Genomic DNA, 58,370 nt, shown 5'->3' with positions numbered 1-58,370 from the left:
TATTGCCCTCAATACTGCTCTCATAAAGGGACCTGGAGGTAACAGGATGAGGAATTAACAGCACATTAGCATGGGCTGCCTGGCCTAATGACTTCATAGTGAACACCATTTCTTCAATATTCACAATTCTTCAACCTCCTCTTTAATTTTATGACTGATCACCATCTCGCCGGTTATGTAAAACTGGAATTGAAACATTCATTATAAGTTTTATCAGTTCACAGTTTCAATTTGGTATGCATGTTGTTCACTATAAAACAGTTCCTCTCCTCACCCATCAGGTGTTCTTTCCCATGCATTATTTTGTATAATCACTTATGCCATGTCCAATTGAAGCAAACTTCCTTCCTGGAAATATAAATTAATTTCCACACATTCACGTTGGCTTCATTAATGTAAACGAACCCTGTCATGCAAAGAAAACAATGACTTACTTTCAAATGATTGCGTTTTTATCTCTTGCAACTCAGCCCCATTAAGGCCAGAGGAGGGCAACCAGTAAATCATAACCCATCTAATGTGAATGAAGACAGTTCCCTCAGCATCTCCCAAGTGAGATTTACAGAGGTCTGTGTATGCTGAGTTTAATTATGCCTGTGAATGCTGAGGCAGCTCGCTCCTAACAATCTCTTTCTATTTAAAAAGTCATTACAGGTTATACGACACGATGTGCGCAGACAATCACTTTTTGATCTTTATTGTGAAGACTGCTGTGGGGGATGTTGGGAAATAAGCTAGATGCACGGGGTGAATATCATGCAAATGTAACACCCCACTGACCTAACAACACAGACTTCCGCTCCATTTCTCCAGTTTGACTTTGCTTACAGTACTTCTATGACTCCTATCCTATATCTTGATAAGATACCCCTTTGCAATGCCAATTTAAAAGCTGTATATGGTCGCTGCATTGCTAGCAGGTGTCAAGACAAACTAATGCTTTGAAAGAAAAGTTAATTCACACAACACAGAGAAAAATGTTTTATTCAAAGTTAAGCCAAATGCCCTAATTCACATCAAATACTGAAAATGTTAAGTCAATAGATAATAAACGCTCACACCTGAAGATAAGACAGGAAAGATCTATTTCAACACAGTATAAATATATGAGGTGACTGGCAGAGGCTAACCAGATGCAGTCGCGATGACAGAGCCCTTTATTCAACTGGAGAACAGTAAGATATGATTGTCATCATGCTCGAGTTCCTAAAGCAATAACAAAACCTGAAATATCTAAAGCAACCTATCGCAGGAAAAACACAATCAATTTCATGCGTCTAAAGAAGTAATATTGCATAGCTAGTATAAAACACTGTCTATGTGTTCTATGGGTGAAGATGGTGCCAGTGCTGTGCTTTCAATTGTTTCTGTTTCCTCTAGCTTTGCCTTAATGCACACCAGGTATGTTTTTCAGTGTATCTCTAGAAGGCTGCAAAGGGAAGTCATCATAAGGGTGTCTCATGTGCAGCACACTTACAAAATAGAACAGAATGCACAGGTTCTTCTTGTGCTGTCTCAGATCTGCAGATAAGTCCTCAGAGAGGAGGGGGAGGGAGGTACAGTATCCAAAACCCTGCTCCCCATCAGTTTAAGATTTTTCATCCAAATGAGGTTTACTGGATTAAAACATGAAGCATTTTGTGCTCCATAAGAGAGGAACAAAAGTGTCAGCAGAAAGAGGTCCAGGATCCTGAGAACCTAGCCTGCCCTTTCCAAATTCAGCAGACATTACTGCAGACAGAGCAAGATATCTTCTGACATAGTAGAGACAGGCGCTGTGCTGTGGTTAGGATGCGGTCTAGGTGTGGTTAAGATCCTGCTACTCAGCTTTCAGGGTCTTCACCATGATACCAACCTCTGAGCCTTTCCATTTAGTCCTCTCAGATTCGAATGTGGAAGGTGCTGCAATCAGAAGAAAGTGACACATTGATAACCATGATTCCTGTAACATGGAGATTGCAAACTATAAAGTACTTTCTTGAGGGCATACATCAGTTGATATAACTACAACTAGGGATAGAAGCACAGTCAGAGTCAGAGTCTGAGTCAGATGGCTGAGCGGTGAGGGAGTCGGGCTAGTAATCAGAAGGTTGCCGATCGATTCCCCGCCGTGCCAAATGACGTTGTGTCATTGGGAAAGGCACTTCACCCTACTTGCCTCGGGGAGAATGTCCCTGTACTTACTGTAAGTCGCTCTGGGTAAAAGCGTCTACTAAATGTAAAAGTACAGTGGCCAGAAACACTTTGCATATAAATGCGAGTCAATGGAGATGGCTCAGGAGGACAATGATGAGGGCAGAGCCCCCCTAAAAAGGTAAAGAGTTTGGACAAATCAACTGAAGAAGTAAACAGGGAAACACAGATATGAAGGCGAAGCTCCAAATATAACAGTTACATTCAGTAGTGTATTCACTTTTTTCCCATAAATGACAATGCTACTCTTCCTATGTATGATTGACCTCTGTCATACCTGGTGAGGGTACATGTTTCTGTGTAATTGTCATTAGGAAGCATTAGACATATCACTTATATTACATTGTGTGAATACCTTAAAAAGTCAGGAGCCCTAGTAATCATGTTCTCAAAGTCTGCGAAGGAGAGCTTGCTGTCCCCGTCCAGATCAGCCTCTTCGATGGCCTTCTCACACACCAGGTTGACCTCTTCAGGGGTCAACTCCTCCCGTGTCAGCTTGTTTAGAGTCTTCTCAAGGTCGTCTTTGCACAGAAAATTGTCCACATTGAAATCTGTAAAGTATGATTATCCAAGTTAGCTACATTTCATTTCCCCCCAACAGCCATATTGGGTAAACTTGTGTATTAATTTAAATAAATATTTTTTTATTATCTCAAGATGGATGGGTATTCTGAAATAGAGCTCCTTTCTTCTGGAACAGACTTCCTGTTTCAGTAAGAGAGGGTGACACCATCTCGACCTTTAAGGCTTCATTTTAAACTTTTCACTGCTGTGGAAGTATGTGTCTTTGTGTAGCATGATTGCGTAGCACTGAGTGCCTGAGTGGGACAACATTTTATTACACTGACTGTCTGTATTGAACTGCATCTGGTGCTTATGGTACTTATGGTAATTGTTCCTCCTTCTTCCTTATCTCTCTTCAAAATAGGATCAGAGAATTCAGCCTATGGTCTGCACCTCTGCATCAACAACTATCTATGGAGAAGGGGATTCCACACTGAATTGTTTTCCTTGGAATTTTTCATTGTCTTCTGTGAGTGTTTTAGGATGGTTTAGGTGCAGTTTGATGGGCATACTGTCTATGACAACCTCTGTGACATTGCTTGTGAAAGGATTATGCAAATATAATCTCATTCAATCATTACCATATATTTTGAAGGCATATATGGCCTTCAGCTCTCTGGGAGCCATTTCACTAAGGACAGAAAACATGTCAACAAAATCATTAAAGCTGAGGTTCCCCAGGCCATCCTCTGAGAAAGACTCCACAATCCTGTTCCGGAAAGGGTTCTCCTGAGGACAGAGAGAGGGGACAAGGATGTTATTATCTGTCAACATCACAGATGGATAGAGGACCATGTTGTAGTACATAATGTACAAAATGTGCAAATGATATTTCTTTAGAAAGGAAGTAAGTCTTTGCTATTTCCAGTAAAGTTGCTGCATGTTCAAGGAGGAACTACTATACTTTTGGTAGGTGTAGTCTGGATTTGTAGTGAAAGCATGTGTACAATGTGTGTCTGTTTGTGTGTGTTTGAACACAAGTGCTTTATGCTGAGTGCAGTTTTTAACATAGAAAGAATGAGTACATAATCTCTAGGCTCGTTTGCAGGTGTCTGTCACATCCCGCCCCACTCCCTAGGTCCTGTCTGTGTCAATTCTGTTGTGTTGTGTGTACTCATCTATCCTCTCGTTTTAGTGTCCCCTACCCTACCTGAGTGATTGTCCTCCCCGGCTCTGATCAACATCACCTGTTGCCAATCATGCCCCTGTGTACATAGCCCTAGAGTTTCTGTCTCTCGTTGCTAGTTCACCTTTGTACTTTAGAGCAGTGTTTCCCCCCAAAAAATTCTGGGGACCCATATTTTAACAGTCACAAGCCTTCGTGACCCAAGCCAATAGACATTTTTCGCAAATCACAAAATTAAGGTGGTATTCTTATTAGGGTTCCTCCGGTAGTTGGAAACCTATTCTTTTTGTTAGTATTCTTATTAGGGTTCCTCTGGTAGGAGGAAACCTATTGTTTTTGTTAGTATTCATATTATTAGGGTTCCTCCGATAGGAGGAAACCTATTGTTTTTGTTAGTATTCTTTTTATTAGAGTTCCTCTGGTAAGAGGAAACCTATTGTTTTAGTTAGTATTCTTATTCTTATTATTATATTTCTCCGCTAAATGGCCCAATAGCTCAAAAAGTCCTGGACCCGATTTTTTCCAATTTGGCCCAATGATACAACAGGTCACTCATTACTCCCAGACGGCTAGTGGCCCATGTGCACCCATAGGTGGCGCTATAAAACACGCCCAAAGTCTACGTGATTTCCCCAGCGCCCCATTACTCCAAAATGCCTGAAAATTGGTATACATGCCTTATTTCTCATGGGGAACAAAAAAGCTTCAAGGACCCATATTGTCAGACTTATGAATTTTCTTGTACTGTCCAAATTTGGTACAACCTTCAAAACCCTTCTCCTCATGAACCATAGATCAAATCGACTTGAAATTTGTTCCAGATGTGTAGAATACATGCATTTATAAATGGTCGAATTGAATAAGAAATGCTATATAAAATGGTCGAAATGGGTGTATTTATGTAAATGTCCACATTGCCTCAATATTTTTTGTGTCAAGAAATCTAATATAATTTTGACTGATTGTTTTTCAAACCTAATAGGGTTCAAGACGACATCACTCTGAAGTACCATAAACAATTTCACCTTGGTATGTCAATATAATGATTGAATTCAATTGAATTGCTCCACAGCGTGCGCTCCAAATTCTCACAGGCTCATCCTGCTCCTTGACACTAGGGTGACCACCTGTCCCGCTTTGCGTTGACAGGTGGTCAACGCATTTTTACCCCTTGTTCCGCATGTCGCATATTGAAAATGTTGTGTTATACAGGCAAAGAGGGACATGTGGTCAACCTACTTGACACATGCGCGAGATTGGCGAGAGGCACACACATCCTTTCTGGAAATGGTGTGCTGACCAAGCCCCCACCCTTGGTCTTTAGCTCCTGTTTCATTTTGCTTCCAATCGCAGCTCGCTGTTACGAATATAAATTATTTTTCGGCGGCCATTGTTGTTTTCAACTGGAATTGCATGATAGCCGGTTTGGAGGCAGCCACGTTCGGTAAGTCCTATTTTTACACATTTTAACCTAGAATCAATGATTGGGTTCGTGAAAGTACACTACTCTTGAATTATGGTGAAGGTTTGAGCACTTTGAGACCTTTAGATCGCGAGTTTGAAGTGACGGAAAACAGAACTCGAAAAGTAGCTAGCTTATTCCCTCTGTGTAATTACTGAATCATGCAAAGTCATCAAAATGGTAGAGGAGGGCAGCTTTTAGGAGAACAAGCAATTCCCTACAGACCTTTCAGAATTTTGATTTGGGTCGAGAAAGTCTTCGTAATAAGCCTTTGCGCCAGGGAGACCGCATAGGCTTAGGCGGCAGCCATGTTTTGGTTGCGTCATGTTCACAAGTTCACCATTTCACAGTTCGGTCGACACCAAAAATGTGTTTGTTACCAAACATCGAGGAGGGAAGCCTTTTGGAGATGTAAGAATTGTGCTTGTAGCCAGGTGCTCCGATTATTTTAGTGATTTGTGGAAAACTTGCAAGTGGAGTGAGACTGCGTCCCGAGGGTACATTGTTTTGACTTAGCCTCAATGACAGACTCGGCTCGCTCACTCACTGGCAGTGTGTAAACGATATCGTAATTCACGAAATTCTTGTCCTAAAACGTCAGGGAGGGCTACTTTTTGTAGACAAGTGTCTACTGAAGATAGCCAGTATAAAGGATCCTTCAAAACAAGCCTATTTCATTTGTCATTTTCCTGAGAAAGCGACCTACGTTAGCCAGGCTAGTTTCACTCGGTCAGCCTATTTAAAGGTCTCTGACAGTCAGAATCACTGTTTACATGCAAAGGTCGAGCTGGTCTTTGGTCAGATGTGTATATTGACCAGTTTAGAGCTAAATACTCTTGCCAGAGCCTGGAATCGAGACAAATGTTTTGAGCGTCTTTGCATGGCCGGGTCTCCATCAGTTCAACACATTTGGATTCAAGCTCAAGTAATGCCACTGCATTTCACAGTCAAAACTGTAGTTTATGTCAAGTGTAGATCTAAAAAGCTTCATTTTTCACAACTGACATGGATCCTTTCTTCACTTTTACAGGTCTGGAGGGTCATGCAGAGGCCTGCTCAACAGAGTTCAACAGAGGATGCTGAGAGATCCCTTGCTGGATTACCCCCCTCTGGCTGGACAGAATCAGAATCAGGACAGCTTCTCTTCAGCCCTGACCCCAGGACAGCTTCATCCAGCTGGCCTGCCCTGACTGCCTGCCTGCAGGCCCTGCTTGCCCCTGCCTGCAGGCCCTGCTTGCCCCTCCAGAGACAGACAGTCACCCCACAGACACAGTAGCTCTGCAGACTGCTTTTTTGAGGATATTGATGAAAAAGGACAAACCAGCATTTTTTACTTTGACGAAAGTCTAAATTTTTAATCCTTTCCATGTCCCAGCATGCCAAGCTGCTGACTTTTAGTGTCTTAAGTAATGAAACCAGTTCAAGTTATAGACTTTTGACCTGAATCCAAGGATTCGTCATCTAAATAAAAACCACTCAAGAGAAGTACTGCTTCTTGGATGATTTGTGCTCCACATCAGTACATCTCACACATTTGCCTTTGTTTCCATAGGATTCATGGAATTGCTAGTTTCTGCTCCACCATTGTGTAATAAAAAATATAATTTAGGACAGCTACATTTTTGTGTTATCCTTTCACATTACACACATTTAGTCAATGTTCTTAAACTTAACCGATTGTTGTCATTTTACCATACTGTTCATATTGAACAGACATCAGTGTTTGGGAAGATTACTGTATATTTCCACTTTTGATTTGTATTTCCATCGTAAATTTGGTCTTTAATTTCAATTGGAAGTGTTATTAAAAGGTTTAAAAAAGTCTTACATGTAACTTGTTTACACCTGTAGACACCCTGTGAAGCCCCCACCCCCCACTCCAGAGACAGTTGGTGACGGAGAGGTGCAGACATTAAATAAACATAGTTATGCCTTAAGTGTAGAGTAAAAAATAGAGACTAAATGTGGATGTAAAAGGATGTTGACACTCAGTTCTCTGAGTTGGTGCATGTCAGTTTAGGAAAAGGTTGTCTTTTAAACCTTTAGGTTTAAAAATAATTCAGATTTGATTGGAACTCTCTCTTTTATACATTTATAGTTGGATTTGACATTTAACAGCCATTTAATTCATTAAGCAAGTTGTTTAACTCAAACAACCATAACACGGTACATATGGTATACAAAGCTGCAGTCAGATTTGGAGAAATTGTTAGTTTGGATGTTATCTTGCCATATACATGGGGTCTTGATGATGATGCGCACGCAGCTTCAAGGCAGAAAGACGCATTCCATTTCAGGAGACTCCGAGACCTTAGCGCGTCACTAGCATCTCGTCATATCACGCAGTCGGAGTGCGAGATCATCAGCGTCAGCGCTCTTGGGTACCCAGCATGCAGTGTGGCATGTCAAAAAAGGCCAAAACTTGTGGAAAATAGTTTGGTTACAACAGCTATGCAAGGGTTTTCAGTTGTTGCGTTCGTTCAGATAGATGTTTTTTAATATTGTTGTTTGTGAGTTAAAATAATCTTGTTGGTCACTCTGAGAGTGCATGTTGTGTGGTTTAATGGGAACTAAGAGTCGGCCATCTTAGTCTGCAAAAAGATGATAATGGACTGTGCCTTAAAGCTTTTGCCAACAAAAATTGCCTATTCTTGATCGTAAGTAGATTGGTTCTGGAAAGCGGTCGTGTTTTGACTGTGAGAGGCATTTTTTGGTCGTGATCTAAACCTCATGCTGCTACAGCATTTCTGCTTTGGCGTGACTTGCACTGGGAGGGCGGTAAACGGCATGGATTGGGATAGTGTGCAGCCAGGTGTGTTTTTATATAGGGTGAAATGGAATGAGAAATGTAATACAAAATGTCTGAAAGGGGTGTATTTATGTAAATGTCCACATTGCCTCAATATCTTTGTGTCAATAAATCTAATATCATTTTGACTGATGGTTTTTAAACCTTATTGGGTTCAAGATGACATCACTCTGAAGTACCATCAACAATTTCACGTTGGTCAAAATATGATTGAATTTGAGTAGTTTATACTTTGGCTGAAACGCTTACCACAGAAGAAACAGCGTACTTTTTAATACAGTAACTGAACATGACAATATTCAACACTGAGAATAGCTCAATGGACTGGGACAGTGACCTGCAAAGGTTGCATGTTTGAATCCAGCCGCAGTCTTTTAGCCTGTCTTAAATTTGAATATCTGTTTAGTTAAACAAGATGTCATTATTATGAAATACCATGCGCAATTTCATGCAATTACACTTGAAATGTCAATCGTTTCTGAACCTTTGTCCCAAAGCTGACCAAAGCTAATACTAGCTAATACTATACAGCCCTTTCTACTCATATAATCTCGACAGTTGGTGTGTTGCATAGAGGATTGAGAGGCTGCCCTGTAACCTTATGCTCATGAGTTCAAATCCCCATTCAGCCTATTGTAGTTGGCCCTACATGAAGTAGTTTTGCTCTCTTGTTGTCCAACTCTTGACCTTTTACAATGTACATTTTTATAATATTTTGCCATTTTGCGGAGGAACCGGCATCGCTGCTTGCAGCTATATTTATTAGTTTATAACAATTGTTATTGTTAGTTTTATTAGGGGCCAAGCCAGGGGCGGCGCCAGAGAATTTTTAATGCAAGTGCTGAGGGGGTGCTAGATCATTGACAGGGGGAGCTGTGCAGTTATATATTTTTATATTAAATAAATATTATCAGGTCAGGAGTGGGACCCACTTTCAGCCCGGCAGTGTAATGGCCAAAACCAGCCCATCCCCACCAGGGGCCGAGCCATACATTGAACATTCGGGGCTTAACCCGAACCTAGGACCTAGTCAAGGTTTTGATGTGAGCTGAAATCGGAACTTCATAGTAGGTAATGCGAGTAGGCATTGCCCGCAAGCGAGATTTTTTGCATTAATTTCAGTGTGAAATTGTTTTTTGAGCTTTATGTAGCCTAATATAAACACATAAACGAAACTATAACCCACAATTTTACCTTAAAGATTCAGGGCAGTGTTTCCCCAAAGATTTTATTTTAGCAGTTGGGGCAGGTCTGTAGCCTAAATGGTCAGTACCCTAGCCTATCCATCAAGGTACTCGAAAGCATGTACACTGTTGGCTTCATTTGATCTTGATAGGCTAAGCATTCTTTAGCAAATAATAACAATATACCCGCTATTAATCAAAACTAGTTCAGCATAATAATGCACCTAAAATACAAACGTGAGTAAGGGCAGCAATTGCTATTAAATCAACAGGCATGCAATTATGCTAGCAGGGGAAAGATACAAACAACGAAAATCACCAGTTAACTTAAATTTGCAATAACTGTAGACTAATACAATAACAGGCTTTAATGAACTGAAAACACACGTTATACGACTTACAGTTCTCAAAGACGTACACACGCAATCTCAACTGCGCTGTGAAGCGCGTGTCCTTCCTATTCTCCGACATGCACTCTAACAATCACTGCTGATAGACGGCCTGTCTTGTACAGCCCTATTTCTGATATCGTGGCGGCAGAAATTTAGCCACAACAAAATCAACATAGGGGAAACACTGCAGGGCTTTTGAGGAAATTTTTCCCAACCTGGCAGGAACCTAGATTTATGAAGTGACTGATCTTTCTTTTTTTACCTGGCTTTTTCAGTTCCTCCTGGCATGTTTTTCCCATTTATTGTATTATTTTTGAATCAGCTTATTCTCCCTCCACAACAATAAATTGTGGTTTAGGGTTGTCTCCATGAAAACAACCTTGGAACACGTACTTGTGTTTGAGAAAGAGAGCATGCGCGACAACTGAAAACAGCACTTTTTAATGATCTGATCATGCGCTTATTTAGATTAAAACCTAGTGTAGCCTATTAGCTTACTTATTGGTCACACAGTAACTTAACAAACCTAACGCATATGAGCAGTCCACCGGGAATTCTCCCAATGGCCACTCCGGCCTATTAGTAAATGAGCAATATTTTAGGGGGTGCTATGGGGGTGCTTTGGTCTTTCTTGGGGGTGCTGAAGCACCTGCTAGCCCCTCCCTAGCGCCGCCCATGGGCCAAGCACCTATTGTAATTGTTAGTTTTATTATTATTATACTTAGGACTAGGAGTCTATGGCAGCCCATAGAACCGATTGGTGCGAAGTTCTGGAAATGTGTTTACGTCCATAACTGTTGAACCATGAGACTGTTTTTCTTAAGTGAGGTTTAATTGGATTCCGTAGAGGCAGACGATTCGAATGAGCCCTATGGCGTCATTGTCATCCCAAAGGTGTTTCCGTCATTTGTATTTTAAGAAATTGCTACTTTTTCGAACTTGTCCTAGGCCGTTGCTCCGATTTTCATGAAATTTGTAACAGATCATCTTCAGACCCTGCCGACAAAAAGTTATCAAAATGTTATCGATGAGTCAAACCGTTCATGAGTAACGCGCAAACGATTTTGACAAAGAGGATGGCAAAGCAGACGTGAGGCCTCGTCTCTGCGACGGTTTACCGTATGGAGACGAAACTTTGATAATGTCATCACGAGCATGTCATCTAATCATGTTCTTACCACAATCACCTTGATGTGTCAAAAAATTCCTGAATTACAGCTGTTTATTCTTGGGTAAAATCTGACAAAGCGCGCTACGGGAGAAACGGTTTCCTTTTTTTTATAAAGTAACCAAACACAGCATTTTCCAGCAGTCAGTATAGCTCATTGGGATAAGACGTGCTCCTTTGAAACACAAGGTCGTAGGATCGAATTCAGCCACAGTCATTCATTTCGTGAGACCGGATCATCTGTTTAGCAAAGCCAGGTCAAAAATGATGACAAATGCCAGACAAACGGAATTGGGGCTCACTAGCTCTGCAAATTCAGCTATTCTGGGTTAGTAAAACCAAAACATGAATTATATTAATATGACAAAAGGTTGCAGTTTGCGTTGTGTAAAAGGTGAACTCATACAGCTGTCAATCCTTGTCAATGCAATCCGTTTCACCTTTCCTAACTGTTTAGCTACCTGGTAGATCGAAGCCTATTCTTGAAGAATCTTAATAAATGATAGAAGCCCATCTCCTACTGTAAATAAACAGCACATTGTGTGTGCGGCCAGCATGGTAGAAAAATTGCAGAAAAAAGAAAGACGGACATCAGAGCATTTCAGGACACGAAAACACAAAGAAAGAACCCTAGTGGCCTAATCTCAAAGAGTAGTTCATAAAATGTTCATAAAAATGATGTGAAATATGCTAATTGAATGTTTCATAATGATGCCATTAGGCAGAGGAGGCGAAGCCTAACAATTGCAGTCACGATAAGTGGTACTACGACGGCGGTTATCAACTCTCTAACTCAACCCAGATCTTTCCAATCTAGAGACGTGCGCGTTCACATAAAGGGGCGGTGTTTGAACCGTATGTCCAATCGCAAACATGGACGAAACAAGAGCCGCATATTTCACGAGGAGGAGCAGACAATCTTACAAACTTTGTCTACTCCTCCTGCGTGAAATATTGTAATACAAGCATATCAGGAATACAGACATAATACAGGCAAATTTCAACAAAGTCGCTGCTGCCAAGCTGGAAAAAAAAAACATACGCTGTAAATGCGTAAGCTACATGACTTATTGAAGATGTGACCATAATTACACGGGTGCATTCCACAACGTTAAACTTTTGTTGCTGTATTATTTTAGTTGCAACCCTGCAGTGGCAAACGATCGTGGGAGCAAATGCTAAATAAATATAAAACCATAATTCAAAACGGTAAGTAGCAGTAGGCAATACTTGCACATATTTTAAGGCCAACAAGTACAAGGCTGAATTGCCTGAATTAGTCCCTTTTGTAGGATATTGTATAGCTACAAAAGGCCTATAGAACAATGAAATTGCCTGCAGCCAACAGGAAGAAAAATTAGGCAACTGGTGGCAGCAGGTTGGAAGCCCAGGCATATGTATGTTTCAAGTAATCTATGTGACCATGTTCATTCAACAATTATTTATGAATATTGTAGGAGTGAAATGTATTACTGTTCTCTGCAGTGACAGGAAATACAGTGGTGTTGCTGCCACCACCCACTGTCGTCCCACTGTGGCATACAGAGGTAACAGTGAAACTAATAGTCATATGCCAGTATGTATGCCATATGTGGTTGCTGAATATGGATCAAATATACCATTTACTTTCTCAAGTGGAGGTCCTAGATGATCAGGAAACTGTGTCTGCCTGCTCATTTTGGGGGTACACCTTTTGAGTTTTATTTACCACTTGCAACACAGATGGTGAGAGTGTGTGAACGTGTGACTGTGATTGAAGTGTCTGTAATGACTTACTAATTGTGGTGGTCTCAACATAAGACACAAGTCCTTAAAGTGCTAATTTCAAATATGACTCAATTGATTACATTTCTATGGTGTTGAACTCAGCAGGAAGAGGAACTTCTTCCTCCCCGAGTCTAGGGCCTCCACTTCAAGGCCAAGACAAAGACACAAGGTATAAGCAAAAAACCACAGTAGTCAAATGGACACCAACTTTCTCCAAGTGTGCCTTGCAAAGGGACAATGTTCTTCATTTGTTTCAGGAGCAGACAGTGTGAGGGCCCTGTATAAAAGAACCCTGGAGCTCTATTATAAGGTTTTTTATTTAAAAAAACAAGGCTGGAGACAGAAAAACTGGAATATGAGAAGAGATCGTACATGACTGAACGACACTAAACTTAGTTACACTGACATATTTTTCCTGTTCCTAGGGGAGGGAGAACACATGAGGATGTATTTGTTAAACTTTTGTCTACGTTTTGATATTTTTATACCTTTTTGTGGCTTTTTTGTTGTGGCTTTTGAATCTTTTGTGGGGGTTTTCACCACTTCTCTCTTTCAATGTCCTATTTATTATTTTTTTTAAATGCTATAAAAGTGAATGAAACATCAAAAATCAATGAAAGTAGTGAAATGATAATTTATGTATCACTTGTGAAGAGCTTTGTACAGATACCCATTGTTCTTTTTGGTTTGAAAGGTTTTGGTTGAAAGAAACCCCAATTTTTGATATGGAAATGATTAGAAAATGGGTCAAAGCAACCCAAGGACAAAAGGGTTAAGGGGAGACACAGTGAATAGGGATAACATACAACATGAAACCTCCCAAGTTGATAACTAATAGTATGTCAAATAATGTTTTCATTACTAGTTTCCTGTAAATGTAGGCCTATGTTTAAATGAGCAAATGATGACGTTGTAAAATATGATATTATTTGCATACATTTCCAGAACAGAAATCAGAACATTGAGTGAAAAACCTCCTTTCATTTTGTCAACATATTAGGAGTCCAAAGTTTTTACAAAGGGCACTTTGGATATATATTTTTCATCATAAAATCCGTTCAAAATTGCATGGCAGACCGTGTTCTTGCTCAGGTTCTCCGGATCACCCACACTATAAAACTAGCTACCCATAGCGAAATAACGAAACGCTATGCATTCAGTCTGTGGGACTGAGTGCATAGCTTCAATGCGTCGCATTGGCAACATACGGCTCAAGAAGCTGGCAATATACGTAATTCCCTCTGCTAAGAATCTATATCTTTCAGAAAGATACTCATGAGGGAATTCAAAAGGGTTTTGTCGGTCTCTAAATGTTCTGGCTCTTCTGAACGCACCTCTCACTACAGCATCAGCGCACCAAGCTGCACAGGATCTACTATGAACGGTGACGACATTATCGTCAAGAATTAGTTAATGGGCGGGGTTTTCATACCGGTTGATCTCTGATCTCCAACTTATCCTGCTCCCGACCAGGTTAGCCGTTCAGCATATGTTACCATGGCGATCTACCCCGGTAACAAGTAATCCACCGTCGTAGTACAGAAAACCCTGGGTTGAACCTGAAGTTACCTAGCTAACGCCAAATCTTGATTCGTAGTACAGGCCCCAGATGACAAACAGACAATAGAGCTGGAGGAAGGCAGGAACAAACTGGCAGAGACGGGGGGTCTCGGGTAAGTTTGTTGAGTCTCTTGTTTGGCAACATGATGGGTTCTCTTCTTCAGACTTGTAAAATAGGGACGTAATTGGACAATGCCATGGATAACCCCACTCTCTACTTGAACTGGTGACTGAACCAAGATTAGTTTGAGGCAATGGTATTGTTGTTGTGATTAATTGTGTAGTATTGGGTACTGGTAGTAAGTAGGATGGCAAACACCTTATGTCTTTTCTAAGAGACAGACTGTGAGTCAGTGAGGGTGGTAAAAGGGAAAGAGCCAGAGAGAGACTTCAGATGACAGTGTCACAGCCATGGCAGGACCGGGGGTCAACCTTTTTGCCAGCAGCACCAATATAGGAGACAGTGGCACAGCACTGTCTAGTCACCTCAGTGGTGGCACAGAACCATATCAGCCACACCCACAATTTATAGAACCGCAAACTCTTGCCAACAAAGTGTTGACACTTCAAGAGGTTTTGCAATTTTCCCCGATGTTATGATGGTTCAATTGAGATTATTTTAGATGAGACTGCACCACGCCCTTTGTAATTACATAAACTGCACCCATACAGTGTACAGTACATACTGGCCTTTCTTGGTATTGCTGGTTGTAAATACTGTACGCCTGCATTCATACTTGACTAATAAGAAACACTACTTATAACTACATTGCAGCAATCATTTTGGTGTCCACCTCAGAAATTGCTCTTGAGAAAATGTCATATAATTGTCCCCCCCAAAGTTGATAACAGATTTTCGCCACTGTTGTCGTCCTGAAGGTGTTTCCGTCATTTGTATTTTAAGAAATGCCAACTTTTTCAAACTCCTCCTAGCAAGTTGCTCCGATTTTTATGGAAATTGCAACAGATCATCTTCAGACCATGCCGACAAAAAGTTATCAAAATGTTATCGATGAGTCAAACCGTTCATGAGTAACGCGCAAACGATTTTGACAAAGAGGATGGCAAAGCAGACGTGAGGCCTCGTCTCTGCGACGGTTTACCGTATGGAGACGAAACTTTGATAATGTCATCACGAGCATGTCATCTAATCATGTTCTTACCACAATCACCTTGATGTGTCAAAAAATGCCTGAATTGAAGCTGTTTGTTCTTGGGTCAAATCTGACAAAGCGCGCTACGGGAGAATACGGCTTCCTTTTTTTAATAAAGTAACCAAACACAGCATTTCATGTCCTCACGAACTGTTGAAGTGTTTACCTTAATAAAGTAATTTCTTTGTCTGTTGATGTATTGTGAGATATCAAGCTTGACCATCGATAATAATTCATAACACCGAATTGACACGGCTGCCATTTTGGCGTTAATGGAAAAGTGTAAAAAACTTTTGCACGCCCCAAATGTTGTCCAATGTTTACTAAATTTGGCACAGATGATTTTCAGACCAAGCTTCTCCGACCAAGATTTTCCATTTTCAAAACCGTTTGTTCGGTAGAGCTGATTAAAGGCGGCGGCGAAGCCGCAAAAGACCCGTGAGAGCATAACTCAGCAAAAATGTGTTCTATCATTACCAAACTTCGGTTCTTTCGTTCCCACGAGGAGCAGAGGAGGCCTGTGGTTTTATACCAGAAAAAAAAACAATTTGAACACTCAGTACTCTTGAACAAAAACAGATATTTCAACCAAACGTGGTGTGTTGCATGAGTGCAACAGGTTGCTGTGACTTAATTGTTGCGCAAGTGCTATGGAGGCCATGTCCTGCTCTGGACTGCTTGGCCCCTCCATTGCTGCTTGCAGCTATATTTATTAGGATTCCTCCGTAAGGAGGAAACCTATTGTTATTGTTAGTTTTATTCTTTTTGGGTGTGCTTTGCCTTCAGCAAGGGCACAACCATTGTTATCTCACATATATATTATTATTTATTTATTTTCCCACCCCTAAAACGTTGTCAATATTTGGACTACATAGGCAACCTAGGTGTCAAAAGTTTCGTCTTGTTTCGGTAGCGATTGAGTTGCTTGTATCGGGATTTACGTTCCGTTGCACGGTTTAGTAGAAATTACGTTTTTGTGACGAAAAGTGAAGCTAACGGTGGCTAACTTGCTAGCCACAGTCACTGACGCCACTAACGTCACTAACGTCCCAGTCACTGACGCCACTAACGTCACGAAAACTCGCGTGACTATCTCTAGCAGAACATTAGTTTAGCAGCTTGTTAACTTCTGGGAGATGGCTAGGCTTAGGCTAACTTCTTTACAGCAAGGCAGCTGCAGAAACGCCACAAACAAAGAGGCCTGGGTGATAACTATTTGCTCATTTTACTTTGTGATATGACACACAATTGTGATGTGTAATGTACAATATAAGGTAATATTATTAAGGAAGTACATCTACTTTCGGAAACGGTAGTCTACAATTTCACTGAAGCATTAGCATCATGACATTAGCCTCTGTTGCCCGGGCAACACATACTACTGCGGTCTATGATGCATCTGTTTTCAATCGTTAAAATAAACATTCCTCACAAATACATTTTCGTTGTAGGATTTATTATGACATCAGATTACAACTAAACGATTTGTTGGTGAAATTATCATTACCTGTGGTTTCAAACCAATGTAGCTCACTGCAACGCTGTACTGTAGCCTAGACTACAAGAACGCTAGTAGCGTTAGCTAAAAAAAACATCTCCACACTGCAGCTGTTAACAGCTCGTAGGATGTCAAATGGCGGCTCATGTTCGGCACTACCCCTTACTTCAAAAGTTTTTCAATAGGTGAACCTATCTGACTAGTGACTACTAACCTGAACTCCATTGCCACAGCCTAAACTTTGTCAATCTGTTCATGAAAATAATTCATTTCAGCCTAGACCGTACAACGGAAGTAACGTTAAATCGAATTAAACCAACGCAATCGCTACCAAGACAGGCTAGTAAGTAGTAGTAGCCTACAATTTACCTGGGCAGCTTCTCCACACAGCAGGGCTATATCGCATTTTGCCTTGTTACTGACAATGATCGCTACCACTGACATTTTTATGAATGAGTGATTTTCCCCTACCTAAATGTCAAGCTTATTCACGTTTTTGGGGGCATATTTTCAGTTAGCAGATGGTACTATTTTAATCGCGATTCCATCTGAGATAGCTACTGCTGGTACGTCGTTGTTAAAATAAGCTTCAAAGGGGGTTCTTTATTAATGAATGAATGCAATATGAGTAGGCTAAATGCCTGAAAATATCACGAGAAGTTAAAAACTTGCAATGACATTTAAGTCATAGAGATTAGGTCAATTTTTACACCGGTCTGCCAAATGTTTGTGAAATGTAGCTAGCTAGCTACATATGATAGCTCTATAGCTACTACGCTGATATTAATTAGAGCTAAGCTAGTAGATCTACTTTCGGAAACAGTGGCCTGCTATTTCACAGAGGAGTTAGCTCTAGCTGTTACCCCAGCACATCTGCTACTATCTGCAGTGTTACCAAGTGTTAGACCTAGCTACAGCTAACTTGCTACCTTGTTAGTCTTCCGTTCCAGACCTCTTCTGGGAGGTACTGTACAAATCGTCCAGCCACCAGCTAGTGCCGTAGTGATAGTTAGCTTTAAAAAAAATCTAACTAGTCTAGTCAGCTTGTTGTCTTTGGTAGAATACAAAGTGATTATTTAAAGTCAAGTAGCTAAGTGAAATGTTCGGTTTACACATAACAACAGACCAGGATGGTTTACAAATATTCCTTTTCCATTCACACGTCTGAGCTTACTTTTAAATAACAGAAAACATTAATATATGGAGTTTAGATGGTTTTATGAATCAATAAGTCCTACACCAGCTTGCGATCCACTTGGGTCGGGAGTCGGGACCCACCACTTGAGAAACACGGTCCTACACATAATTAGACTAACTGTAATATTAGACGTCCCATAGCCTACAATTGACCCTTTAAATATAGCAAAGATGGGTGTTGATTTTTTAATCCTTAATGTATTGTGTAAAATTAGCTACATTATGCTGATGTCTTTCTAACCCGGGGCAACAGGTGCCCTGAGAGGATTAAGGAGTTGAAGAAGCAGATGCTGTGTCTTCCTCTTGTTGGGAAACCAACAAGTTGTTTATCTGATTACAATTTAATAAGTTACCTAGCGCTGCATCTTCATGAGCTACATTTGGCCTCCTTCTCTTCCAAACAACCAGCATCACCTCTCCTCCATCTGAGTGATGCATGTAATTTTTACAAACTTATTATCAAGGGAACACAATGGTCAGAACTGCAGTCATACACTTAAATGCTTTTTTAAATATGTAAACACCAGAAGACTATGGGCAGCTGGGGCAGCCGCAAGCACACCCTCACAATTTCCCCAGAAATTGTATGCTCTCTAGTTTTTATTCTTGTACCATGGAAGTCAATGGCAGCCCCTAGAACCATATGGTAACTTTTTGTGAAATTTGGCACACTCATTAAGGACAGTCACTTCTACAGTTACACCAAGTTTCATGTCTCCCATTAGACCACTCTAGCGCCACCAATGGGTCAAAGTTGGACTTGTGTTTACACATGTAACTTTTGAACAGTATGACCGATTTTCAAAAATGAGGTACCATTGGATTCCCTGAATCAAGCCGAGTTCAACGCACACCATGGCGTCGATTTCCGGTTATATAGATTTTCCGCTATTTCCGGTTTTATAAAAAACCTTTGAAAGCCTACTCCTCCTACAATTTTATTTCAATCTTCGCCAGAATTGGCATACATCATCTTCAGAGCAACCCTCACTCAGGCATTACTTTTATATTGGATTTTCAAAACCCTTTGTCCGCTACAGCCAATCAAAATCGGTAACAAAGCAACCAAACAGGAAATTGAATAAAATCTCGGCAAATCTTTGAGATGTCAACACCAAACTTGGTATGATGACTCGGAACTCTATTCTGAGGATGTCCACACAATTTGGTGTAATGTGATCACTCGGCGTAGCCGCAGGAAGCAAAAGTGTGTTTTGGCCAATAACTATTGATTTGTTTGCTTTTATTAAGTGATTCCTTTGTCTCATGATATGTTGGGACATCCCGTGTGTGACTCATAATAATTTGTGATAATAGCCGAATTGATGCTGCCGCCATTTTGAATTCATTGAAAAACGTTTTTTCTCTACTCCTCCTACAAATGTTGTCCAATCTTCACCAAATTTGGCAAATAAAATCTTCAGACCAAGCTTCACATGGTTTTTTTATTTTCGAAACCATTTGCCCCCTACAGGCAATCAAAATGTGCCATTAAGCCAGCAAACAGGAAGTTGGGTCGTATTTCAGCAAATCTTTGATGGATTCACACCAAACTTGCTGCGTGTACTCGATACCCTCTGGTTCGCAATGTTTGGAGGAATCCACCATTACTGCTTGCAGTTATATTTATCATTATTATTAGGGGCCAAGCAGCGAAGCTGTGAGGCACCTATTGTTATTGTTAGTATTATTAGGGTCCAAGCAGCGAAGCTGCGAGGTACCTATTGCAATTGGTAGTATTATTATTATTCTTCCGCCATGGGGTCCTATGGCAGGCCCTAGACGCGCTTGGTCGAAAGTTGTGAAATTTGGCACACTCATTGGGGATAGTCCCATGGTCCAATTCACAAAGTTTCATGTCCCATACTTGGGCACTCTAGCGCCACCAATGGGTCAAAGTTGGACTTGTGTTTACACACGCAACTTTTGAACCGTATGACCCATTTTCACAAATGAGGTACCATTGGATTCCCTGGATCAAGCCGTGTACAATGCACACCATGGCGTCGATTTCCGGTTATATAGATTTTCCGCTATTTCCGGTTTTATCAAATACCTTTGAAAGCCTACTCCTCCTACAATTTTATTTCAATCTTCCCCAGAATTGGCATACATCATCTTCAGAGCAACCCTCACTCAGGCATTACTTTTATATTGGATTTTCAAAACCATGTGTCCGCTACAGCCAATCAAAATCGGCAACAAAGCAACCAAACAGGAAATTGGATCGAATCTCGGCAAATCTTTGAGATGTCAACAATAAACTTTGTATGATGACTCGGAACTCTATTTTGAGGATGTCCACACAATTTGGTGTCATGTGATCACTGGGCGTAGCCGCAGGAAGCAAACATGTGTTTTGGCCAATAACTATTGATTTGTTTGCTTTTATTAAGTGATTCCTTTGTCTCATTATATCTTGGGACATCCCGTGTGTGTCTCATAATAAATTGGGATAATAGCCGAATTGTTGCGGCCGCCATTTTGAATTCAATGAAAAACGTTTTTTCTCTACTCCTACACATGTTGTCCAATCTTCACCAAATTTGGCAGATATTATCTTCAGACCAAGCCTCACAAAAGCTATTACATGTTTTTTTGATTTTCGAAACCGTTTTTCCGGTACAGGCAATCAAAATGTGCCGTTAAGCCAGCAAACAGGAATATGGGTCGTATCTCAGCAAATCTTTGATGGATTCACACCAAACTTGCTGCGTGTATTCGATACCCTGTGGTACGCAATGTTTGGAGGAATCCGCCATTACTGCTTGCAGTTATTAGGGGCCAAGCAGCGAAGCTGCGAGGCACCTATTGTTATTGTTAGTATTATTATTATTATTATTCTTAGGACTGGGTGTCTATGGCAGCCCCCATAAGCGCATGGTCGAAAGTTTTGAAATTTGGCACACTCATTGGGGACAGTCCCCTGGTCCAATTCACAAAGTTTCATGTCCCATACTCGGTCGCTCTAGCGCCACCAACGGGTCAAAGTTGGACTTGTGTTTACACACGCGACTTTTGAACCGTATGACCCATTTTCAAAAATGAGATACTGTTGGATTCCCTGGATCAAGCCGAGTTCAATGCACACCATGCCGTCAATTTCCGGTTATATAAAGTTTCCGCTATTTCCGGTTTTATCATAAACCTTTGAAAGCCTACTCCTCCTACAATTCTTGTCAAATCTTCTTAAAAATTACCAGAGATGATCTTCAGACTAAGCCGCACAAACGTTATGGTAGAGCATTTTGATCCCCACAACCGTTTGTCCGTAACAGCCAATCAAAGTCATCAGGAAAGCCACCAAACAGGAAATGAAGTAATATCTCAGCAATTCTTTGAGACAGTGACACCAAATTTGGTATGCCTACTCGGAACCTTATTCTGAGTATGTCCTCCAAAACTTGTGTCATGTGAGTAAAAGGGGGCGTGGCCGGAAGCATAAACATGTTTTGGCTAATAAATGTTGAAGTGTTTACCTTAATAAAATCATTTATTTGTCTGTTGATGTCTTGTGAGATATCGAGCTTGACCATCGTTAATATTTCATAACAACCGAATTGACGCGGCCGCCATTTTGGATTTAATGGAAAAGTGTAAAAACCTTTTGCACGCCCCAAATTTTGTCCAATGTTTACTAAATTTGGCACAGATTATCTTCAGACGAAGCTTCACAAAGATGTCGGATGGATTTTCCATTTTCAAAACCGTTTGTTCGGTAGAGCTGATCAAAGGCGGCAGCAAAGCCGCCAAAGACACGTGAGAGCATAACTCAGCAAAAATGTGTCCGATCATCACCAAACTTCGGTTCCTTTGTTCCCACGAGGAGCAGAGGAGGCCTGTGGTTTTATACCAGAAAAAAAAACATTTGAACACTCAGTACTCTTGAACGCAAACAGATATTTCAACCAAACGTGGTGTGTTGCATGAGTGCAACAGGTTGTTGTGACTTAATTGTTGCGCAAGTGCTATGGAGGCCATGTCCTGCTCTGGACTGCTTGGCCCCTCCATTGCTGCTTGCAGCTATATTATATTTGTTTATTCTTGTAACATGGAAGTCAATGGCAGCCCCTAGAACCATATGGTAACTTTTTGTGAAAATTGGCACACGCATTAAGGACAGTTACTTCTATACTTCAGCCAAGTTTCATGTCTCCCATTAGACCACTCTAGCGCCACCAATGGGTCAAAGTTGGACTTGTGTTTACACACGTAACTTTTGGTTACGTATGTAAACGGTACAGGCAATCAAAATGTGCCGTTAAGCCAGCAAACAGGAAGTTGGGTCGTATCTCAGCAAATCTTTGATGGATTCACACCAAACTTGCTGTGTATACTCGTTACTCTCTTTTGAGGATGTCTAAAATGTTTTCTGGGTCATTTGACTGCTTGGCCACTTCATTGCTGCTTGCAGCCATATTTGGATTTGGTCAGATTTGGTATCCCATTGGTAAGTCTGCAGCATGGATTTTTCTATACAGTGACAATTATATGAAGAATATACATTTTTTAATGGTTCGCAATGTTTGAAGGAATCCGCCATTGCTGCTTGCAGCTATATTTATTGTTAGGATTCGTCTACTATTTCACTGAAGCATTAGCATCATGACATTAGCCTCTGTTGCCCGGGCAACACATACTACAGCGGTCAATGATGCACCTGTTTTCAATCGTTAAAATAAACATTTCTCACAAATACATTTTCGTGGTAGGATTTATTATGACATTAGATTACTCTCATCTTCCGAATAAACGTACCGGTACGTTTATTTTTTTCACCCGAAAAATCCACCCGGTACATTCTTATTTTGGACGGTACGTTAATTTTTTGGGGGGAAAATCGAGACATAATTTTAGAAAATTCAATGCATTTTTTTCGGAAGGGAAGATAAATTGGAACTCTTTGATGTGAAAATGTTAGCTACCTTTGCTAGCTAGCTACTGGCAAGTAGCTTACATTAGTCAACGACAGTAGCTACCAACTGGTTGTCAGTGCAAGCTCGTAAATGTTAGCCAGAGCCTCATTATGGCTCTGATGTTAGCTCTAGCTACTGTACACTCACATAACGGTTCCCATTCAGCACACCAGCATGACAGTCACAAACTAAAGACAACGACCCTCTCATCGTCAAATAGAAATCCCAGGGCATTTACTTCTCTATATTTTGCAAACTCAAGTAAAGTAGATACTTTGAAGGTTTAACTAGTACTGGTGCAAGTTCAGCATTTTATGTCACACAAGACGCGGAATATGAGGTGCTGCGAGATGATATCATTAGGAATATCACAGCACCTGCAATTGTGCTGCGCGGCGGTCATGTCTAGTTTGTTGAGGTACCGTATACCAGTAGTCATGGCATGTTTGTTATTTGACATATTTGTAACTATGTATTTCCAAGCTACAAGCATTTAAGTATTTTCCTAGCAATGCTTTATTTGGTAGTGGTTGTCACGTTGACTGTAAGCTGTTTCAGGAAAAGTGATAGTACTACTACATGTATGTTTGTAACTAGACAGTAAAGAATTTATAATACATTACAGTACAATTCTAGAACTATAATCATTAGCTGTATCACGGGCATGGCACTGTCTATAATTCCAGTTATTAATATGTGTGGCAACTTAATCACCAAATGCATCATGGGCACTGTGCACTATATAGCAACGGGAACAATGCTCGTAAGACTTTATAAAGGATGCATGTATTAAAGTTATGTATTGTGCTTATTAAATGTATGTCTTATGAACTTAGAACTGTGCTCAGGCTTAAAGCATTGTGTCTCACACAGGGTGTGGGAAACAGGCTGTATTTTGTGTTGTTATCTCTCCATTTCAGAAGCAACCTTGAATCCGGGCTGAGACAGCACCCGAGCAGGTGGGATGCGTGGGGAAGAACAAACTCCCTGATACATGAGAGAACAAGCTCAACCCTTTTTGATATTTCTGTTTCAAGTGCACTGTATAATATATGCTGGGGCAGGGACAGATAGCCAGTTGGACTTCGTGAACCAACCCAAACTCTGTTGCGGGTAGGAAAACGTAGACAGCTCCAGAGCTCTGTACTTGTTGATTTCCAACTGCTGCATTAAAGCTGATATTATCGGACCTCTACGACTCCAGACCACTCTTTCTAGAACACATATTTGTGTCATTGAATACCATCATTACATATTGGATTAGACACAAACAATTTAAATCCTTCAACAGCCTCTTTTTTTACTTTGAAATAACTAAGTATGTCCAGTGGTTTTCATGTTATGTTGCAGTCATGTTGACTGTAAGTTTTTGAGAAAAGGTACTGCCATATTTGTAACTCTTTTTTGAAAATTTCTAATAATGATTATGTATTTCCAAACTACAAGTGTTGAAGTTTTTTTCCTAGCAATGGTATATTTGCTGTCCATTTCTATTCCTGATTGCAAGCGACAGTAAAAGATGCACACTTACACTGATAGGAACACATTTTGATCGCATATGGACACAGTTTGCGTGCTGATTTGGCAATTTTCCGGGGGGTACTTTTATTCCAGGCGGTACTTTTATTAGATTTTGAGGATTTGTCCGGGGGGTACTTTTATTCAGAAGATAAGAGTACAAGTAAACGATTTTTGGGTGAAATTAATCAACCTGTGGTTTTAAACCAGTGTAGCTCACTGCAACGCTGTAGCTTAGTCTAGTACTGTAGGCTAACAAAAACACCTCCACAGCTGTTTACAGTACTGTAGGAAGTCAAACGGCGGCACGTTTGGCACTACCCTTACTTCAATCAAAAGTCTTTAAATAGGTGAAACTATCTAGCTAGTGACCTGAACTCCATTGCCACAGCCTAAACTTTGTCTTTAAAGTTTTAACTCGTTCGACAGCTGGTGCTAGGTAGCTAGTTGTTTTTGTCAAAAACATTACTTATTTAGCATCAATTTTAACAGAACGGGAAGGCAACACGTATAGTATTCTACCTGCGCGCGTTGCTGTCTCGGGAATGTCAAACGAGTGAAAACTTTAAATAGTAGAGTACAATAAACTGGTCTAAATAAGCCTAAATACAACACTTCCTACCTGGTAACCAGTATAGCAACCATGACAGTTTCCTGCTAGCACACGTAGATATCTCAGAAATTTTAGGTCGGCATAGCAACGGACGAGTACTTCCTTTGGAACAGCATTGTGACGTCAGCTAGGACACTATTTGGCCCTAGGACACCATTTTGGCCTGACAGTTCCTGTGAAGTGCAAGGTCATAGGTTTGAATCCAGCTACAGTCATCAAGCATGTCATCATACTTGTTTATCCGTTTAGTGAAGCCAGGTATGCCACAGTAGCTGTCTAACAGCATATTGGTAATGATAATGTTTCAATCTCAGGGGATCTCTACTCAAGAGTCGGATTTATTGTGCTTTGTAGATATGTGTCCTCTAACCTCTAGGGGGGCGATCCTGTGTGTGACACATGTTAACTAACCATTTTGAATGAATTAATAAAACGTTTTTGTCTTACCCCTCCACAAAATGTATCAAATATTCACCAAATTTGACACAGATTATCTTCAGACCACAATCACATTGACATATCAAAATAGGACTGAATTACAGCTGTTTAAACTTGGGCCAAATCTGACAACCGCTTGCCACAGGAAAAATTCCTTATATTTTCACGCAGTCAATGAAATCTGATTTCCAGCACTGAGAATAGCTCACTAGGATAAATTGGTGTCCTGGCAACGTCAACGTCAGAGGTTAAAATCCAGCCAAAGCTGACAAGCTTGTCATGTCTCTGATTCTCTGTTTAGCGAGACTATAAGCCACTGCAAAGGAAGCCAGGTACACCGCAGTCACTAGATGTCGAAAGTTTCTTCTAGGTCATCTGACCTGCTTAGCCACCACATTGCTGTTAGCAGCTATATTCTTTGTATCTTTTTGTAAACCACAGTAAATATTTGTTTCTATATTTGAACACTACGAGTCGTGCAGCACCCATCGTCGTTACAGTGTCTATATTTTCTCTCTATGGAAAACTCACAGAAAGATGATGGAGGTTTTATATCCACATTTTATAATCAGCCGTCTCATCACATCCTATAAAAACAAAGCTCAGAGAGTGGGTCAACTCTAGGAGTCTGGCTGCATGATGCACCTGGGGGAGAGTGGGCAGAACAGCTTATTGCTGCAGAAACTGCAGGATTCAGACCAGTGGATGACAAAGAGGAGTTTTCCTCTATGGCAGTAAAGCGGTATGCTTTCGAAGTCAAATCACTTATGTCATCTAAATTACCTGGGGTCTCATTTATAAAACTGTGCGTAGGATTCTTACTAAAAGTGTACGTACGCCCAAAAGCTTAAAATGGCGTAGGCACACAAAAATTCAGATTCATAAAACCGTGCGTACGCACACCTGTACGCAATGTTCCCTTTATAAATCACAGATTACCCACAAGTGTGCATACGTGAATCAGCATTGTACCCTGCCTTGAACACGCTCATTTTTAACCATATATAGTCAATGCAAAGCACCTCATGAATGCTAATCTAGTATCTCATCATGACCCTGGCATACGATTGTTCTTTACGGTGAATCATAGCGCATGAAAACTTCTCAGTTTACTAACTATATTTAGTTATACACTGTGTTCTGCAGTTATCTAAAGGTAGGATATGTGATGTTATCCTGTATTCCATGCAGTCGGGGAATCTCCCCCTCCTGAACTCCCGTAGTGGACAATCTGATGGTGAGGAAGCGCTGAATTTTTATTTAAAATTTGAGTTGGATTGTACAAGGTGTTTATGGAACAAGAATCACTCAGTACAAGCGCAAATAACACTGCTGGATGTAATCTTCATGATAATCATGGAATTGAATGAAAAAAACGTGTGTGAGGAAAACAAAATATATAAATATTACGAGTAATGTTCTTCCCACATTCAACTTCTGCAGTCTGACTACAGTACGGTCATCTGCGTCGCCAATTCCAACTGTTTTCAAAATCTGCGTAGGCCTACGGGAAGGTCAGAGTTTGTGTGGAGGACCGCACATTCTCCCGTCAAGTTTGTTTTTTATAAATCACAACTTTTGCGTGGAAAGTAGCGTACGCACATTTTCAGCAGCGTTTTGTGAGTACGCAAGCTTTATAAATGAGACCCCTGGACCTACAACCTAGTATGTTGGACAGACCCTGGCACAAAAAGGGTGGGAATGTGCAGTGAATCACTCCAGCTTTCTCAAGAAAGCTCATTAAGATGCTGGGCCAGAAAGGGGGAGGATTAATGGTTATGAAGCCTGTGAGGACTTCTGTGTCCTTCTGTGGAATGTGCTGTCAGGACCTCATCAATCCTGGCTTGAGTGGTCTCCATCTTCCTCCACCTTAAACAGCCTCACTTTATAGTCCCTGTAAACAGTGGACAGCTTCACAGGCTGGGCCAATTATGTTCCCCTATAGGACACATTAAAAGACCTTACAGAATCTGCAACCTGTGTGCGTGGGTGGGTGGGTGGGTGGGTGGGGGGGGGGGGGTTACAGTATAGGCGGCAACCGTTTTTTCCAAACCGAATTCCCAATTAAGTGGTTGTCTTTTTAATGGAACAAGAGGGTTTCGGTTGCAAAGCTGTATGTCATGGTACATTCACTTTTACAGGATTAGAGTGTTATATTCTAACCCCACTGAACTTGCTGCGTTGAATAAACAGTTACATGTTCCATTGATATTCTAAAATTGATTTATCTGACTCCGGAATGATTGGAGGGTCAACTGACTGTATTGCAGGAGATCCCCAACAACAATACAATTGATAAAGATAACACAAAGATCATCCACAATGAGGTCACTCAGCCTAACCACAGAGCACTTTGTCTTGGCAATAGTATAATACATTATTGATAAAACTACAGTTTATAAAAATATCCATACATTTAACTCTGGCATTGCTACTATCAGCGCTAACGGTACTTTGACATCAGGGTCATTGGTGTAGTCCATTGGTACTAGATGTGGGGCCAGTTCATGGTATCTGCCATGTAACCTGGAAAAAAACAAGCAAAACATACAAACATTACATATTACATACAGTATCTGCACCTCATTTCATTCAAATAATTTATCACCTGTCAAAAAAGAAATAATGTGCAAGACACTAAATGACATAAAACGCAAGTTATCAAGCCTTTATCCCATCTGTTGAGAAAAACCTGAAAACCAGATTGTAACAAATCAGAAGTCTTACTCCCCTGTATAATATGACCTGCCGACCTCAGTACCCAGGGACAGCTACATTCACTTAGTCCTCCTTATCTCTCCACGCAGGAAGTTGTAATCCCCATACAGGCCAGCAGCTAACATGCCGAAAACACCAGGATGTGCAGAGATCCAGCAGCACACAGGCAATAACCAAGTGATTTAAGAGGGTCAAACAGACAATATTTATCATGGAAAGGAATGAGAAAGAAGACTGAATTGTAATTGTTTAAAATCATGTACACATCACTCATTGAGAAGTCAATACCATTAGAAAAAAAACATAATTTATTTAGCCTTTGGAACCTTTGGAAATTGTCTTGTAAAAATGTATCGTCAGTGTTGGAATGGACATTGTCAGTGATATGGCTGATTCAGAGGAACCAAGCCTTTAAAGCCTGTCCATTGTCTCTCACTCCCCACATAGATTCCTGGTAGTATGCCAGGAGGAGAGGGATAATGACTCATTCTGAGCAGAGAAATAAAGTACCTTTTTTTTTTTATCAAGAGGGACAGTGTACATTCATAAACATTAAAATATAAATGCACCCAATTATAGCCAAAAGGCTAATTTCCATTGGCAGTCCCTCTTCCTGAGGGAAAAAGGCTATACAACCTAAAAAAGGCATTAATGTATATCAAACATAACATTGACAATAAAAAAAAAAAAAAAAAAAAATTAACAATAAAATAAACCAAACTGGAAATTTGTTGCCAACAAAATGGCAAAATATTATAAAAATGTACATTGTAGAAGGTCAAGAGTTGGACAACAAGAGAGCAAAACTACTTCATTATGGGCCAACTACAATAGGCTTAATGGGGATTTGAACTCATGAGCATAAGGTTACAAGGCAGCCTCTCCCTCCTCTCTGCTACACACCAACTGTTGAAAATGTATGAGTAGAAAGGGCAGAGTATTAGCTTTGGGACAAAGGTTAAGAAACGGTTGACATTTCAAAGTGGAATTGCGCATGGTATTTCATAATGATGTCATCCTTTTTCAACTAAACAGATATTCAAATTTAAGACAGGCTAAAAGACTGCGACTGGATTCAAACCTCCAACCTTATACTTTGCAGGTCACTGTCCCTGTCCATTGAGCTATTCTCAGTGTTGAATATTGTCATGTTCAGTTACCGTATAAAAAAGTAAGCTGTTTCTTCTGTGGTAAGAGTTGTTAGATTCAGCCAAAGTTTAAACTACTCAAATTCAATCATATGTTGACATACCAAGGTGAAATTGTTGATGGTACTTCAGAGTGATGTCATCTTGAGCCCAATAAGGTTTGAAAACCATCAGTCAAAATGATATTTGATTTATTGACACAAAGATATTGAGGGAATGTGGACATTTACATAAATACACCCCTTTCAGACATTTTGTATTACATTTCTCATTCCATTTCACCCTATATAAAAATACACCTGCCCGCACACTATCCCAATCTATGCCGTTTACCTCCCTCCCAGTGCAAGTCACGCCAAAGCAGAAATGCTGTAGCGGACGCATGAGATGTCAATCAAAAATTGCCTCCCACATTCAAAACACATTGATCATGACACTGTTTCCAGAATTCCTCAAAGATGGCTTGAAGACCGCTTTCCAAAACCACCGTTATCTTACAATCAAGAATAGCCTCATTGGCAAAAGGTTTATGGCATAGCCCATGTTCATCCCCTTGCAAACATTAATGTATACTGGCCGAGTCTCATTTCCCATTAAACCACACAACATGCACTCTCAGGGTGACCGACAAGATTTTTTTAACTAACAAACAACAATATTACAAACATCTAACTGAACAAACACAACAACTGAAATCCTTTGCTTAACTGTTGTAACCAAACTATTTTCCACAAGTCTTGGCGTTTTTTGACATGCCGCACTGCATGCTGGGTACCCAAGAGCGCTGACGCTGATGATCTAGCTGTGCTCCGACTGCGTGATATGACGAGATGCTAGTGGCGCGCTAAGGTCTCTGAGTCTGTTGGAAAAATTGAATATGTAACTGTTATCCTGTAATAACAATGATTCTGTGTTCAGCATTCCTTGCCAGCAGAGAACCCTCTCCCCACATGACTTATAGATGACATGAGGCTTACGTAGACAAACTGACCTAGGTTGACCATTAGTATGCTAGAGGTGAAATAAATGTGTTAACCTTATCTGTGCTGAGTGAATTATATGGTCAAGCCTAGGGTCAGAGAACTCTGTAAGTTTCCACGTGCACGAGCACACACAGTCTCTGGGATCGATCACATTGACAGCTGATATGCAGGGGAGGAGACTTCTCACCAATAAATAGTCTTACTTGAAGACTTGTGAACCAGAAAAACTTTGTATTGCGATCAGACTTTGTTTCCTTGCTGGCAAGCATTAAACTATTGTACTTTTCTTTGAATCCGACGACTCTGTGCATTACTTGAGAAATTATCTTTAGTCTCCTGAAATGGAACGCGTCTTTCTTCCTTGAAGCTGCGTGCGCATCATCATCAAGACCTCATGTATATGTCAAGATAACATCCAAGCTAACAATTTCGCCAAACCTGACTGCAGCTTTGTATACCATATGTACTGTGTTATGGTTGTTTGAGTTAAACAACTTGCTGAATGAAATGGCTGTTAAATGTCAACCCAACTATAAATGTATAAAAGATTGAGAAATGAGAGTTCCATTCAAATCTGAATTATTTTTTAACCTAGAGGTTTGAAATACAACCTTGGCCTAAACTGACATGCACCAGCTCAGAGAACTGAGTTTCAACATCCATTTACACATTTAGTCTCTATTTTTTACTCTACTCTTATGGCATAACTATGTTTAACTTAATGTCTGCACCTCTGTCACCAACTGTCTCTGGAGTGGGGGGTTGGGGCTTCACAGGGTGTCTACAGGTGTAAACAAGTTAAATGTAAGACTTTTTAAGACCTTTTAATACAATTTTCCAATTGAAATTAAAGACCAAATTTACGATGGAAATACAAATCAAAAGTGGAAATATACAGTAATCTTCCCAAACACTGATGTCTGTTCAATATGAACAGTATGGTAAAATGACAACAATCGGAGTTTAAGAACATTGACTAAATGTGTGTAATGCGAAAGGATAACACAAAATGTAATTGCTTTCCTAAATTCAACTTTTTATCACACAATGGTGGAGCAGAAACTAGCGATTCCATGAATCCCATGGAAACAAAGGCAAATGTGTGAGATTAACTGATGTGGAGCACAAATCATCCAAGAAGCAGTACTTCTCGAGTGGTTTTTATTCAGATGACAAATCATTGGGTTCAGGTCAAAAGTCTATAACTTGAACTGGTTTCATTACTTGAGACACTAAAAGTCAGCAGGTTGGCATGCTGGGACATGGAAAAAAATGCTGGTTTGTCCTTTTTCATCAATATCCTCAAAAAAGCAGTCTGCAGAGCTACTGTGTCTGTGGGGTGACTGTCTGTCTCTGGAGGGGCAAGCAGGGCCTGCAGGCAGGAGCAATCTGGGCCTGCAGGCAGGGGCAATCAGGGCCTGCAGGCAGCGGCAACCAGGGCCTGCAGGCAGGGGCAAGCAGGGCCTGCAGGCAGGGGCAAGCAGGGCCTGCAGGCAGGGGCAAGCAGGGCCTGCAGGCAGGCAGTCAGGGCAGGCCAGCTGGATGAAGCTGTCCTGGGGTCAGGGCTGAAGAGAAGCTGTCCTGATTCTGTCCAGCTAGAGGGGGGTAGTCCAGCAAGGGATCAGTTTTTCTCTCAGCATCCTCTGTTGAACTCTGTTGAGCAGGCCTCTGCATGACCCTCCAGACCTGTAAAAGTGAAGAAATGATCCATGTCAGTTGTAAAAAATGAATCTTTTTACATCTAAACTTGACATGAACTACAGTTTTGACTGTGAAATGCAGTGGCATCACTTGAACTTGAATCCAAATGTGTTGAACTGATGGAGACCCGGCCATACAGTCACTCCAAACATTTGGCTCGATTCCAGGCTCTGGCAAGAGTATTTAGCTCTAAACTGGTCAATATACACATCTGACCAAAGACCGACCTTTGCCTGTAAACAGTGATTCTGACTGTCAGAGACCTTTAAATAGGCTGACCGAGTGAAACGTGGCTAACGTAGGTCGCTTTCTCAGGAAAATGACAAATGAAATAGGCTTGTTTTGAAAGATCCTATATACTGGCTATCTTCAGCAGACTCTTGTCTACAAAAAGCAGCCCTCCCTGACGTTTTAGGACTAGAATTTAGTGAATTACGATATCGTTTACACACTGCCAGTGAAAATAGACTTACCGAACGTGGCTGCCTCCAACACGGCTTTCAGGTGATTCCAGTTGAAAACAACAATGGCCGCCTAAAAATAATTTATATTCGTAACAGCGAGCTGCGATTGGAAGCGAAATGAGGGTGAGGGTAGGGCTTGGTCAGCACACCATTTCCAGAAAGTATGTGTGTGCGTCTCGCCAAGCTCGCGCGTGTCAGTAGGTTGACCACCTGTTCCTCTTTGCGCTGTATAGCACAGCATTTTCAATATGCGACGCGCGGAACAAGGGGTGAAAATGCTGTGCGACACAACGCAAAGCGGGACAGGTGGTCACCCTAATCTCAAGGGGCAGGATGAGTCTGTGAGAATTTGGAGCGCGCGCACTGTGGAGCAATTTAATTGAATTCAATCATATATTGACATACCAAGGTGAAATTGTTTATGGTACTAGAGATTTATGTCGTCTTGAACCCTATTAGGTTTGAAAAACAATCAGTCAAAATTATATTTGATTTATTAACAAAAAAAGTATTGAAGCAATTTGGAAATTTACATAAATACACTTCTTTCAGCCATTTTGTATTGCATTTCTTATTCCATGTCACCCTATGTAAAGACATGTATTCTACACATCTGTAACTAATTTCAAGTTGATTGGGTCTATGGTTAATGAGTAGAAGGGTTTTGAAGGTTCCTTCCTACCGGAGGAACCCTAATAATAATAATAAAAATATTAAGAATACTAACAAAAACAATAGGTTTCCTCCTACCAGAGGAACCCTAAATACAATCCCAATATACAAGTTCTACCGCTTACCCACTAGTGATCACATTTTTGGTTATTTATCAACCATGTTTTGAGATTACTTTTAAAACAGTTGGATGAGGTTGATTCTCTAATGTTTTTAGGGAAATGGTTCCATTCCCGGGCTGACCTAATTGAGAAAACCGACTGTCCAAATACACTATTTTATTTTTCTTTTACGTCTCCTCTTGCTGCCCCTCGAGTAGCCCTGGTTGCTGGTGTTCTAAAGTTGATGAGGCTGCATAGTGGTGGGTTGGCCAGGTTAAACCGGATTTTGAACATTAAACAGCAGTTCTTGAATGTGATCATGTTGTCCCAACATAAAAGTCTCTATTTATGGAGGACTGAACAGTAATGGTGTGATTTAGGTTTTTTGTCAAGTATTTTGAGAGCGTGTTTGTAAAGAGACATTACTGGTTTAAGGGTAGTGGAGTTGGCAGTAGACCAGTTGGGTAAGCAGTAGTTAATATGAGATAAAATCAACGAGAACATGTACATTTTAGCAGCTTTGGTGGACATGAGATTTCTGAGATGGCTTAAGTTGGCTAAGGTGAATTTAAAATTTTTGCATATTTTTTTACATGTTTTTTTTCACAATCTTGATTCTTTGATCAGAAATAAACACATTGGGTTCAGTGTGAGACTTGCTGGTTTTAGAAAAAACATACATGGACCTATGTTGCACGGCAGGCCAGTACACAGTCACGATACAACAGAGGCAATATTAGAATTAGTGATGGGCATTCGATTAAATTGTCTTAATCGATCGTCGGGAGAATTAACAATCGATTTTTATATTAAAATTCACTATTTATAGGCTATATTAAAATGCAGTGAAAATAGAAAAAACAGTTGTTTCAGCATTGAGATCTGTAGCTATTAAGCTACAAGAAGAACAACTATTTCTCTAACTCCTAGTAGCGGAGCAGACAGCTAGAAGCCGCTCAAACACGTTTTTTTTCCAGCTAATTAACAAAGCTTCATATAAACCTTCGCCCTCAACAATACTTAGGGGTAGCATATCCATCTCGATGGACTTGCAGATCCGTTGGGTAATTTTCTCTGCTCGTTGTGCATCGCAGCTCCTCCGTGCTAACACCGAGAGCAGGATGCATCGCCACTAACCAGGGTCGGATGTACATTCTTCAAGTAGTAACCTACATCATTTGAGTCGTGGAGGAGTTGTATTTTTACTCAGCTTTGCAGTGTTGGCAGTGAACAAAGTCATTTGGTCAAAATGGTCTCACGCTACACTCTGCGTGACCTCTTCATGTTCACTTTTGAAATACATGGAAACTCTCCGGTAACTGAGTAGGCCTGTGGCGTTTTTTCCCAAACATTGGCTTTGATTGGTAACATGTTTAATTGCTGCCACATAGCGAAATCCATTGCCTTCCTTCAAGACTCACACTACGCAGCAGAACACACGCATTAGTTTTATTGATGAACAAATAATGTAATCGACGAAATTCTTAATGAGCGATAATCGATCGTCGATTAATTATGCCCATCCCTAATTAGAATCGGGACATTTGAACACCCTTCCCCGTGCGCATATAACATATGCACAATGACACACTCACATATATAACTGCACACAACAAATATACATGTACTGTATGAACACAATACACACACACCCACACACACGTGTGCACATTATACACACACTTGTGCACATGCACATACTGTGTCAACCAGTAACATTCAGAAGCAAATGCATGGAGTCTTAAATCATCTTTCATCACTTTCATCTGTAATTACTTGAATAGGTCTAAAAGCGTCGTGAGGATGTCACTTGAGCAGCATTGTTCTCTGGTACATTAGATCAGCCCACTCATCCAGCGACCCTGAGATCCTCTAACCCATGTAAAAACCTTTCCCTGTTCCTTTGTACCCATGGTACCGTTATTCATCTTTAAGGACATTGATCTTTGAGGATGACCCCACTAAGTTTAACTCAAATAAACCTGTCAAGATGGTGGTGCGTCACTGAGACTGCGTCAAATGATATACCTCCTTATGACCGTATATTTGCTGACTGGCTCTAATATTAATAAACAATGGGTTTCTTCATTGGAAGATTACTGCTCTTCATTTATTTTAAACTATAGCACTACCATATTTTCTGCTCCGATATCAAAGTAAACATTTGACATAATTCAAAGTAAGAGTTTCAAATTTGGAATCCAATAGAAATGTACTGTACAAAAATAAGATTGAATGCGCCAATGTCAAATCACCCCTCTTCTTTAACCTTGCCAGATGGTGTCACAATACTGTATTTGTGCAGCTGGGTACAGAATCAGAGTGTTTTATGAAGGTCATAAAGTGCAAGACTCCATTAGGGTCTCTGGTAATTGTCCATTTGTTTCCAGTGCACTGCTGGCCTTTTTATCAAAGCCAATCTCAATGTCATTGAAAAGGAACAGTCACTAGCTGTTTGTTACATATAAGCACTAAATTATTGTTAAGCTTTAAAGATGAACTGATGTGGTTATTAACATTATTATTAATTCATATGATTAGGCAATACTACACCGTTTTTAGCAATCCAGACTAAAAATACATATTCAGTAGCAGGAATGCAGCACACACACAAATAAATAAATATATATATATATATCTGTTACCACGTTACAATATCTAGTCCTAGATAAATTGACCAAAAAGATCCTCAAAATAGTTAATGGACATTCTTGTATCTGATAAGCCATCCAACTTATCCCAGGGTAGACATGTTTGTTAAACATGTATGTAGAAGGGAAGGTGGGGCTCACCCAGACTGCCCTGATGTGTACAAGTGCTCCTCAGATTGGTCTGAATAACAGATCCTGGAGGCAGAGGGTGACGCAGCGCTCTGAAGACAGGAGATAAAAGCCTGTAATGGCTTACTTACTGGGGAATATGCAGTGGCTTTAGTGGACATAAGAAACGAATACATTAGACATCTCATTAACCCCATCTCTTCCTTTGCTGCAATCACTTTGCTGTATCTCGCTTAGGGCAGGATCTGGTGCTTGGAATGTGTCCAAATATGTTGGTCATAGACTGGCCATTCAGTAATGGTTGTCATCTTATCTGGGAAAGTATTGCAACTGATACTAACTACCTACTAATACTGTACATACCTAGCTACCCACTAATACCTACCTACTGTTACCTACTTACATCATTGCATACAATATAACTTACACCCATTGCAACACAAGCAACCTTCACTTCACGTATCCCTTTTAATTAATGTCATACATTTTTAACGGATATAAGAAAATTATATAAAATTAAGCATGAGTCTGAGGCTGATACAATGTGCAAATTCTAAAGTAATCACAACGAAAGGTCTACTTTAATTTTAGCAGACAGTCCCAACTTAAAATTATGTTCCAAAGGACTGTCATTCTTAGGTTTCAGTTCAGAGAAGTTTCAGCGTTACAGATCTCCAGGAAGGTGGAGAATGTGATCCCACCCCAAGTGGACACTGAGAGCAACAGTGAGGTCAGAAGGTGACACGATCTGCTCACAGGATTAGGGGAAATATACTCTGCTACACCACAGTAGAACCTTCCAGATCATAATTTACTTAACACAATTTCACATTGCAAAGCCCTTTTAAGAGCTTTCTCAGCAACAAAAAACTTGCAAAAATACAACAATAGGCATGTGTACACTAGTATACTCAAACACACAAACACATATATATGCACACAAACATTACACACACTCAAACACATTATCCTTTGCCCTTGCATGTACTGTTGTGCTCGTACAATTCTTGTTTAATTTGTTTCATCTTGCAGCCCTTTCCCCTCAAGTGACTTTTGCCACTTTCTGCCATTGTAAATAATAATCTTTTCTTAATGACTTGCCTGGTTAAATAATGGTTGATGAAAATAAATAAAACACTCTCTCACACACACACACTCAATAAACAGTATACATATATTTGTATATTTGTACATTTTATATAAATCTAACATATAACATTTTATAAGAATGTTTTGTTCACATAGGTGTGGAATAATTCATAAAAAATTTACAGTGAAGAGTTTATTTATAGAAAACTGTCATAGGGAGCAGGACAAATCATTTCCATGTACCTGATGTTGAACTCAAACACACACAAACTAGGGAAGGAGATTTTAACTGATTTCACTATTCGAATAGTATCCGAATTTTTTTCGAATATCCGGATAATCTATTTTGTTAATGTGGTTCCGTTATGTAATTAGCCTGACGTGACACAAAGCATACAGTACACACATGAACCACCACACATTCTGGCAATAATTGGGACTGTTAAGCTTTTAAATAAAATAAGGGTTGAATAAAGAAAACAAATGAAAGATCAATTTATTAACATGACTAAAAGACAATGAACTTGAAAAAACGTTGCGTCTTCAGACGTAGGTTCTTAATTTGGCGAAGAAGCGATTAGCCTATTATTATGTGAAATGAAAAGTTGGCTACATTGGACTGAATTAAACACATTGGGTAGGCTATTCTCGATAAAAACTAAAGACACACGGAGAACTATTGCGTATTAACTTGGATATTAACTTGGAACCGGAATCCTATAGGATACGGTGCGCCACCACACAATGCAAACATAAACAGCCGATTACGCTAGCTCTACATGGCTACTGGTAAGAAAATAAATAAGCCACAACTGCATTAGCCATACGCATTTTTATTCAGGAGAATTAGCATGTAAACATGCGCAGGGGAGAGGCGAGTACGGAGTCGATTTACGAGCAGGCCGGCGTAGAAAAGACTGCAGGACCTGAGGTTGCTGCGAGGTACTGCTTAGCCAGGACACTATGCTTCTTGTAGAGCCAAATGAAATGAAAGGAGACTCGCAGCAGAACACAGGCGTAGCCTACCTTTTTTGATGGTTTTCATCATTTTCTAACGTCACAACTATTAGAATTCACAACACGACGGTTTTTCAATAAAATGTTTTTTTAAATTAAACTACGCTCATAAGTATTCGAAAACAGTATTCGAATACTAACTTACTTTAGGATATCCGGATATTCGATTAACCATGCCCATCCCTAACACACATAATGTAAACACTAATGCATATATTTTATCAGATAAGCAACCTATCTTTATCATATTACATAGGTATAAGTATGGATGCTTGTTTGAGTAAAAAACACATAAAATATAGTGGAATCAATAGCTGTGGCAGAATCTATTTGTATTTAAGTATGAAAGGGGAGTCCCTCATGTTCAATAACGTATTGTATAAGAGAACATTGGAGAAGATGACATAAGCTGTTTTATTGCATGACAAAGGATACTACTGCATATGGATGAGACTAATTATTCTTAAATATACTTATTCAATGATGCTACTGTATGTCTACTTTGTAAAGTGTCAAAGAAAAGCTAATCTATTTTCATTACTGTATTTCAATATTTTAGGTTCCAAGAAGTACTTCAAGTGTTGTGAGCCTTATCCTTGAACGTTGAACAGTCTAGTACTAAGTTATCCAAAGATATTCAGGTTATTTTTGAAATATTTCTTTGAACATAATTTTTTTTTTTATTGAATCAACCTTCTGACTGAGATAGATGACATCTGTAAAATGTTGCCACATTTTACATTTATGATATATGATAATTATATTATAGACAAACAGGCATTCTAGATAAACCTCAAAAAGGTCTGTAATTTATTAGTATTAGTTACATTTGTATCTAGATTCTCCATCGCCTAGAATAAACATGCCACAGTTAATCTGATTGTGTGAGTAGATGAATTGTCCTGGTTACAAATGTATTATTTGTAACAGAGTATGTAATTATCACTTCTGCTCTGTCTATTTACAGAACAATCAGAATCAATCATAAATATTGTCATACTGGAAGTTTTTTTTCCAGCCATGTATGGCGGAGGAAAGAAATCAATTGACTTTCTGATCTCAATCAGAAATCCAAAATGTTTAGTTTTGACAATCATGACATCATGCAGGAAAGCAATACAAGTGAACTGTTAAAGAAAGGGAGGCTTGTACACATAGGGTAACTAACTACTGCTACGACTTAAGGGGCTCGTTTTGTTGTTTATGCAGGTTGTATAGAATTAGTGTGAGGTGTCCTAAAAAGGGACCAGTCAGAGCCACTGTCAGGGAAGCTACGCAGACATTGCTATGATGTTTGTGTTGTAAAATAAAATGTTGTTTTGGTTGGTTGTTGGTGGTTTAGTCAATTATACACTTTGCTGCCTGCTGTCACACTGCTCAAGGGGGAGATTCTGATAGAGCCACATGAAAAAATGAAGCCCTTGCAGAAAGACCAGAGATTTAAATTGCGTCTGCCTATAAATGTAATCTATCTGTTCTCCCAATGTGATATTCTCAGAGACTGTGCTGGAACCTTGGTTTGAACCTTCCTACCTTTGAGGTAACTGGCCGTTACAAGGTGATCAATGAAATAGTCTGTGAGCCATGTAGAGAGTATAGTTAAAACACAATTGTCGGCAATGATAATACCCTTGAATCATGTATCTCCAAGGCATTGGCAACAACATCTGCAAACAAGGACAAAAACCAGGCACCTTACAGTTTCTGCCCCTGTTGAGGAAAACAAATTAGTCAAGTGCTACAGTACAAGTTATGTTACAGTTGCAACAGCAAGTGCAACAGTTCTTACCGAAGGATTTCTTTGCGCGTGAAGAAAGTGCAGTCCTGCAAGAAAAAGAGAGTAAAGGGTCAAAACAGAACAAAATGCATCAAGGAATTTACTAGTGACCTATACTTAAAGGTATACTGGTAAACACTGACAACTTAAAATAACATAGATGATCATGTTGTTGTTTTGCTTGCATTGTTTGTCCACAGAAAGGACCCTAAGTTGCTTTTGAGAAGATCCCATCTATGAAAGAAAGGTCTGAGAAGGTCAGCTCTCGACAACAACCCGTCTCTGGGCTAATGCTTCTATACAGCGATGACGCTGTGTCCGAGTATTGTCACCTGTCTCTCGCCACAGTGACAGGTGATCCAGGGGAATATGATCATGGTGTTGTCTATGGCTATCCATGCCACTGCACAAACAGTCCTGCTGTGGGCACTGTCTGCTCTACAACTCCTTATACTTCATGTCAATACATAGCCTTCACCCTCCCCCTCACTGTGAGCAGACAGCTTCCCCGCCAAGTCAGCCAGCCTCTGGAGACAGCTTTATTAGCCAGAGATTTAGCTTACCTGTTTACCCTCTTCACTGTTGTTCTGGCATTCCAGCTTAGGACCAACAAAGGTTTATTCCTAAAGGACATCCAAGCCGCTTTGGGATTCATGTGCATTAGCAAATGAATATTGTTCATTGCTTATTAGTTTGAAATATAAGGACACACTGAAATTTCAGTGCTCTGTGTGCCATACAGACCCACCTCTAGTCCAACACAAGTTAGAAACTACAAGTGTCATATACAAGTCATATTGGTCAGGTAAGCATTTTGATCCCAGTGTAATCATAATCAAAGAGATGATGATTATAATCTACAAGGACTCCAGAACCTCCAGCATGTTTTCAACATGCTAGTTTGTCCATTTGCAGTTTAATATAAACTATGTGTTGTATTGGGAAAGGAAACTGAAATTACACATTGTGTAAATACTTCTTTGTAAACTATGGTAATAATATGTGCAGCATTTAACATTTGAAAGAGCAGGAAAGAAACAGAAGAAAGCTACAGGTTAAAACCTGTAGAAGTAACCAGAACCTCTTGGGGTTGAGTTATCTCTTGAGGATATAGTTTCAAGGCATGTCATCAGATGGCTTGACATCAATAATTAACTTGTATCTAATCGCATGACAAACCTGTGCAGAATAAGATGTTGTTTATTCACAGCCCCAGCAAATGCAAGATAATTCCAGACAAATCACAAAATGACAAGATTGTCTAAAAGAAATATTGTGTGTGAGAAGAGACAAAGCCATGTCTATTAGACAGTAAACTGAGGGATCTGTATAATTTAGCCATTGTGTGGCTGTAAAATGGGGAACGTGACAGACTACCCTTTCTGCAAATTGTAAACCTTTATCTGTAAAACTGGCCATTAGATTTAACAACAAACTACTCAGATTAGCCTTTGCACGAAATAGTCAGGTTATTTGGATTTTGCCAAATGCAGCTTTTTGGGAAATGTTTGCCAACTGCCAAATATAACCGGTGAAATTGTACTGGTCAAATACTAATCTTTATTGAGACAGTTAACCACATTTGAATACGATGAGTGAGAAATGTAAGGGCTTTGTAAATGAGAATTGGTTCTCAATTGATTTAAACTGGTTAAATAAATGTCATATATAATAAAACAGTAAACAATCGTATTGCCCACAAATGTTATCCTATAGGTGCCATCAGAAATGCAGTTATAGCCGGGGAGAGCTAATCGTTTTGATGAGGCTTGTTAAATAACCACCCTTGCTAAGTATTGTGAATTGTTTTCCACAATACTGTGGCTGTTGACAAATTTAGTTGAGGGCTGATTGCCATTGCAGCAGCCTACATTGAACATAATCTTAATGTTCACTGAAAAATAAGCATGTTGCGGGTTCTTACCTGGTAAGCATCGAGCTGTTCATCAGTAAATATCGTTTGCTTATTACCCATCTTAGCCAAGTAATTTTCCTCTTGAATAGATTCATCACATCGGAAGTTCGATGCTTTTTCTCAATTCTAGGCATTTAGGGCATTTATACAACGCGTGGTCAGTCAAGAAAAGACTCCGCATACAATTTCTGGGTCGACTGACTTTCAAGTCCTCCAACAGTTGGTGCGTTCACGAAAAATATGCTCCATATACAGCCTATTTAAAAAGTAATAATAGAAAGTAAATATAGGCTACTGTTGAATAGCTGGAAGTACGAGGTCCATATTGCAGTCGAGTCGCTGATGCCTATGTCTTTTTTAGCAACGGCTGCTGTCCACTGCCACTACTATAAGCTACATGCAAGTGGTCCACCTCCACGAACATGCGCTACTTGTGTCATAGCCTAGGTTACTACCATAAGGTGGCAACCGTCTCACATAGGCTACCCCAAACGTGCAGTCATGTCTCTTCGTGGTTTGAAACCATCTCAGTAAGGTGACAATATTTCTGAGACAAAATCCGGGGACATTTTCGATTGAGACACGCAAACACCTCCAAGACATGTAATGTTTTAATCTTTGTAAACGTAAAACGGGGACACTGACTATGACTGTGTCCTAATTCATTATGTAGTGTAACGCCGGTTGGCGTTCAAGAATTGAGAAGGATATTGCTCTCGGCTCTTTATTTTCACAGGCACCATCGTGCATATTCATATTCAAGACGTCACTTCCGTGAAGCCTGCCGCCATCTTTGTGTCTGACTCAACCATAGAGTTAATATAACTAGAGTAAGCTACTTTTGTCTTCCAAGATGGCGTCCCCATTCATTTCTATGAAAAGTGCTCAGTGGCGCAGTGAGGCAAGCGAGAGCGCGAGACTGGACGCGGCCATCTTTCCACTTCCGTGTCTTCCGGTAAAGCTTTAAACAGTGGCTCTTTTTTTCCCTAGCTCCGAGACCTTGGCTGTGTTCGAAAACTTAGACAGCTGTCTTAATCCTTGATGTTTTACTGGACAGGTGTCTAACGAGACAGCTCTCTTCGGGTAAGGTATCTTAAAAACCGTTGTTTTCGAACAGCCTATTAAGACAGGATGCACGTCATCGCGCTGCGTGTACTTATGTGCTTGCACTAGCGCACTTTGTCAGACGGCAGTCAATTGCATTGAGTTTGTTGTCACACTAAGTCAAGTTAAGCTGTATTTAAACTTGTGTTAGATATAAGCTCAATAGCCCATAACATTTGTGTTTGTATTTCACTCAATTGATAGGATTATGATTAAACGCAGCAACTAGTGTCTGCACTGCACTGCGATGCTAGCTACTGTACGTTATCGAAAAGTCGGAGCAAATTTACAAATTAGGAGTGTTATCAATAAAATAAGTACATTTTCAGCAACTACACTGCCCAATTCTCGATACATTTTTATTCAGATATTGATTTTAAGTACCGTTTAGCTGAAATATGAATTGTAAAAACGTAGCGCAATGGCGGTGAAAGGATTCTGTTTAACTTGTTGCCTACGGTAACCCCGCGCACATAATTTTGGGTAATACGTGCCGCCATTAAGACAGCAAGGCAGCTCAGATGCTCTCTTAAAAAATGACCTTAATGTGACGTATTTCAAGGTATCTTATTAGACAGGAAGAGAAGATTTAAGACATTTCGAACAGACCTCGCTGTCTTAAAAGCAAGCAAGGAAGGAAGGACGCATTTAAAGAGTTTTCGAACATAGCCCTTGTGCACGCTTGCAACTAGCTGTACACGTCATACTTTGCGACAACCGGTCGCGAGCATAGATTTATATGGTTACGAGCGTGTGAGCTAAGGCATTGCAGTTGCAGAATCTATGGGCAGAATGGGGTACAAGTCCGATAAGAATCAGACACATGATGCCAACTTAACGGACATGTATTCTGTCACTGTATAGTATTCCTTTCACTTGTTTTTTAGAAATAGGCTATAGGGCTAAATATAGGGCTATTCTAAATGGAACTCATCACATATGTTGCTTTTTTTCTTCGTGATATGAGTATGATTTCCAACGCATTGTATCGGATGAAATAAACTGTTAACATGAACAGCTCCGTTGTTGTTCTCGCCAGGCAAAGAAAGCTTAATAGTTATTTTGGTAACCGAAATTTTCCATAATGCAGACTTACCATAGCTTACTGTCAACTTTATATTCAAACGAAATGCCACGAAATTCACACTGCCTTCAATTTCACATCAGTGTCGAAATGTGACCTGTGTTTTATATGTTTAACCTACAAAACCAAACGTCTATTAATGGATATAACGTGATCTAACAAGACGTGTTAATAATGTAATAAATAAAAGCTCGAGAAGTGTGTCTAAAATATACTTTATTGAACATTTGCATTTGAAAGGGACATATTCATAGAACCATATAGGCTACAACAAGACGTTTCCATTAGATTGTAAGTGGGGGTGAAACATAGTCACTGAGGACCTTCATTGTCCCACAAAAGCAGTCTGGCTTGATGACACGATAAAAAAAAAAAGAATAATGGGTGTTTAACAAAAGCTTCTGAAGGCAAGACTAATATTATTTAAATATACATCATTTCCTATTGTGGTTAACAGCTAAAGTATTAATCTTCGTCTGCTCCAGATAGACATGTCAACAATCCATGCTTGCGCTTAACATAATATATTTGCCATCATGTCAACGTTTTTACGAAAAATCAAATGTGTTGGAATAAACTATATTAACAACATTTCATGTATGTGTGACAACGATTTGCTAAACTTGCTACAACAAGGCAGGCAACTCAAGCCGTTTCTCCCTGTGCTCATTCAACATATGTCTATGGCTCATTCAGCTCAATGTAAATCGGCTATCGGCCAATGTAATCTTTTGTGCTTGTGCCCTGTTAGTATCCGCGAGCACATTTGCAGGCAACTTTTATTGACCCAGATAACAAAATGACGTCCCCAGGACGTCCCCGAATGTTATCAGGATGTCGCAAGGGAACGTCCCCATGACGTTTTTTTGTAGGGTCCCCTGAAAGTCCATGTAACGTTCTCATAACATTTACGGGACGTTCAGGGGACGTTTGTCTGCGACGTCATGAGGACGTTCCCTTGCGACATCCTGATAACTTTCGCATACCAAATGCAGAATCAATTTCTCAACCTTAATTTATAGTCACATTTATGCATTTAATGGATATTTTTGTATACAAAGTATAAAATGCATATTAGCCTATAGTGCAAAACTAAACTGAATGTGTTCACTTAAACTCAACAAGGTAATTTAACTTCTTTATTTTTTTAAATCTACTTTAATTATAACAGGCTGCCGCTAAGTCTCCCGGTCTAAGTCTCCCGGTCTTGTAGATTTACCCTCTACAACATCCGGAAGATCAGGAGATACCTGTCTGAGCACTCCACCCAGCTGCTAGTCCAAGCACTGGTCCTCTCCAAGTTGGACTACTGCAACTCGCTGGTCTCCCAGCATGTGCAACCCGCCCTCTTCAGAGGATTCAGAATCTACCCAGACACTCCCATGTTACCCCGCTCCTCATCTCTCTCCACTGGCTACCCATCAACGCCCGTATCAGATTCAAGACCCTGGTACTGACCTTCCGAGCAGTGAACGGGACTGCACCCGTCTACATCAAGTCTCTCCTGCAACCTTACACCCCCACCCGTCACCTACGGTCTTCTTCAGACAACCGCCTGGTGGTCCCACCGCTCAAGACTGCCCGGTCCCAACACAAGCTCTTCTCCTGCCTGGCCCCCCAATGGTGGAACCAGCTCCCCACCTCCATCAGGGACACTGACTGTCTCCCCACCTTCAAGAAAAGGCTCAAGACGCACTTGTTCCGGGAGTACAACGGCACTTAAGAATGCTTGGCTGGACTTGTTAGTTAGTTTCCTCCAGGATCACAATGACTCTTATTAAGTGACTCATTGCTCTTTTAGGTTAGATATAACGAAGCTAAGTCTTGTACTCGCTGTGAAATATGTTACTGTTGATTGTCTTCTACAGGTACAGTCCTGCACTTTTGTGGTTCATGTTGTTTTAATTTGTAACTTGTATAACTGCATGCTCTTATGGGTCTTCCCTTTTGGCACTTGTTTAGCTTTTTCACAATGTATGCTTCATGATTTTGGCTACTTGCAATGTTTGGGACAATCTCGTTGTTATGTTCAGTGACCTATGCTCTTTTGTAAAGCTCTCTCTTGGAAGTCGCTTTGGATAAAAGCGTCTGCTAAATGAATAAATGTAAATGTAATGTAAGTATTGTGTATTCTAACATATTATGTGTATGCTTGTAGAAGAAAAAACACGATTTACAGTATAAACAAACACTTTATTCAAATGCATTTTAAAAGCCTGTATTAATTTTCTTATATTTTAATTTTGTCAACCCCTTCTCATCCTCTCCCTACTCCTCCTCCTCGTCCTCCACCAGTTTGTGCGGAATCAACACCTGCAACATGAATTAGCTACAGTTAGACAGCAGGTCAAATGCAAAGAACATTAAGTGGAAGTGTATTTTATCCATATGCTCCTGGAGTTATTTTTAGGACCGTAACAAGTGAAACGGAAAGCTTCCCTGACCTTCAGTATCCAGATATTTACAACCATCTAGCTAGTGCTAATTAACTTTCCTTCATACTCATCGTGAACATTTGTCCGATGTATCAACGTAGCATATCATTATGCTACTTTTCTTGCAAAACGTCTTGGTTTATTGTAGCTCTAGTCTAGAGATAACTGTCCAAAAGTAGCTTGCTACTCTACAATAGAGCTAACGCTAACGCTACTTGACTTGCTAGAGCTGTAGCCTTCACCTGTCCAAAAGTAGCTTCGGCTGTTTAGTATTTTCTGCATCCTTAAAGAGACAACACCACTAGTGTGTAGGCATCCGATTTCAAGCTAGCTAGTTACAGTAGCTAGTGTTATCGAGAACATTGTTAACTACTGTACAAATTAAGATGATACTGTACGACGTCTCAATTTAGCCTACTTAACTAGTGCCAACTCAAATTGGCTAGAAATTAATATACATTCATCTTCGATATAGCTATTTCACGTTGGATAAACATACAAATACATAGATAGTAGAGCTAAAGTTTGTATTAAAACATATTTAACGCTACCTCAAATTCTGTCCTTCGGGTGGCCCACCTTCACAGGAGTGCGCTAAATTACAAGCCAACTACAAAAAAAACACTATTAAAAACACAAAAACAAAGAACTAAACTATCAACACTAAAACTTAAGTTGAAGATATATTTACATGAATTGATTATCAAACGGTATTATAGCTATAAATGAAGGGTGCGGGATCAAAAAGTTTTGCTGTCTCTCAACGACTTCTTCACTCAACAACGGGGCTCACGTCACGAGCGGTGACGTCCGCGAGAGATGTGCTGTAATAGGCTAGTATGGAACATTTCTAGAGACACAGCTGGTGCTTGGATAGGCTGGATCCAGCTTAGATGTTTTGTTTCAGTGATGGTACATCCCCAAAGTATTTATGACTATAATGTATTACTTCGCTCAAATGCAAGTTATTGGTACCATACATAAACAATTGATTTAATACTGTACAGTTTCCAGAGTGACAGTAGGCTATAGCTCGAGCAATTCTCATCAAAGAATGACACACAAACGAAAATATCAGTTCGGAATTTAGATGGTTACGTTATGACCAACGAATGACGTTCTGGAACCCCCCGAAAGTTTTAAACATAATGTCATATCATAACCAACCAGGGACGTTCCTGGGACGTTCCTGGGACGTTCCTGGGACGTTCCTGGAACGTCCCGAATGTACCCCGAATTCTTTTAACATAACGTCGTATCAACCAACCAGGGACGTTCCTGGAACGTTCCCTGAAAGTTTAAAAAAAAATGTTTAAATTGTGACCTTTTAGGAACTTTAATAACGTCTTAAGGACGTCCTAGGGACGTCTGGAGTAAATAGAATAAAAATGACCGGAAGACACGGGAACCTAACCGTAAATGCAATACCATCTACATCCACCGTGGCCGTTGCTTCAAGCCGAGGGGCGAGTGGTGGGGGCTTGGACTCAACCCACTGTATTTGTATCCAATAGTACTAGTTAGTCACATATATTAATATGTAGAAATAATATAATAATAATAAAAATATAATAATAGTATTGTTTTCTATTGGTTCTTCAAATTTAGACTTTTTATTGTCTAATTCTAGTGGTTAGTTAGTTAACTTTCATAGTTAGCCAACAAACAGAGTCACGAACATAGCACATAAATTAAGCAAAAAATATTTATTATTGGCTGCTATCCATATTTATTACCGTCAACTTTATTTTGTCCCTTAAAGTCTGCGAAACGTCTGCCCCAACTGTCCTTTCCCGACATATGTATCTTGTACAGAATCCATCCCCAATACACCGGAGATAGCCTGAAGGCTTCCAAAAGTATATCAATATGCAGTTGCAGGATGGGTGAACCACACCAAGATATGGCATCTGGAGACAAAACACATGCATGTCATCACAGGACATGTAAGTTATTCAAACGCGATTATCAACCATGTTATTTTAGTGTTGGTTAAGAGTGCTAATGTGGGCTAGCGAGGTGTAGCTAAAGCCTTCCCTAAGCAGATAGGAAAGAATGGTAGAATATTAAATATGTGCATACTATTAAGATATTGGCTAACCTAAGGAAGGTCATTTCCCTTTCATTTTTTTTCTCTCAGATATTCTCTTATCCACATATTGTACTAAGTACAGGTAAGTTTATAACTAGTTGTCATGATAGGCAGCAGCTTCGTTAGCTAGCTTACTACACAATTTGAATGAAGTTAGCGACTAGCTAACATTCGTTTAACAATGTTATTGCCTACCATAAACAACTCAGCTCGTGTAAACATTTTCCTGTTAAAAAAATAATTAGCTAAAAAGGGCAAATGCAGCTAGTGACAATTTATCAGATACAAAGGTTTTTATTGTATTTGTTTAACTTAGGCTACCTGATACGTTGTTCACTACACAATATTGAGTTAGATGTTGGCTGCCAGTTGTCTCTTCTACTTGCAGCCAACCATTTGTTACGCCGATCAAAATCTTTTGGGATACACTGAAATTGTATCTCTGGGTTATTTTGGCGACTGTTGTTGCATCCAACAGCACAACATATGGCAGGCATTTTTTACTTTCTGTGGGTTACTTTCTGTACTTTCTGTTCTATGTTTATGGTGTGACTGGGGCTTAGCTTCACTTTCAGACACAAAGATGGCGGCGCTTAAACACAGTGACGTCACATGGTATCCATGAATAGACAAGTTCATGAGCCGTTTCCGCTCTACTTCCTGAACTGCTCCCCTATATGCAATCCACTTCCGTTTTGGCGGGCTGGGTTTGTTTTGCTAGTTAGCTCAGTTGTGCCGTCAAAGCACTGCAGGGCTCTCAAGTGTCACACATTGAGAGTGACAGTCACTCATCAAAAAAAGAAAGGGTCTATACAATAGCCAATCGGAAAACAGCACCATTGTATCTGGGTAAGATTTAAATCTACAACCAATGGGAAAAAAACATATCCTGTAATTTTTTGTGATTCTGCTACGTCTTCCGAAAGTTTTGTTCACCGATAAAGCAAACCGCTGGAGCTCGAGCATCACTTTGAGCACAGTCATGATCTCCTGTTTTAATGTTACAACAAATTCACAACTTGTTTCAAACAAACAATGACAACTTGACTGCTGTTGAAAAATGTTTCCCAGATAATTGGCATCAGTTTTTCACGAGTCTCTTAACCAACAGTTTTACAGCCTGTTCACTGACAACACCTACTCAAAACAAGTAGTTCATAGATGTAGCCGGTGTGTATCGGTGAAACTCACTCCTCAGGCAAGTAAGAGGCCACCCGCAACAATGGATATATAGCTTTTCGTTGACGTAGTTGGTAGTGGCGGCGCTTGGGTATGTCAGAGGTGGTAGAATCGAAGCCAGTGCGGGACGTAATTGGTCCGATGCTTCTGACTTTTAAAATAATGTAATATATTATTATTATAACCCTGGCCATGGATGCATGAATCATTGCTGCCTTTCAAAGATGTCAGGTAAAAAACAATTAATTATATTAATTTTGACCCCCTGACGGGGGGGGGGGGGGGGGTTGAATGTCACTCTTGCCTGTCTTCAAAACTTGAGAGCCTTGCAGTTATACTACAGTAGTATGATTATTGTTTGAAGGCTATTCACATTTTGTTGGTGTTCCTTTGTCCTATTGTTGCAGTGGATTTAATAATTATACATTGATATGTGGATATAATAATTAAAACCTTGAAGAGTGCCAATATACACATCTATATAAGCCCACCATGAGGTGTGTAGCCAACCGGTACTTTAAGTTTAAAGCAGTCATAACCAGGTTCATAGGAAGAATAGATAGATACGTAGGCACTTCAGGCAGTGAGAAGCCACATAAATAAGGATAACAGTGCCTGTCTTGTCCTTCTAAAGTTGTTAAATTGAATAGGCTGAACATCAACATGAAACATCAAGTATAGCCTAGAAATTCCAAATAAATTAGCTTTCAATGTTACGTATGCCTAGGCTACTTGGACTGTGTCCTGGCAAAAAATAAAGAACATTATGCTACATGTTTAGCCTGGATAACTGGCAAGACCATTGAATGTTCATGAAGTTCCTGTGTGTTTATTCCTTTGACTGGGTACAACAACGCGATCAATCAGCCGACTATAAATGTTTTTAATGTCGGGCTACGAATTTATAGAACAACTTCTGTCTGATACGTGTGGCATCCTTTAGCCAAATAATTAGCCTACATTTTGCTGAGAGATTGAAGAGCTAGACAACAAATGTTCTAATGGATCACCGACTAGTCATCTTCTGACATTGCCTTTGCTCCATGTTAAAAGCTCCAAAATGATGGACTGGCAAAAGCTTAAAAGCTTAAACTATAAATCTACCCTAAAATGTACTTAAAAGTATGGCGACGACATTATCCACAAGTACATGCGACAACGTTGCCAACTTATCCAGTAGTAAATGTCAAACGACAAGTATGTCAAAGTAGTAGAACCGTGATCCCAAGCTAGCATAGACAAATCGCTGTGTTTACACCGGCAGACGCTGTACAAACCACTTCCAGTGGAAATGAATTGCATATGTGTAGAGTTATGGCGGCCCCCTGGTTTTGGCGCGTAAACTTGGACAGTTTGTAAAGCGATCAAACTATCCAACATTTACAATCAGGGTGAACACTCAAAATCCTCTAAACCTCAGACTTTCACATTACACACATCAAAACAGTACGAACACAACAATAAAACTAATTTACAATGCCAATCCAGGGTTTTTTCTGGGTCAAAATGGGTCTTTGGTGCTTAAAAACAAATATATACATGTATATATATATATTCTTTATTTTCTTATTTTTTCTAGTCTCAAGTCTTTTATTTGTCAGGTACACAGAACAACACAAGGTCAGCCTGGGCACTGAAATTCTTAACCCTTGTGCTGCCTTCAGGTCACATGACCCAAAGGTTCATAACGAGGTTGTTGTGTTTACCCAGTTTTACCCAATACAAAAACAAATACAAATCATTTTCTTTTAACCTTTGCAATGTGGGGGTTCTGAGACAGCCCAACGGTTAAAAGAAAATGCTTCACTTTGTTTTTGTATGCGGTAAAGTTGTTGCAATATGATGGTGGGACAAAATGACCCGAAGGTAACATAAGGGTTTTAAGACAAGACAACGCAAGCACCTGGCATAACATAACATACACAGAACATAATTAACATCAATGCTGAGCTTAAATAAGTGAACTTCCTACAGATAGCATAAATAATCCACTATACTAACCCAAATACTAAAACTTCCTAAATATACAGATAACAATAAATAATCCACTATACTAACCCTAAATGCACAAACAAGGCACATAATCAATGTATTTTTTTCCCAGGTGTTTTGCATCCCCCCCACACACTGCCTGCTTCATTTGATCTTGATAGGCTAAGCCTTCTGTAGCAAATAATGACAATAAACCCACTTTTTATTAATTAAAACTACTTCAGCTAATAATAAACCTAAAATACAAACCCCAGCAAGGGCAACAATCGCTATCAAATCAACAGACATGTGCAATTTAGCTAGCAGGGGAAGAATACATACAAATACAACAAAAATCCCTAGTTAACTTGATTTAAATTTGCAACTCTAGACGTATACAATAACAGGCTCAAATGAACTGACAACATACAGTCCAGTGTTTCCCCTAGGATTTTTTTTTGCAGTGGGGGCAGGTCAAGTCTAGCCCCCCCCCCCCCCCCCCCCCATATTTCGGAGCAGCTTAATGTAATAAGCTAATAGTTATGTAATATTGGACATATTTTCGTCCTATTTCCCCTAAAGAAATACAATTAGCATACTTAAAGACACCTTAGAGTATGTTCTAAATGGCGTAAATGCTGCCAATTAATAATTGACGTAACAACTTATTGTAAATGCAGTGGCCTAGCCTACAGATTAAGGTAGGCCACTCGGAAGCATGTACACTGTCTGCTTCATTTGATCTTGATAGGATAAGCATTCTGTAGCAAATAATAACAATATACCCACTATTTATTCATTAAAACTAATCTACTTAAGCATAATAATGCACCTAAAATACCAACGTGAGCAAGGGCAGCAATCGCTACTGAATCAACAGACGTGCAATTTCGCTAGCAGGGGAAGAATACAAACAATGAAAATCACCAGTTAACTTAATTTAAATTTGCAAGAACTATAGAATAATACAATAACAGGCTTAAATGAACTGACAACAAAAGTAGGCCTACGACTTTCAGTTCTAAAGGACGCACACGCGCAATCTCAACTGCACTATGAAGCGCGTCGCGTGCTATTCTCCGACCACCGCTCACGGCTGATAGACGGCCTAAAATTTTGTACAGCTCTAATTCTGATACCGTGGCGGCAGAAATTTTAAAATCAACATAGGGGAAACACTGCTGTAGCTGACAGTTATACGACTCACACACGCAGTCTCAACTTCGGTGTGAAGCGCGTGTCCGTTTAATTCTCCGACATGCACTCTAACAATCACTGCTACAATCACTGCTGATAGACGGACAAACATTTTGTACAGCCTGATTTCTGTTACCGTGGAGGCAGAAATGTAGCCATAGAGGTAACACTGCACTATATATTATCATTCCAGGTTAAGAATACCAATGGAGGCTGCGTTGGAAATCGTAAATCAAACTCTTGTCAGCATTTTGAGGAACGACAGTTTAGTGGCCACTCAGTCCATTCGTGCACCTCACAGTTGCGTGTTGATCAGACAAGAACACACGCTCAACTCGATTACTATTGATCAAAACAGAACGAGGGTTTGGCTGTAGCCTACTTGAAACATACTGTTGAGAACATATTCGCTGACATGCATTGCACGCATGATGAACATAGCTTTTTTTCTTTTCTTTATAGCGTTTTTTTGCCTTTGGCGCTCGGGATTTGTCATTGGCGCTCGGGAAAACGGCTTTGGCACGTGCCAAAATGTTCTCTATGCAAGAAAAACCCTGCTATCGAACTAAGCTAAAACCTTATACTTCTTAGCTCTTCTGCGGTGCATTCTGGGCGCCAAGAGCCCCGTCGCTACAGTAGTTTATCTTACCCTTGTTCTCGTAAATCGCAAATGGAGTCACACAAAGAGTTGGATCACAAAGTGGCTCTAATGAAGCTTAGTAAAGGTAAAAACCTTTATCCAAATAATAAGAACCAATATCAGTGATAAGAACTTTGTTGTTGCACAAGCTTCCTTGCAGCAGGCCTAACCTCTGTGATTGGCTGATAAGCAGGGGCGGGTTTACCCATTATGCAAACTAGGCAACCGCCTGGGGCCTCCAGCTGCCAGGGGGCCCCTTCAAAGACTCATTAAAAATACTAAATTATCAATAATAACATAATAATAATACAAATCAATTAAAAGTCAAAACCTTCCCCAAAAGTATCAACAAAGTACCAACAGAGCGTTTATTCTATTTGTGTCAACGCAGGCTTCCCCTCCCACCCCATTCTACTGTGGACTGTTCCATCGATTGCAGCAAAGCATGTCATTTCAGTTGGTTAATATGAGACAGTAGAAGAGTGAAGTGAATGCAAAAAACAATTTGCTAAATGAAACGCAATTCTCCGAGTGGAGCACAAAAGAGAAAGACAAAGACAAGAGTAAACAGGTAGTTGCCAAACTGAAACTACTGAAGGAAACATAATTTTTCTCCACTGGTATCCAGTGATGCGGCAGCTAGCACAAGTGCTGCTCAGAGAAGTTTTGCTAGCAACAGCGGCTACTGTAGGCTAGCTTGCTCGTTGCACAATTTACCGGGGTCAACTTCTCCCCGGTCTATTACACTCGGAGTGTCGATCAGGTCATCATATATCTCTGGCCACTGGATTGCAGGGCTTGATATGAACCTTTTGAGGCTCTTGGCCTTTGGACAAATACATTTATGTTTCACTTGTCTATTCACAAAAGTCCCTTGACCCCGATACCCTTTAATAGCCTGACAAAGTGATGGGCAAAACTAGCCTGGCTAATGGAGGTCGCTTTCTCTGGCAATTGACGAATGAAACAGGCTCGGATAAAGAAATCCAAGATGCTGGCTATCTTCATCAGGCTCGTATTTACATTAGGCAGTCCTCCCTGACGTTTCTGGTGTAGAATGGAGTGAAATACAACATTGTGCACACTGCCAGTGAGCAAGTCTGACTGAGGCTAAAGTCAAAACAGTGTAACGTGGGGATGCAGTCTCACTCAGATTGCCAGTTTAAACAAATCAGAAAAATAATCGGACCAGCTGGATAAAAGCAGAATTCCCATATCTCTTGAAAGCTGCCCTGCATGACTTTTTAGATGTAGAATTGACTGTAAAACTGTAAAATTCTAAACTTTGTGACATGACGTGAAGACATGGTTGCCGCTTGACTATGCGGTCTGTACCGGGCGGCATTCTCACTCAAATTTCAAGACTTTAGTGACCCAAAACAGATCAATGGGTAATCGCTTTCTCTCTTAAAGGATGTCCTCCTCGACCTTTTTGGTCTTTTTAAATCTAACTATTTGTTTTATCCGTGTGGTCCTTTTGCCATTTAAAATGCTATCCTTTCCCGGTTTTCTGCAACCACATTGCGCGCGCATCCCAAATGTTTACAAACAAATAATTGGTCTATACTGAGACCAAATTTGGCATTGTTACTGACAATGATCGCTTCCAGCAAACTTTTTTTGAATTAGCCATTTCCCCCTAAATAAATGTCAAGCTTATTTAAATTTTTGGGGGCATATTTTCAGTCAGCAGATGGTATTGTTTGAATCACAATTCCATTTGAAATACTGCCGGTGACAATGTTGTACAATAGCTTGTTTCAAAGGGGGTTCTTAATGAATTAATGCAATATGAGTAGGCTAAATGCTTGAAAATATCGCTAGAAGGGAAAAACTTAAGGTGTCATAGAGCACACGTTACAATTTCTCTAGAAATTGTACCCTCTCTAGTTATTAATATTATATTAATAATTATTATATAAATTGAAACAAGTGAGAATAGGAGTTAAGGGGGCCCCATGCATGTTTTTGCCTGGGGCCCCCAAATCACTAAATCCGCCACGTCTGATAAGTGACTGGTCTGCACAGATGGGTGACAGGTGTAGGTTTTTCCAGCATAGAAATGAAGATTAGTAAAGGTAACAACCTTTTGCCAGATTGTTCTGCCCATAATGTGTTCCGAAGTAACTTTAACCTTAAAGTGTATGTATGCTCACCTGACGTGAGCACCTTGGGCCGGTTGCACAAAGCACCTTAAGTTAAGATTTTCCTTAAGGTCAGAGTTAAGGTTTCCTTAAAATATAATTGGTTGCACAAAGCACCCTTAAGTTTTTTTCCTTAAGGTTTCCTTAAATGTTCCCTTAAGTATTTAAGGTTTTCTCCTTATCTTAAGGATTCTCTTAAAGTTTGTTAAGCGTTGCACGAAAGACCTTATCAAACAAAGTAAGGAAGAAAACTTAAGGTACCTCCGACTTATTCTTTACCGCAATATGGCTGCGTTTATGGAGATAAATTAACCCATCCCACACCTATGGCACTCTGTAAAGCTACTGTGCTGCAGTCTAAACATGAATACTATTTATGCGTCGGCTACTGCTGTAAATAAAGTCGCTATAATATAAATATAATATAGCCTAGACTCACGCCGGTAAATGCAGTGTAGCCTAACTGTTTATCTAATTTTGATCAAGTTACCTAAGAAGTAGGCTAGCGCTCACTTTTAAAAAACGTTACTGAGTAGCAAAAAGACCTATGACTAAAGTTAATATAACCAGTTTTATTGGACTCCCTCCTGAAATTGGTTGTCTCTTAATTGGACATAACAGTCAAGTTATCATAGCTAGCTATAGCTCTAGCATATATTTTTTATGTCTTGAATTGACCGCTTCACCAAACTTCTTGAGGTTAATTGGTGGCCAAGCCGCGAAGCGGCGAAGCCACATAAATGATTCTACCTTTTCTTATTATTATTGGTGGCCAAGCCGCAAAGCCACATAAGTGATTCTACCTTTTCTTATTAGGGGCCAGGCACCTATTGTAATTGGTAGTATTATTAGGATTCCTCCGTAAGGAGGAAACTTATTGTTATTGTTAGTTTTATTAGGATTCCTCCGTAAGGAGGAAACCTATTGTTATTGTTAGTTTTATTAGGATTCCTCCGTAAGGAGGAAACCTATTGTTATTGTTAGTTTTATTCTTTTTTTAATTTTTTTATTCTTGTACCATGGAAGTCAATGGCAGCCCCTAGAACCATATGGTAACTTTTTGTGAAATTTGGCACACTCATTAAGGACAGTCACTTCTACAGTTACACCAAGTTTCATGTCTCCCATTAGACCACTCTAGCGCCACCAACGGGTCAAAGTTGGACTTGTGTTTACACATGTAACTTTTGAACCGTATGACCGATTTTCAAAAATGAGCAATACCATTGGATTCCATGGATCAAGCCGAGTTCAACGCACACCATGGCGTCGATTTCCGGTTATATAGATCTTCCGCTATTTCCGGTTTTATAAAAAACCTTTGAAAGCCTACTCCTCCTACAAGGAGGCTTTATTTCAATCTTCCCCAGAATTGGCATACATCATCTTCAGAGCAACCCTCACTTAGGGATTACTTTTATATTGGATTTTCAAAACCGTTTGTCCGCTACAGCCAATCAAAATCGGTAACAAAGCAACCAAACAGGAAATTGGATCAAATCTCTGCAAATCTTTGAGATGTCAACACCAAACTTGGTATGATGACTCGGAACTCTATTCTGAGGATGTCCACACAATTTGGTGTCATGTGATCACTGGGCGTGGCCGCAGGAAGCAAAAATGTGTTTTGGCCAATAACTATTGATTTGTTTGCCTTTATTAAGTGATTCCTTTGTCTCATGATATCTTGGGACATCCCGTGTATGACTCATAATAATTTGTGATAATAGCCGAATTGATGCTGCCCAATGTTGTCCAATCTTCACCAAATTTGGCAGATAAAATCTTCAGACCAAGCTTCACATGGTTTTTTTATTTTCGAAACCGTTTGCCCCCAACAGGCAATCAAAATGTGCCATTAAGCCAGCAAACAGGAAGTTGGGTCGTATTTCAGCAAATCTTTGATGGATTCACACCAAACTTGCTGCTTGTACTCGATACCCTCTGGTTCGCAATGTTTGGAGGAATCCGCCATTACTGCTTGCAGTTATATTTGGTGGTCAAGCCGCGAAGCGGCGAAGCCACATAAGTGATTCTACCTTTTCTTATTATTGGTGGCCAAGCCGCGAAGCAGCGAAGCCACATAAGTGATTCTACCTTTTCTTATTGGTGGCCAAGCCGCGAAGCGGCGAAGCCACATAAGTGATTCTGCCTTTTCTTATTATTATTGGTGGCCAAGCCGCGAAGCGGCGAAGCCACATAAGTGATTCTACCTTTTCTTATTGGTGGCCAAGCCGCGAAGCGGCGAAGCCACATAAGTGATTCTACATTTTCTTATTATTATTATTGGTGGCCAAGCCGCGAAGCGGCGAAGCCACATAAGTGATTCTACCTTTTCTTATTAGGATTCCTCCGTAAGGAGGAAACCTATTGTTATTGGTGGTTTTATTATTTGTAATTCTTGTACCATGGGAGTCAATGGCAGCCCCTAGACCCCATCGACAACTTTTTGAGAAATTTGGCACACTCATTAAGGACAGTTTCTTCTATACCTACACCAAGTTTCATGTCTCCCATTAGACCACTCTAGCGCCACCAATGGGTCAAAGTTGGACTTGTGTTTACACACGCAACTTTTGAACCGTATGACTCATTTTCAA

The 58,370-nt window shown here is 40.1% G+C and overlaps 1 protein-coding gene across 1 annotated transcript; it reads right to left on the bottom strand.

Moving 5' to 3' along the window:
* Positions 1-968: 968 nt before the first annotated feature.
* Positions 969-42,508, bottom strand: cib2 (calcium and integrin binding family member 2). Its single transcript, XM_084671640.1, has 6 exons — positions 41,934-42,508; positions 40,022-40,056; positions 27,974-28,085; positions 3,339-3,486; positions 2,549-2,744; positions 969-1,902 (listed from the first exon to the last, which is right to left on the bottom strand). Exons 1-6 carry the CDS (start codon positions 41,982-41,984, stop codon positions 1,881-1,883), a joined length of 564 nt encoding a protein of 187 aa, XP_084527766.1. The 5' UTR covers positions 41,985-42,508; the 3' UTR covers positions 969-1,880.
* Between the last annotated feature and the right edge of the window lie 15,862 nt (positions 42,509-58,370).

Source organism: Hypomesus nipponensis, chromosome 14 (genome assembly GCF_054491055.1).
Source record: "Hypomesus nipponensis isolate SF chromosome 14, ASM5449105v1, whole genome shotgun sequence".
Classification (NCBI taxonomy): Eukaryota; Metazoa; Chordata; class Actinopteri; order Osmeriformes; family Osmeridae; genus Hypomesus; species Hypomesus nipponensis.
This window is presented reverse-complemented; position numbering and strand designations above follow the sequence as displayed.

Excerpts from the sequence above, each read along its gene's own strand:
- cib2 (XM_084671640.1), bottom strand. The coding sequence starts at position 41,984 with ATGGGTAATAAGCAAACGATATTTACTGATGAACAGCTCGATGCTTAC. Across the intron at positions 28,086-40,021 it reads ACGCGCAAAGAAATCCTTCG|GTTACATGGCAGATACCATG; the intron begins GTAAGAACTGTT and ends GTTTTTTTCCAG. Across the intron at positions 3,487-27,973 it reads TAGCAATGCCAGAGTTAAAT|GAGAACCCTTTCCGGAACAG; the intron begins GTATGGATATTT and ends CTCTGTCCTCAG.